This window comes from Prinia subflava, chromosome 4 (assembly GCF_021018805.1).
Source record: "Prinia subflava isolate CZ2003 ecotype Zambia chromosome 4, Cam_Psub_1.2, whole genome shotgun sequence".
NCBI classification, from domain to species: Eukaryota; Metazoa; Chordata; class Aves; order Passeriformes; family Cisticolidae; genus Prinia; species Prinia subflava.
Window position 1 is genome coordinate 43,546,929 of NC_086250.1, and position 72,089 is coordinate 43,619,017.

Below are 72,089 nucleotides of genomic sequence, written 5' to 3' on the forward strand. Positions count from 1 at the left end.
ATTATATTTAGTGTAATTTAATACAATACATAACTAAGTATTTTTAGTATAATTTAATTCACAGCTGTTATCAATTTTCTCATGTTTCTAGGCACATCCCATTCTCAATAGCTATGCTGTATATGCTGGGACTAGGAGCTGCAATTTGCCAGGACAATTTCTGACAACATGACATCATAGGTATTATCCCTCAAAATGCTAAGCAAGCTCTTGAAGTTACTCTATACAAATACAATGGCAAAACCCATTCTCTTCTGGGGAAAAGACTAGGGGATCTCATCTTTATGTAGCAACACAGCTCAGCATTCTGGTCACCATGAAGTCTGAATTAACTCATTTCAAAGAGATCAAAGTTCTATGATCTACTTAGACCATATAAACTGGTCTATAGTGCTATAAACTGATTTCAAGAAGCAACACCTTAAAGGAAGTAAATAAAAGAGCATTTTGTTACACCTACTTTTAAAATGTGTTTAAATGAAGCTTTTACTATCACTGCAGGCATCTATCATATTTGTAAATCTCTTTTATTTTAGCCACAGCTATTGCCTCAGCCTCATGCAGGAAGTTTGAAAACTTTGTATCCCAGTAAAACACTTGTTCTGACCAAAGAAAAGAATTAGAGCAGACGATCAGGAGTTAAGGAGAAAAAGCACAGCTACCTGGTTTGTTCCGTGAATTCCTGCATCTAAAGAGGAGGAGCAGAGGACAACTCCTATTAAACCAGGATTACTCATCATCAGTCGTACACCGTACTCTGGCCAGGAAACTAGCGAGTGATAACATCTCATGGTCACAGCATAGATGTGCATGCAAGATTCTGCAGCCCTGGAAAACTGATTGTCTCAACATGCAGAGTTGGAGGCGGCTGAACACGTTTAAACACAGTTGATGCTATCAGTGTTCACGAAATGTGTGACAAGTGTGGGCAGTTCTTTTCAGAGTATCACGCAAGACCAGTCATGTACAGATCGTACATTATGCATCGTAGGCAAGGAGGTTCTCCCTTGCTCAGCTGCTAAGCAAAATATCCTCCTCTGCTAATGTCACAGACTCAGTGTCAGGACCCTGCTAGCACCAGAAGACTTTTAACATGGTGATAGATATCCCCAAAACCTTTATTTTTCTTTGCTAGCAAATCCTGGCACGGCAGACCACAGAATCCATAGATAATTGTTGAAACATTTACTTTATTTCCAAGAATAACTTTGTGCTGTGCAGTCAAGAGCTTGCTGTTCCACTCTGAAAGACTTCACCCACCTCAGCAAGCCCCATGGTGTGTTTGGACTTGAACCACACCCAGCCCAAGAAGGTACCAGTATTTTGTTTGTACTTGCAGCACACCTCCAAAACGTTTTGAGCACACAGTCTCTGTGAAGCCTTGGTGGGAAAGGGATCTCCCTGTCTAATTACTTCCTTTAAGAGGACCAGTACAGCCCCCTCCTGTGAGCAACTCCATGGCTAAGACATTGTTATCAAACCTAAGCTTGTTGGTTCTCTGCAGCAAATGGACACAAAATTCTCTTTCCAAAAAACAGTGAACAATAAAGAGAAAATCACAAAATTCTATGTGCAATTTAGTTCAACTTGATTTAGAGGTAGTACTCAGGTGCAAAAATAGCCATTGCTTACACCCTTTGCTTCATCACTGTTTTTGAACAGCAGTCAGAGATTTCAAAGATGTTCAAGGTCACTTTCTGGCAGCAAGCACCTTCTCTGAAAAATACAGGATTTTCTCCTTCAGCTGGCTTTACACTTCTGATCTGTCCTCTTTTATTCTCCTCTCTTTCACACAAGCACTAACACATAAGTTCAAGCACGCCAATGACGGATGTACTAAAATAGAGGCGAAGAGAACTCTGTAAGCACCTCCAGCTCCACCTGTCAGGCTCATCACATCAGCCGTGAATTCCTCTGCCCCAGGCACAGCCACCTCCAACTCCAGCATCTCCATTCCCCTGGGCTGTAGCCACATATTTGCCCGAGGGTGAAATAGTTGTAAGGATAATCATACAAAATTAATGACGCTCTGTCATCAGCTTTGTTTCAGGTGCAAGAGTTGTGTCTGGAATGTCTGGTAGGCTTTGCTGTGATTTGGAAGCAAAAAACAACAAAGAAGCCAAACAAGCCCCACTTTCAATGAAATGCACGCCAAGTCAAACAACATTCTGAAACTGCATGAAGAAAATTGCTAAATGTTTACATGTGCAATAATTTAGTCAAGCAAAGTAGTATTTGGTGTCTTTTGTTTTAAGTTCACTTTTATTATGTAGATATATTTTTTGTTGCATACCAGCAGTTTCCATTAGTAAGTATAAGTTAGTCAATAAGCATAAATTTTTGAAGAACAGTACAGAAGGGAATTTTCCAGACTCTGGAAGAACATTGCACTTCAGAGAGTAGTTCTGAAAATGAACATGGCTGTTGATTCATTTTAGGCAGGCAAAATATAATCTAGAGGATATTTGGAAGTTGCAAGCCTGAACAAAAGTAGGATGAGAATGGTGATACCACAGAGAAAGGCTCAGAGTTATTTCAGAGGAAAGAAAAGAGGACCCATTTTGACTAAATAAAAGGGCACTGAAAAGGCATCCAAGAAGAGATTTGAGATGGATGCTCATGTCATACCAGTTTAAGATGGGCAACAGAAAGAAAAAAATTATGGCAAATTCCTGAATCTCTGTAGTATATCTCTAAACCAGAAATAGGAATGAGATAATGAGTGAAAAGAATAAAGAGAAAGACACAGGAGGAGTGAATAGGGTCAATAAGGAGTGACTGTCATGAAAACCTGTTGAATAAAAGCTTACATGAAACCATAAAACTAGAAGATCCTTGCCACAAGCATCAAACTTTCACAGCATATCAAAGCAAACAGAACCAACAGTGATAAAAAATCAGAGAGATATTGAGAGGAAGAGTGGAGAAATTTGAAATACTAAAGATGCCAAGTAAAATAGCTTCCATTTCTGAGAAGTGCTATCATTTTTGTGAAGTTGTGTTAAGCTATATTAAATTTTTTTTTTTCGAAATTCTATGAAAAATAATTACCTCCATTCTAAGAATGCGCATGACAAGGTAATCAAATAGCTTGCCTTTAGAACTATAAAAGGAATGGAGGCTGCAGAACACATCAAATCAATGATTATTCACCTGATAGCCTGATAGGTGTTTTGTTTTAAAGAAGCAAAGTAGTTTCCTCTTATTCCTTAGAGCAACACCATCTGACCTCATCCACTACATAATACACATTTTTATTCAATAATCTGGGGGAGAGATTGATTTTCAGTTTACCATATAGAAGTCTAATTGAATCAGAGTGAATTGCAAATACCTGCTTCTCTGCTTTCAGGCACGGCACCTTGCATTGAGGGCTGGGTGGGGAGTGAAGCCCCTGACTTGGAATCCAGTCCCACATTCTTGTCAATCTTAAATTTCTCTGGAACTGCATATGACTCTGATGTGAGAGATTTAATCACATGAGTAGGGTTGTAAGATCAGCCCTTGCCTTAATGCCATTGTTCAGCTAGCCCTTCCTCAGGCTTCACTCTCAATACTGGGATGGTATGGCTCTTGTCCTAGCAGGGTGCAATAGGCATTAATTAAATTACTGATTGCACAGTGCTTCACATTCAGCAAACTCTGGTGTCCTCAGCACAAGAGACACATGAAGCTGCTGCAGCAGTAGGGCCACGATGATGATCATAGGTATAGAGCACCTCTCCTATGAGAAAAAAATGAAAGAATTGGTGTTATTCAGCCTGGGAAAAAGAAGACTCCAAGGAGAGCTTATTGTGGCCTTTCAGTACCTAAAGGGGGCCTACAGGAAGGAGTGACAAACTTGTTAGCAGGGCCTGTTGCAATAGGACAAGGAGTGATGTTTCTAAACTGAAGGAGGGTCTATTTATATTGGATATAAGGAAAAAGAGGGTGGTGAAATACTGGAAGAGGTTGCCCAGAGGGGTGGTGGATGCTCCACTCGTGAAAACATTCAAAGGCAGGCTGGATGGAATTCTGAGCAACTTGATGCAGTTGAGGATGTCCCTGTCCATTGCTGGGGTTGGACTAGATGACCATTAGAGGTCCTTCCAATCCAAACTGTTCTATGATTCTGTGAACTGCTCTATTGAAAAAAGAAAAAATGTGGTGAAAGCACCAAAACAGGAATCCAATTTGTATATGCAAAGTCAGTAATTTGAAAACCACAGTTCTTCATGTGTGTCATCTGCCTTTTTGGCCTGACATTTAGGAGACCCAGTAGTGGAAATTCCAGAGCAAGCACCTCAAAAAGCTTCTGAAAGAGTTGCCATGAAAGCTTCCCAGAAGCCATTACCCTCCATGGGTGGCCAGGCAAACTGCGCCCAAACCCACAGGTTCCATCACCCTTTCATTCTTTGCCTTGTGATATCCCATGCAAGTCATGTGTTCTGCAGAGGGGGGAGCCAAGGACAGCTGCAATGCCATCCTGCTTCAGGTTAGTTCCTGAAGTTTTCTCCAAGCCAAAAAAGCTCATAGATATTAGCTCATAGCTTTCTAGATATTAATATGGAATAACAAGCTACAGCAAATCATCTGTGCATTGAACTCCCCGTTCGTTTTAAGGAAGGTGTCTTGCCCCAGCAGGAAATGCTCTGACCTCTTGCACAAATGGCAGCATTTTCAGCATATGCATTTCGCATGACAAAACAGGATATCGGCTAACACAATAATGCCAGATCTTCCGTAGCCATTTCAAGCCACAAAAATCCAGCCTGCCTGCCAGGAGGGGTTCTCCCGTGGCCAACTGTGACGTGAAAAAGTAGAGAAAAATTATTGTCTGTTGCAAAAAGAGTAATAAAATAAAATAAAATAAAAATCAGGGTTGGTTTGTTTGTTTTAAGAAAGCTGCTGAGCGTCCATGCGGCCGGGGAGCTGGTCGTGTCGGAGGGCCCGTGGGTCCCCTGTCCGGACACGTGTGAGCGGCCGGCCCGCGGAGCCCCCGCGCCCCGCAGCACCTGGAAGCGCGGCCCCGGCCAGCGCGGCGGCGCGCCAGCGCGCTCCCGCCAGCCCGCCCGCCCACCTCCACATGCACACACCCGCGGCGGGAGGAAGAAGGGCATCTTCCTCGCCGTTTTCGTTTCGCCAGTTTAATTTCTCCCCCTCCTCACCCCTTTTTCTTCTTCTTCTTCTTCTTCTTCTTCTTCTTCTTCTTCTTCTTCTTCTTCTTCTTTTTCTTTTTCTTTTTCTTTTTTTATTAAATTTTATTTTATTTTTATCCCTGTAATTATTCGTCGGGGTTCTCCAGCCGGATCGCGGCGGAAAAGGTGGATCGCCTCTCAGAGGGCCCCGCGGCTCCTGGGGAAGGTAGGCAGCAGCAGCTAACGCAATCGGAGGGATGGGGCTCCCCGCGCACCCTTTGTCTCCGCGCCGCGGCCGCGCAGCGCGGGCCGGAGCCCGGAGCCCGCCGCCGCCCGCGCTTTGTCCCCGCCGTCTGCGCACCCTCCCCCTTCACCCGCACAACGTGTCTGCCAGCCCCGGGTGCTGCCCGGTGCGAGCCCCAAAACGCCCGCGGGGAGCCGGGCGGGGCCGGGGAGCCCGGCGGGGCTGCGGGGCCGGGGCGGCCATGCGGCATCTCCCCGCGGCTGGGGCGCGCTGCCGCGCCGGAGGCGGGGGGCGATGCTGCCCTCGCCGGCTGCTGAGGAGGGCATGGAAAAAACCCACAAACAAACAAAACCCGCGGAAATAAGGCAAAAACCTGGCAGTCCGCGGCTACCGCTAGCAGCGAAGAAAAAAAAATAGTAATAATAAATGATTGCTCCTCATGACGGCCGGGTGGCGGGTGCCGCAGCCCCCGCAGGGTGCGCGGCCGCGGTGTGGCCGTGCCCGGGGAACATTCCTGCCTTTCCTCAAACCCAGCACCGGCGTGGGGTCCAGGCAAGTTTTACGGTATTTGGAAAATGCAGGCTGGGCCCACGGCGCGCACGCGTGTGCGTGGTGCTCGTAAATACATAGTAACAGCTAAGGTGGTCGCTTTGAGAGAGCCGAGGCGAGAACAAAAAGAGGCCCCAGTGAATGCCCGGGGTGCACGGGCTCACGTGTGTGTACGTCCGGCTCGCCCTTGGGGCAGGGGGCTTGTTCCATTGTTTTGCAGAGTTCGTAATGCAACCTGTGGCTAGGATGTGGCTTTCCTTGTGAGAGAGGAGGCGATGAGGTGTGCAGAGCCGTGCTTTGTGTATGTGACATTGGAAGGATTGAAATAGACCCTGGATCGGGCAGCTGGTTTTGTGGTAGGAGAAGCTGTAGTTTCCCGTTGCCAGCAGCTGAACTCACCTCGTGTCCGTAGGCTGTTCGGAGTCCCTGACTGCTGTGGGGCATTTCTACCAACCTCTAGCCCAAATTATAAATAGGAACCTGTGCTGTGCTTCGTTCACCTTCAGGTTGGTTTGGCTTTTAATTGTGCTTGAAAGGCAAAATAACAGAACGGACATTGTTCTAAAGGTAAAGCGTAAGAAAACGATATGGATTAGTTGATAAAATATATTGCAGGAATAAAAAACAAAAACAAAAAAAAAGCAAAAATTCCCTACATTCTGTGTCTAACCATCATAGATCAGAAGGGAAAACAGCTACTGGGGGAGAAAGAAACAGCATCCTCCATGTAAATTTTACTTCTTTTGCTACCAAAGCACCAACTTTGTTTAAAAAGCCTCTATAAGGAAATTCCATCTGTTGCTGAAGGACACAGGCATCACTAAGTGCCCTTTCCAGGCTGGGAGCCCCTGCCGAAATGGCGCTGGGATCCGCGTTGCAAACCTGCGTGAAATCTCCGAGCTGCCATATTGCTGGGAAGCACAGGCCTTCTGCTGAGGCCCGGTGGAAATTCACTGACTAAAACGGGATCTGCTTCACCGAATGACTCCTATTTGACTTTGCCTTTTTGGAAGGTTGGGTTTTTCTCGAGAGGCACCATAGAGAGAGCACTTCACTGAAGCACACTGCAGCATCCTCTGTCCTGTCGCTTGAGCCTATTTATGCTGTGGTTGGACCAACTGGGCTCTCCAGGCTGGGTGAGGATGGGAGACAGTTGTTGGCAGTGAGCACCAAGCTGCACATACCCGTGTGAAGATGATTATCCCCTGAGTTTGAGGCTTTCTGCAGGCTGCTGTAAAACATGGAGGATCAATTGTCCTTCGTGCCCAGATCCTGCTTTTTACAAGGGTTTTAAAGGATGGAAGGGGAGGCAGTGCTCTCTCGGCCTTCCTGCTTGCAGGCTGCTCCTCCTGGCTCTCTGTCCTACATCTTGTCTGTGTTTGCTGTTTTGGGAGCTTGTTCTTAGCAGTGGAAGAATGGTGACCGAGCAGAAATGGGACTCTCCTTTCTTCTGTGCTCCTCTCTCCCTTTTCGCATCTTGCTCATTTCTCTTGGAATCTGCATAGCAAGTGACATGATAATAACCATCACTCAGAAGTTTGTATTGTGAAGGCAAGTGGATGTGGTGGAAATATTTAAATATTTTAAGCCTGAATTCAGTTTTCTTTCTGATGGATACTTACTGCTGTGACCTTAATCCAATCCAAGAAGTTTGAGCAGCTGCACTTGGGAAAAATGACAGCTTTTTCATGTTTTGCAGTTAACTCTTTCAATATTTGCCCAAGCTTATCAGCTAAATATTGCTTTGAGTCTCTTACAGTCAAGAAAACTGAGGCAGAGAAATTACTTGTAAACCGGGGCAGAAGAAAAGTGAGTTACACATGAACTTATACAAAGGATTCTTCCTCCTGTAGTACAAAAGTTTATTTAAATGGGAATTTCAGAGCTGCTGTTTAACCCTTAGAAATACATCTGGATAGTGTGTTTTGTTGCAGTGACCCATAAAACCCCACTCATACAGCATTTCCACGTTCTGTGGAAGACAAGAGTGCATTTATTTGTGGTGGTGTGTTGTGGGATCTCTTCTGAAAACCAAGGCTGTTGAGAGGATTTCACAAAGAAATATAATTAGGAAAAAATGTGACTATAGTCCTCTGCCAAATGCCTTTCCTAAATTGACTGGGAAGGGCTCAAAACAAAAATGTACTTAAAACCATTTTCCTTTATGGCTCATCTTTAAGTGTTTTGCCTAAAGTAATGAATCACTTGGTGAATCAGACTGGGATTTTATGGTTTCTTATTTGCCTGCCTTTGATCAGCTGAGTAGCCTGTCGAGACTTAATTTGGGACTGTCTTCCCGTTCTTTATGGCCTCATGGAAGGGCAGCATGGAGAGTGATGGGCCAGAGCAGGAACATTTTCCTGTTGCGGCACAAGGTCGTGCACTACCAAGAGAAAGGTTGACAATCCACATTTGTTCTCATCACTTCTGTTTTATAGCAGCCTTTTCTGAGCTTCCTTCCCAAGACTTCTGCCACTTGTTTTCCCACCCCCCATCTTATCTTTTAACTGTTTCCATCCTGCATGCCGTGGGGGCCCTGAGGGAGGGGAGCCTGGGCATGAGAGGCGGTGGCTTGTGGACACCAAACAAATGGCTGCAGCAGCTCGAAGCCTTCTGGCACCACGCTGCCCTCATCCTGGCAGGACAGGCTGTGCCAGCACCTTGCTGGTTCTCTGGGGCACCTGGGCCCGGCTGGGGCACCACTGGGGCCAGGCTGAACCTGCTTCCTTCCACTGCTCCTGTGGCTGCAGCCTGCTGCAGAGGGGCAGAGCTGAGGAGCTGGAGGCAATGACATTTCAAGCACTGCAGATGTTTGCTCAGTGCATGTGAGTCAGTCTAATTTCCAAGCTCTTTGTTATCTCAGTGGCTCTTCTCTAATCTCTCGATTTTGTCCTTCCTGTAGACGAGGAGTAAGTCTGGAGCATTATGTCCCCCATGTCATGTGTCACTAATGCAGAACAAAAAGGAGATAGTTGCTTCCCTGCCTCCCAGCGTGATACTGTTACGTACAAAGCCTATTCTTGGTTTTGGTCATTTAAGTGAATAGTCCATACGCAGAGTTTCAGTCTCCGTGTTTCATTATTTATATCCATGGTGTCTTACCGGTCATATTGCTCTTCTTTGAGAAAACTTTCAAAAGTATGAGCAAAGAAAGACTTATCACATCTTGGGCTTTGCAGGAATAAAAACAGCTTGTGCGAAACTCAAGCGCAGGGTTCTGATGACTTGTAACCAACCAAGAGGAGTTCTTGGCAAAACTCCCTTTGAGAAGAAAGTTGAGTCACATTTTGTCTTTTGAGCAAATTATCTTGAATTCCATAGTTAAATGTGCTTAGTGTGCCTTGGATATTTCCCAAGCCCAAGACCATTTGACCGCGGGAAGCGCACAGTGAATGAAGTGCCCAGTGAAAGGGCACATTGCAAAAACCATACCCAGAGATGGACTGGATGTTGTGCAGTTTGACCACTTAGACAAATGCCTCTCTCGTACTAGGTCAGCTTCTGAGCAGCCATGTGCCTTAAGATGACACTTTTGGAACTGTGTCAATTACAGGATACGGAAAAAAAAGGCATGTGAATTAAGCCGTTGTGATTACTACCAGGAGTGATGATGTTCTTTCTGGAAACACAGCTTCTGGGGAAGTGTTTTCTGAGATTATACCTCTTCCATGGATGGCCTAGAAAAGATTCATGTGTAAACCAGAAGAAATAGGCTGTCTGTATTATCATATTTTTTTCCAAACATAAAGTTTTTGATCTCATTATTGCTCTTGTGGAATTTTAACAGTTCAGGAAAATGGAATTGCCGGGAAAGATATATATAATTTTTTTTTTTTTTTTTTTTTTTTTTTTTTTTATGTTTCACAGGTCAACAGAGAAAATGACCACAGTTCTTGGAATGTGTTTTAATGGCTTGTGAAGGTCTCGGTATCCTTGAAAATTATAAACTCATTTGATCTTCTTGTGTCATCTCATAGTCCTCCTGAAGTTGTGACCAGTTGTAATCTTTCCCATACCCTGCAAGGAGCACACAACAAATAAATTATCTGTAATGGCTTTTACAAGACATATCATGGGATGTTTAAAGAGAAAGCTAAACTCCTAGGCCAGAGCAGTACTTTTCCTACTAAGCAGAGGAGTGGGGTCAGCTACCAAATACAGATCCTTGAGGTTCATTTTGAGGACTCATTAGCTGAATTTCTCTTGGGGTGATGCCTTCTTCAAGAAGGAGAGCTTGCCCATCTGACTAGAAAAATTTGAAGTAAGAGCAAAATTCTCATTTGTCCTTTATGATTTACTAGGTGTGTGTCTGGAAAGAGGTTTGATGGCAGCTCTGGAAGTTTTCCTTTTGAGAGGTTTAAGGCTGAGCAGAGTAGTAGGCACAGTGACTGAGGTGACTGGGATTTCTGCAGTCACTATTCACATGATTATTTACTGGCTTTATATGTGAATTAGGAATAAAGCTCAGCCTAAGAACTCTTGCCAACGTAGCATTTTTATTTGCATTTCTTCTAAGACATTTCTTGAATGAAAAGGCCATAAAAGTACAAATATTACCCTGGTGCTTCCAATATAGCTTAGTATCAACATATGGTGAATTTTTATTATTTGAAGCAATTTTGGGTTTTTTTCTCACAGCACTACTGGCACGTACACCTGAGGTGGCAGCTTGTTTAGCTCAGCTATCCCAGCATTGAATCTCCTTTTGGGAGCAAAGCTGTTGCAATTGCAGGGAACAGCTCAGTTCCCATGGGTCAGGGGAGTTGTCCTCCAGCAGCACCAGGCTCAGCTGTGGAGGCTGAGTGACAGGCCTAGAGTGGTCACTTGACTTGTAGGGCATTAAGCTAGTTGATATGAACCCTAACCTTTGGGAGTTTAGATTTTATTTAGATTCTGATTTGTCACATGGGTGAAACTTGAAGTTTAGAGTAGGTGATTTGGGGATGAAATTTATGTGACCACCTATATTCCATTGACTGTGGAGAGTGCCCAGAGTAATTAGCAGTGACAAAGAGTTTTCCCTGTATATCTCTAAAATAAGGTTATCATTGCAAAAATGTTGTGATTTGCTTAGTGTTTTATTCCAGGTATCACACTTGTATCACCTTTTGTCTCTGAATCTTCAAATAGTTCACTGAACATTAGTATCACTATTGTCATCTTAATTTTATAGATGGAAGTGCAGAGGACATGTTGGTTTTGCTTTGCCAAAGATCTGTGATGAGTTCATGCCATGACAATGATAACTTCAGTTCCCGGCCCCACCAGTCTCTCCTCACCCTCCTCATGTTTTGACACTGAGATCAGGTTTTCTCATACTTGGAAGTGCTATGCATTATTTCATTCAAGATTTTGTTTGTTTGTTTCAGGGTATTGTTTTGGTGTTTTCTTAGTAAATCAGTCTAGCAAGAACCTGACACATATTCAGAGATGTGCCCACTGTCATGATGCTTCAGGAGCAACTTGTCTGACTGAAACATGGAATCTGCTGAAATGATTGCTGGTGCTACAGCTTGGTCTAAGATTTTGCTCTGTCCTGTAGAATCATCGAAGGGTTTGGGTTGGAAAAGATCTTCAAGATCATCTCATTCCAACCCCTCTGCTGTGGGCAAGGACAGCTTCCACTGGACCAGGTTGTACAAAGCCCTATCCAGCCTGACCTTGAACAGTTCCAGAGGTGGGGCATCCACAGCTTCTCTGGGCAACCTGTTCCAGTGCCTCACCACCCTCAGTAAAGAATTTCTTCCTAATATCTAACCTAAACCCCTCCTCTTTCAGTTTAAAGCCATTCCCCCTTGTCCTATCGCTGCGTGCCCTTGTGAAAAGTCTCCATTCAGTTAGTTTTCTGTAGAAGCACGGTTTTGGTTGAAACAGACGAAGCTTGTGCTGCACTCTTGTGCTGCAGAGATTCCTTGGGAATAAAGCAGGGAGCTGTGTTCCTGCCAGTGCTTCAGGGACAGAGGGGCAGAGAGCGAAGCTGGAGCCACACGTCAGTGAGTGTGCAGCCAGCTCTCCAGTGCGCTGCTTACCTCACACCGCTGCTAATTTCAGCACCTGCTTTTGAAACACTGCATGGGGAATTTATTAAGCACAGGCAATGTCAAGGCAGTTCTGAAAATCCTCCTGGGCATCGTGATGCAAAACCGTGCCCAAAGGAAAAGCTTCTCTGCTTGAATCTCGGATGAACCTTCACACAGGCTTTAAAATGCAAGGGGACACACATCCTGGTACAGAGGTTGCCAGGTCTCTTAAGAAATTGTTTATTTTAGGAACTCATGGTCACAAGAAACTTCAGAATTCAGTGGGCTTGGTCCTTGCCACCTCAGCAGTCACCATCTCCTGTGGCTTTATCCTTTTATAAAAAGATAGTGCTTCTCTTCCAAAATAGGTAGACTGTTTTATCCCTGCAGCCTCTGGGAAGAATGTTCCAGAATGCTAAAACCACCCTCTGCTTGCCAGTCTGCATTTATTTATCAGCAGCCTAAATCTTTTTTTTTTTTTTTTTTTTTTTTTTTTTTTTTTTAGTATTTTATTGTGCTAGTGTTTTTAATACCTGAGCAATTTTCTCCTGGTATCTGTAGTGGAAATCTCTTTTGCAGAGGAGTTGAAAAGTACCCAGCTCATCCACCCCAAACTCTACCCTTGCACCATGTGGTGTTTGCCACCATAATCACATGCATGGCTGCTCCTTGAGTTGAAGAGAAGGGATCCTGCCCTGCTCTTAGCCTCCAGGCTAGCCTTTAAACTTGGCACCTGAAGTTTGGACAGGGTGGGCTCCTGAGGAACTGTGAAGAGCACATGTGAACTCTAAAATGGCATTTCTGAGAAAGTATTTACAGGGAAAAAACTGTTCATTTGCAAAGCCGTCTTCTGCGTGGTGGGGATGTGGTATGAAACAGAAGTACTGGCTTCTGTAAACTTAATTTGAAACAGGCAGATGTCATAACTGAACAAGAGAACTACATCCTTCTGTCTCGCCCTGCAAGAACTGGGGATGCTCATGCCTCTTTGGTTGCATGCAAGCAATTTGATGGCTTTGAGGTAGCCCTGAGAGTTTAAGAATATCCCCAAATTAATCTGGTATCTGAGGGTTCACCGTGTACCCCAGGCTGAATAGTTGTTTGGCAATAACTGCAGGAAGTTCATTCACAAAATGGGAATTGAGAGAGCTGTGGTGCAGGAGCTTGTTTGTGAGTAACATACTGTTGCCTCACTACCACGCTGGAGTTGTAGCTCAGCTGAGAGTGGTTGGACTCCAGAAAATATTGGTCTTTCAGTTGATTTGCATTGCTGATGAGGAAGTATGTCACTGTGGCAGACTTCTCTGATCTGCCTTTGGTGTTACTCTCTGTGCTTTTATGGAACACAGCTATCAGAGGAGAGATCACCTGATCTCTAGATAATAACTGCTTGACACAAGGTATACATTGCTCTTTCTGTCTGTAATACATGAGCTTAGGGGTTTAGGTTTTTTCTGTTTCTCTCCTTGTTCATAACAAGTTTAACCATCCAAAAACTTAAACAAAACATCCACTGCACCTCTGCTTTTCCAGAAATTGGTAACAGGTAGAATACATCTATTAGTAGAACAGAGTACTGGGATGACTCTAGCCCTCTTTCTATCCCACTTAGCATCAGCATGGAGATGTATTTTATATTTTTAAGTAAGAGTGGTGAACATACAGAAGACAAACACCAGATATTGAATTGGGACTTGGTCAAGCAAATAATTTTTATTCCTTAATTTGTAGGAGATTAATCTTTTTTCCTGAAACAAACAGGCTTGGTTTGCTCATAAGTTTTAAAAAAATAAATACTGTCTTCAGCAATTGATTGCAGGACAGGGTAAATTTATAAGATTAGTGAGGTTGATCTCATTAAGACATACAAGTTTACTAGTGTTCTGCAGTGTATTTAGGTCATAACCTGAGGTCCATCTAACGGTACTAAATTGATTGGTATGGATGTCCCTCCTGTGCAGCTTTCACTGGTTTCTCAGGGTGATATTGCCTGCTGTTGGTGGTATACATCTTGGATTTTTTTTCTTTTGTTTTATTTAGGTTTTTGCTGACACTGGCTGCAGTTTACCCACGAGATACCAACCAAACACTAGTATTTGAAGAACTACTTGAATAGGCACAGTTCCTCACTCAGCATGCCTTTCAAAGCTGGATTAGAACTGACCGAATTGCAGAATATGACTGTCCCTGAAGATGATAACATCAGCAATGATTCAAATGATTTCACAGAGGTGGAGAATGGTCAGATAAATAGGTGAGTATTTTTCCACTGATGTTGCCTCTGCTAAGAAACACACTGTTTAAAAACAGCATTCTAATTTTCAGTATATGTCTTGAATTATTCATTACCAAGTCATGCTCCATTTGAAGATGTAATTTGAATTTCATACGTAACATCTGTTGGGCATAGGCTGCAATAGCAGATAAAGCAAACAGAGTAGCAATTTATTCATCATTTTGAATCTTTCAAATTAGTCTAATAAAATTCACAAACATATAATGCAGAAAAAAATCTAGAATTTTTGAATATCTGCTTGCACACAGCAAAGAAGTAATAACAATACGATGGCATAATTTTGGGGAAGTCTCTTAGTTGATCTTTGATCTCTGATATGACAATTTTAACTCCTGACCACCTCCATGCAAGTATCCAAGCTTCTGAGGAGTCATAGCTACTGTGGGTGGCAGCAAATGTAGTTCCAGTCTGTCTTTGCAATTTGGGCAGGTGGTTTTCTCCCTTGAGGCAGAGGTGGCAAGAGGGTAAAACAGAGTCTTACACCTAACTCAGATCAAGTTTAAAAATGCATCAATATTGGTGAAAATTATTAGTTACGGTTATTACCAATACAATTACTAGGCTGTTGGCTTTTTCTATAAGCTTACAGTCATTTCTGGAGAGCTGCCTTTTCCACCAGAGAGCAGTTCTCCAGCCCTTCCTGCCAGCCTCCAACAGGTGCTGAGCCAGCCAGTTTACAGCAAAGACCTGCTGACAGACCCTGTTTGTATTTTGTGAGCTGTAAAATAGGAAGCTCTGTTTTGATCAAACTTCCTGTTCAAATATTGCAAACCAAGGTGGAGCACAGGGCCAGTCAGTGCCTGGATGGGCATCCAGCCCTGCCGGGAAGCCTGGCACATCCTTCTGCTCCCTTCTGCAGGGCTGCCACCACCTACTTTATGACCTCGAAAATCTTCTTCTCTTGCCTTTTCTTCCTGTTGGCAGCATCCTCTCCAGCTACATGAGAAACTCACTTTCTAGTGTTAAAACAAAATTCAGAGCTTTTTTTTTTCCAGATGAGGTTAGAGTCAGTTGTGGGACTCGCAACTGCGTGGGTGGACGAAGAGGGTGAGGGGTGTGGGAAGAAGCACCCGGCGATGTGCACATCACTCACAGAGCAAAAGCAGCCAGCCTTACCGTGGGACAGAGCAGGGGGCCCGGGCTGGTGGCAGGGGAGGGGCAGGAGGGTGCCAGCCTGCCCCAGGGGAAGTCCTAGGGCCGACACCAGCAGGGCGGGTGGTGCTGTGACCACAGCGCAGCTGTGCTGCTGAAGATTAGAGCTGGTCAGGAATTTTCTGATGCAACTGCTTTGATGGGAAGTGCCAAAGTGAAATACAAACCACTTCTGTTAAAAAAAAAAAGGGCAAGAGAAAGACAAAAAGCCCTCCAACTTTGCCAAAACAAAACAGTTCCAGTATGAACCTGCTTGCTTTCCTGCTGGTTCATGTTGTAAGGAGAGGAGCTTAAGGGCTGACTGTAGTAAATTCACTCCCTGGAGCCTGTTGAGGATTTATATCCTTGAGACAAGGAGTGGCTGTACCGGGCTGGCTGTGCCTCCCCAGCTCTGTGGCTGATGCCATCAGTAACTGTTACAGGGGGAAAAGCCCTGCTGGCGTTTCATTGTCAGTGAATGTTTATGGAGGGTGGGGAGGGAGCGTGCTGTATGTGCCTGCTCCTCTGTGGTCACTGTGTGCTTTGTGGAGTTAGGGCACAGTAAGCGTGGCACGCTCTGGGATGGATCCAGACTGCCTGCAAAAGGAGGAAGAAAAGTGGAGTGAGGAGAGAGGGTCACAAACTCAGAGGTGGAATTTCTGATTACTGTTCTGGCTCTTAGGGCAGATTGACATATTCCACAGGTTTCCTTTGTGCAGAACTTACTTCCTCTGCAGAAGGAGGATCCCTCATTTGGCTATAGGATATAGTCTATTATGGTTCTCTCAGCCATCTGCCCAGGCACCCATGGGACAGTGCTTGCATCCCGTGCACGACCATTTTGCCCTGTATATCCCAGTTTGTTCATGTTCAAGGCAGCTTGCACTGAGCACACTTGCAGCACAGCAGCACGCTGGCAGCAGTGCAGCAGCACGCTGGCAGCAGTGCAGCCCTGCCAGCGTGCCCTGGGGCTGAGGCTGTCACTGAGCCAGCACAGCCACTGCCGTGGGCACACACCTCCACGCCGTCACGTGTGACCAGCAGGCACATCCTGCTCTGCACCCGTGCTGAATGCATCCTGAAAGGATGTGGTTATCCCTTTCTATAACTGCTTTGGCAAATACCTTTTTTCCATGGAGTAAGAGGTTAACAGGCATAGGGAACAACACATTTCGTGCTGCCTGGCATGTGATGTGAGTCCTTGTAAAATGCCCAAGTCCATCAAAATCAGTGGGACTTTTTCTGTTGATTTCACTTGAGCTTTAGATAAGATCTGTAATTTTTAACCAACTTACTTTTTTGTTGTTTTAGCCTGTTTCATTTTGCTCTCTGTATTTAATTTTAAAATTTTTTCCTCTCAGCACATAGCTTTTCAAGCTCAATGTAGAGCAACTTTTTAAGAGTCTTTTAGAGATGGTACACCAGGCACAGGCTGTTCCCAAATCTGGCTGTAAACTCCAAATATTTATTGATCTTAGAAAAGAATCCTATGTGTTCCTTTGACTTTCCAGCCTTTTCTGGGCCTAAATATATAGCTATATGTCTGGAGGGGTGTTGATTTGAAGAGGGTGTGCTAAGAGGGATTTTCCTTTGTATGCAGATGTTGAATGGGAATGTCTTCTGAAAATGTCAATTCAGAGATTTGCATGAAACCCAGACATAGATTTTGTGACTATTAACTGTCTCCTGGCTACACAACTTTTACCATCTCTGCACATAATTGTAAATCAGTATTTAGATAACTTACTCGTTAATTATAACTCTGACACTGCTCTCAGGAAGCTGATGTCTGAATGCCTGTCTTGGTTTACAGCTGCTAGTAAGTTGTCAGCACCCCTTGTTCAGTTAACGAAGTTGTTAGTAAGTATGCTAAGATCTGGTCCAAGTTTCATAGTGTAAGTCAGGTCAAGCTTTCCTCTGCATTTCTTGTTCATGCCTGCCTTGGAAATCTGTGCCACTGCTTAAGTTAGCATGCAGTTTAAGAAGCTGCCTAAGGACAAAGTTCTGTCATCTTGGCAAAACTAGCTTTCCCTAACAAATGTTTAAGGCATTGTAAAATACCAGTTTAATTTAATTATGTTTAAACGTATCTCAAATGGCTAAATGGTTTTTGGCTAACTCTGCTTAGCCAAAGTGGTTAGCTTGGGGGTATCAACTTAATCAAACATTTCTTATTGAAGTCCTTAAATAAATTAAATTTGGAAATCATAGTTAAACATCATCCTTTTTAAACCACTTTATCAATAAGGTTAAGTTTCTACTTTGCACTAAATCAAACCAGGAAGATAATTAGATTAAGATATTCTTTCCAGGCCAGCTGTGAGGCTTCATGCATCACCACAATGAGCTCATTTTATCTTGGCCAGGATATTTCATTAATATATCTGAAAAGTTTTCTATGGTCTGTTCATACTCAGCTGTGATACAGGAAACAAAACAGGAAAGCAAAAATATATAAGAACAGGTTAGTCTTTTCAGTGATGGGTGAAGCATTTGAAATGAAGACAACAGACAGTGCAAATGGATTTCATGCTTGTCAGGGAGTCTCAAGGCTTTGATGGCACAGGCAGTGCTACAGTGCATTGCCACAGCACCTCTCACAGTGGCCTCTGATCCTTGGGAGGGCTGGGAGAGGCCGGCATAAACAGGCGTTTCACTTAATTTGTGTCACATTCATAAAGGTCAAAAATACAACATTCTGTGACAATGAATGGCTTGTTTTCTAAGCACGTCTATTAAGCAGAGCAGATGCATGGCACAGTTTAACTAGAAATTCCAGTATTCCAACATATGTTTCCTTTCATATGTGCTAGGGGGAAAAAACACCCTGAAATGAAATAAAATGTTTATAAAAAGCAGTATCTTGATAAAATTTGTTTCTGCTGAATTCACTGAATTACCTTCCACCCTACTTTTTTTTTTTTTTTTTTTTTTTTTTTTTTTTTTTCCTTTTTTTTTTTTTTTTTTTTTCCTTTTTTTTTTTTTTTTTTTTTTCATTTAAGATCAATAATATTTTTCATTTATGGAAAACTTGTCTCTTGTATGGTAGGGCTGCACCAAGCATTGTCCCAAGGCAGGCCTCTCCTCTGGACTTGCAGGTTAAGTTGCCTGCAACAGCAGATGCAGCACAGGCAGAGCCCACAGCCCCCAGTACTGCATGGCTGCTGAGCTGTCTGGGCAGGCCGTCCTGGGAGGCAGGGGCTGGGATGTCCCCCATAAGAAGCTGGGCTCAGTGCTATGGATCTCATGGTCTGGGATCCCAGTACCCACATTCCCATGTCTGACTTTGTCCTCCTGTACACATCACACAGCAGAAATGGAGAAAAGTGCAGTGTGACGTGGGAAGCGCAGGGTGGATGAGGAGCCCAGCTGGGCAACAAGCCCACTCCAGTTTTACTCTAGAACTGACTCAGAAGAAAGTACTTTGGATCAATTATCAAATCAGACTAGTTCTCTCAAAGTCCTATCCAGAAGGAAATAACATGTTTGTTGGCCATGGAAGATACCAGCTTTGCAGAAGCTGTTTATTCTGTCAGAAATATTCTAATGGGAAGTCCCATGGTCACTTTTATAGTCAAGCAATGTTACTCAAATGTTGTCTTTATCATGTATTAGTTTTTTAACAATCATTTTCATGGAACTTTAATACCAGAAGGCGATAATAATAATAGTATCTACAAATTCATTATTTTTGTAATTATTAAGGGGGAACTGGCTGCAGGGGGATGGGCAGAACTGGGGGGAGCAGACTAGTCACTTCTCTCATAACTCTTGACAAAATCTAAAATGACACATGATCTCCATAAATGACAGAAGAAGGCAAATTCCACAGATGTTCCCAGGAGCAGTTACAAATCCAAATGAGACAAAACTTTTCTCTGTGCTCCTGCCTGTACAAATTGCCTGCAGGGTGTTGAGAGAGAGAACTGGAATGTCTTTTTCAAACCGTTCACACTCTGCTGCCTGCGTTCAAGAGATGGGCTTTAAACAGACATGAAAGAGAAAAAGCACATGCTCTGAATTGGGTTGAGATTTTATTCTGTGAGGATAAAATACCTACAAGGTGAGCTTTGGAAAGCTGATTTCGGATCAGTTTATCTTAGAAGTGATTGCTTTTCACTTCATAAAACGGTGGGGGAGGTTCAGCCATATTTTGCAGCAAATTAGTTGCTGAAGTTAGTATTTAAAAATACAGGAGAAGCCTATAGTTCATTCTTGTTGATATAAAGGAAATCAAAGCAGACCAATGGGCAGGAGTCAAAATTGCAAAAAAAACCCAGCTAAAATACTACTTACATTTTGCCATCTAGGCCTGGATTTAAGGCATAAACACAAAATGTTAAAGACACAAGGCGCAGTGTGTCAGCTGTGGAAGCCAAGTCAGCAGCATTATAGCTGCATGATTTTGCCATAGCCTTAGAAGCTGTGCTCTCATACATATCACTGGTAATCAGGCCACAGCTGGGGCTGTAGGGAAGTTTGTTCAAGCAGTCTTTACAAGTTCATGGGTTTATTACCAGCCTGAATACTGCTGGATGTACTGAGATGATGCAAAGTCTTGAGTCACAGTTTGAAGTATACATCCCTGGCCAGTAGATGTTTCCCACTGTGGGAAAGGACCAACAGTGGTGCTGTTTGTGTTCAGTGCTGTTTGTCTGTTTCAATTTCATGTAGCTACAGCTAAAATGGGCTCTGGCACTTGGTGACAGCCCCTGGTTAGGTATGTGACGTGGACGCTGGCTGAGGCATTAGCCAGTGCAGACTAAGAACTGTCTGTGGATTAGCAAAGATGCCAGGGACTTAATTGTGCATAAACCTTCAAAAGATGAAAAGCTGAAAGAATGCTTTATACAAACTAAAGTGTTTGCTGAAGAGAAGATCTGTGAGAAAATAACAGCTCATCCAAATCAACAGTGTCGTAAATCGCAAGGATGCCAACGCTGCCACAGGGGGACAGTAAGTTCCTAAACGTGGATACATCAAGGACACAGAACAAGTAAAGAGTGGAGAGAAAGAAAAGCTGTTTATTCTCTGTTTCCCTGCACACAAGTGTTTAATTTTGCAGTTGGATGAATTCAGCATTGAGTTTTGAAAGACACATGAAAATCGAGTAGCCCAGAGCAGTGTACCAACAGAGCAGGTTGCCTGGTTCAGGATTGGCCAGCCAGCACTGGCATGTGTGTCACACCTTCCTCCTCAACTCCAGCCATACCAAACCTGTGTGGCAACTTCAGGTTTCAATGGTAATGTAGGGTTTTGGAGTGCCACCCAACAGTGAGGGGACAGGTGAAATCTTTTAGGGATCCTTGCCAGAATGATGATGGCAGCAATTCATAGTTACAATTAAAGGTTTATTTTTTAGCAGGGTGTTATGATTAGTGTAGCACAGAATTTATGATTAGAATAGCACAGGATTTCAACAAGCAGAATCAATGCAGTACAATCTATAAGTAGCATAATACAGAATTTATAGTACAATTTGACTTACAATTTCTAGTCACCTAGATCCTCAGCAGATGGGGTCAGATCTTAAACTGTGGTTTGTTGTATAAGTATACAATCATAATCTTGACTCAAAAATCGTGTAAAAGAATATAAGCCACTCCCATAATCCTTAGAGGGTGTGGAGGACAGGGGGTTGTCTCTGGCCAGTGGCAGCTGCAGTCCTAAGTTCCCCCTTAGGACTTGCAACTGCTTGATTTTATAGTCAGTGCCCAGGATGCTGCTATGTTTCCTCTTCTGTGGGGGGGTCATCCCCACTGCCTGGGGGTCTGTGTGCCTGGGACCTTCCAGCCTGGCAAGGCAGGAAGCAATTGAGCTGGTGCCTGGACGTCTTGAGGTCGATAGGGAAGAAGAAGTCTGTTTGGTTTCTTGTTGTGCTTGCTTCACAGGACCTTCAGGGCCTGATAATGAGGGAAAGGAATAAGTACAACCCCCTTGACCACAGAGAATGGCTGCTTGTTTTGTAGAATGGTGTTAGTGACACTCACCCCACATGCAGGGGCTGGGAGCAGGGGCATACTTGTCACGTGTGCCTCTGCAGCGCCCTGGAGAAGTAGCTCCTCTTAGCTTCTGTGCAAACAAATTACTTTCCCATCCATGAAATTGGTTCTGCTTCTTTCCTAAATAGCTAAAATACCATTTTGTATATACATATATGTTGTATATATACACATTTATTCTGATCTTGTGCTGATGTTACCTTTATTGATGCCCAGTGTAGACTGCATCAGTGAGGCATAATCTGGCTTGCTGAACAGTTATGAGTTTGACCTCTTTTCACACGCAGTTTTTATACATTGTGTATTTTGTAATCACATGCTCCTTATGGAATGAATGCGCTCATGTTTTCTAAGCACTTGCTGGAAATAAATCCTCTGACTTCTTTCAGCAAGTTTATTTCGGATCGAGAAAGCAGAAGAAGTCTCACAAACAGCCACCTTGAGAAGAAGAAATGTGATGAATATGTAAGTCTGTCTCACTGTTCTGTCAAAATGAACTGCATGTTGTGTATATGAAAGGCCTTTAGACATTGTCTTCAAAAGTGCTGGGCACACACAACTATAACTAAATTCAATTTCCAGTAGGAACTGCCTAAAATTGAATAAAACCTCAAAACAAAACCCCCAAGCAATATTGGTTGGGTTGAGGCAAGGGAATCCCTCTGGCTCTGATGGGCAGGAAGCTGTGGTGGTTCCTTATGGCTTTACCATGTATAAATTCCACATCCAGGATGTTTCTCAGGTGTAGTGGAAGATGGGGTTTCAAACTGGAAGTGCAGAATGAGCTGTCTGTGCCTGTACCACTTAGGTCAGTTTAAAATCTACCGGGCAGCCAGCAGCGTGGCTGTGACAGAGTTCAGCCACGCTTTCTCCTCTTTCAAACAATTTTTATTAAGTCGTTTCCATAGCAGTAGCTACTTACATCTGATACAAAACATGGGATTTGAAGCAGAGGTGCATTTCCCTGCTCTGTTCCAAGCTGTTGCTGACACATCTGTCTTTATTTCTCCAGATCCCAGGAACTACTTCACTGGGAATGTCCGTCTTCAACCTTAGCAATGCAATTATGGGCAGTGGGATTTTGGGTCTTGCTTTTGCCTTGGCCAACACAGGAATTCTCCTTTTTCTGTAAGTATTCATGTGGTGAGTAGCTGATCTCCATGGAATTTCACTGTGTTTAAAGAATGCACGCGCTGCCAGCAAGTGGAGGGATTTATAGTCCATGTGTAATCAAGTACAGCATTCAAGCCTGAAAATATTAGCTACAAGTTTCAGACATCTTTCTTCAGTCAAATGTTTTTGCAGAAAAAAACACTACTTGTAGTGCTAGAGAAAATTAAGTCAATATTATTTACTACAGACCTAGACAGGGATTTTTCCTGTGCTCTGCAAGCTACATAGACATAAAAATATTCACTAGTAATAGTTGCAGTGGGTTAGTACCTAGTTCATACTTGTGTCACAAGATCTCCAGAGTTTTTTTTCAAAGCATGGTGCAATAAACACTTTTTTTAAACTAAGAATATTTATATTCCTTTATGTGTTAGGTATAATATTTCCATCTTACTCCCACGGTTTCTTCAGTGAGAGTCCTTGAAAGCCAACATAAATATAGCCAAGACTGTAGTATAGAAAAGAACTGAGGAGACTACTTAACCCCAGCAAAAAAAAAAAAAAGGAGACTTTTTATGAAGGAGAATTTAATAGTTTGAAAATGAAACAGTGCCATTGAATGACTAAGACAGTGTTATTCTAGATCTCAGTATGAGACGTTTCATTTTGAAAAGTGATTGTTAAGAAATCAGTTAGGAATTGTGTGCAGATTTCAATGATAAATGTTCATTGAGGGAAGAAATACAATAATTTACAATATTTGAGAACTATTCAACATAGTTATTGAGTTTACAGATTGCTCTAAAGAATTGTCATTTCTTGAATGTCAAATCTAAAAATATAGAACTTTTATGATTTCTTAGGATTTTGGGAAATACATAATTTGAGCCCTGTGTAAAGCAGAGTAGATGGCCAAAGTGGTACATATAGCCATCTGCTCTGGAGTTTTGTGCCAGGATAGCTAGATCCATGCTGCCAGCTTACAGTTTGCTGTAGTTGGGTAAAATCTAGGAGTAATCAAAGGAGTTAATCCATACTTTAAGAGCATAGAAGATCTCGTTGTTATGTTGTCACTAACCTAGGCTGGACTGTAATTTACATCTTTCGTTAGCAGAGTGACAGAGTTACTTTATTTTTGCTGCTTTTTTTACCCAGTACTCTAAGCTGTATGTAATATTCCACCCATGCTCCATCTCTGAGAGTACAAACTGGTGATTGCAATAACTGCTGTTGACACCTTAAAGCCTCTGTTTTTAGGTAGTCCTGAGAAGGCATCACTATAAGGAGAGAAAAAAAAGTTATGTCTTTTCAGCCTTGTCACCTCTTCTGTGATAATACGCTCTCAGCAAAGGAGCAGCCTCAATTTCTCCTTACTGATTTAGTTTTTTATAATCCTATCCTCTTCTCATTCTTTCAGTTTTTATGAGAGTTAAGTGACATGTTGTTTGTTCTAAAGGATGTAAAAATGCAGTTTCTTTTAAGTGGTGTAGATCAGACAGGTGATGGAACACCAGAGAAACTTCTAGCAAGGTGTGTTGGTGACTGAGCTCAACCCAAGCAGTGAATATACTGGACTAGTAGATCTGTAGATTTGTACACATTGTACAAGAACTGCCAAACATGAATATGGAGATCTCATACAGTAAATAACAGCATTGTTCTCTATAGAATTAACCGTGTGTGGTTAATTAATTATTAAATTATTAAATGTGGATAATAGTTTTTATTAGCTTTCTGAAGCCTTTAGATCTGTTGGCCTTGAGATAGAGCAGCTGAGATCAAAGGAAGTAAGCTAGCAGGAGCAGGCTAGTAGAGCTTCCCTCTTCGAGGCCTGGGGATGCAGGATCCTAATGTGGTGTCTGTAGTTACGCTTGAAAGTTGAACTGCTTTAAATGTTCTGCTGTCCTGCCATAATCTCAGCATTAAGCCTAGTCCTTTAGTGATAGATTTTTTTCTTGCACTCTTACTCAGTTCATTTTCCTATAAATGTATAGCTCTGCTGTCACTATGACAGGTGCTTTGCAGGTGATTAGAGTCCTAACAATACTTTCACTACTTTTTGCACATGAGAAAGATCTTAAAATCACTGCTTTTGAGTAGCACAATTCTGGAAAGGTTCTAGATTGCTTTGTCCAATATTGGCATGCACCATCACTCAAAATTCTGCAGATGCAGAAAAATTAAGGGGGCATTTTCAGCACTAACAGAGCAGACCCTGACTGATTTCCACTCTCACAACTTTTGGGCTCCTGCAGCGTGAAGTGTGCAGTGCCATGAACATCTGGATCAATTCAGATCTGATATCCTAAATATAAGATGTGCAAAATAAACATGGTAATGACACATTTTATTTGCTTAACAGTGCCATAACAAAGCATTATACTTTCTAGGCAAAAGTAGTGAGGGTAGGAACTCAGAGGAGCTTAATGCAAGTGTTATTGATATCTACAGCCTAGACCAAAAGGAGAGTATAATTTCCAGTATGCAAAAGGAGAGAAAACTTTGCTGTAGAAAGATAACACAAAAAATTTGGGAAGTTAGAGGTTACCTGGGGATGTCAGGAGCAGTTGTTGTTGCTTTTGGTTTCATCCTGGAGAGCCAGGACCAAAGTGACGGATCATGTTGCAGAGAAATATGGGCTGGCCAAGCACAAGGCGTTTTCAAGCTGCATTTAACCCAGCACTGCACATGATCTGAAAAACCTTGCTGAGGCAGAGGGGCTTGTTAGATTGGGAATAGTATGAGGCTAGAGCTGAAGTTTCACACTGCAGCCATTCTGCTGGGTGTGTCTGGAAGGGGTCAGGAAGCTGCAGTGTAACTCCTGCAGTGTTTTAGGGCAGGCTGGCAGACCAGCCCACAGTGAAGCTGTACAAGAGCAAACCCTGTGCTCTTCCATCCTCTGCACCTTTAGAGGGTTCAGAACTGCTCAGTGGAATAATTCTTGCAACTGCATAAGCCTCACAGGTCTTCTGGCCCCAAAGCTTGGGACTTCACAGAGGGGACAGACTGCACAGGTTTCAGTTTACCTGGTAAATGTGGCACCCAGGAGAAGACAGCAGTGGCATCACAGAACCACTTTGTTCTTCCCAACGCTGTATCAGTCCCCTGGCCTAAACTGTTTGTTCTTTTCGGGGAAGGTAACTTTTGCATCTGCTGTTGGCTTCCATAGCACTTCTTTGAAAGCAGACAAAATAAAAAGTAGGGGAGTGCTTTTGGGACTACAGTGCAAGCTCTCCTGCTTCTGTTTTGAATTTGTGCAGACCGAGTGGCATGGACATTTTCATTCCTTTCCAAGGGGTGGTTCTGGCACGAATATTCCTGTCCATACCACAGTCCTAGCACAAACAAGTTTTTCATACAGTGCTAATGAAAATGCCAAGTGTCTGTAGGAACCCTATGGGGAGCTAAGGACAACAGATCAGATAAATACCTGGCTGCTTGGGAGTGTTATTTTTACCACTGCAAAGGCTCCATGAGCTCAGTGCCTGAAAAACAGAAGCTTTTAATATTAAGACAGACTGGATGCTGGCATGTAGAGTTGTAGCCATTTGGGGCTGGGAGTGAGTCAGCCCCAGCAGCTGAGCACTGGGGCTGAGCGCCGTGTCTGTAGGCAGACAGGGGCGGAACGGCTCGCCAGGGAACATGGGCAGCAGCAGGGCTTAGCAAATCCATAAAAAATGGACCAGAGTGACCTCAGCCAGTGCAGTCTTCCTTCCCTTCTCCACCTTCTCGAGGAGAAACACCCTTAGGGCTGTACAAAGAGTGTGTTGTTATTGTCAGCCATCATTCTTTGCTGGTGAGAGGACAGTTCCTCCTATCACCTCTTCATGTTTCTCCCTGCTCCTCTGGCCCCAAGAAGCTAGTCGGTCATTATTTGGCACTAAAGTATTTCCAGTCTAAACTAATAAAAAAGTGGGGGAGGAGGCTATTCATTCTGTTCTTTCTATGTATCCCTATGAAAAAGATGTGTTGCTGCCTATCTGTGGCAGCAGCTTGTTTTCCCTTGTATTTTAGCCTTGTTTTTCTCAGTGTCCAGAGGGTAGTTGTCATAATAAAGGGAGGAATTGCCAACAGATTGTCTGAATGCTCTTCGCACACATCATGAAAACATCATCAGGTCTTTGTGTGTCAGAGTGTTGGAGAGGAAGGCACACATGGTGCTCGGATTAAAGACATTGAGCAATGAGAAAATGTGCTTTTATGCACTTGGCCCCCGGCATTGACGAATTACCATTTGTGCCAGCAAGTTCCCTACACAAACAGTTTGGTCATTACTTCCTGCAATTCTTCTGTCTGAAGTTAAATTATGGATCATGTCAGACCAGGACTGACATCAGTCGGGGAACGTGAATCCCTACCTGGACAAAGTACATGCCATTGGTTGCAGCCTTTATTCCCAAGGGAAGCCAGCCCAGCCTTAACTCCTCACATCTTCGTCCTCCTTGGGCATTGTGAGGCACATAAAAAGCCATTTGGGCACCCCTCTGGTAGCATATGAAACATGTCCTGGGAAAAGATGCTTCCATTTGGTATGGAAGTCTTTAAATACAGGACTCTCCTTTAAATTTTCATCCTACTTCCAGAAAAAACAAACAAACCAGCCTTAGAATGGATTTTGAGTGATGTACCTGGCTTGTCTGTGCTCTGATAAATCTTCATTTCTCTGATAATCAACATTTCGTCTTTATTCTTGCTTTTTTCAATATAGGGAGATGTGACTCACTAAGAGGCTGTGCTCTGCAGCTGTGCTAAGTTTTATTTGGTTGTATCCCTCTACATGCAGAGTATTCTACCTCCGAGGTGGAACTGCAAGCAAGATATGAATCACATGTATTTTAGGGCTTTTTTGCATTGTCAGAGGAATAAAAATTATCTCAGAGTCAATAGGAACATGACCTAACGTGAAATATTGCAATGTCAGACCTCATCTCGTTTAGTAAACTTTATTTTCTATTCCTTTTTAGGCTGCTTTTGGTTTCAGTCACGCTGCTGTCTATTTATTCAATACATCTCCTGTTGGTGTGTTCAAAGGAAACAGGTAATTTAAGATGTTACACCACACAGTAGAATGTAAAATTCAAGAGGTGACAAGTGTTCAGATGAGGCCAAGTGCTTTGTGTAGGGTGGAGTTTTTATCACTTTGCTGACACAATAGGAAGGCCTGACGCACTTTGGGTCAGAAGCTTAGAATTAACAAGAATTTAAAGATTATATGGCATGGAAATGGAGAACAGCATCACTGTAAAGAGAAAAACTTATGACAAAGAATGAATTCTGCTGCCCAGAAATGTTATCTTCAGTGAGCTAGAAAGAACAGCTCATATAGTTTCTTTGCATTACAAATCAAATTGCAAATGAAATACAATGAATCTTTGCCTATGGTGAAGCTTACCTGGAGATACAGTTTGTCCTTAGTGGTTAGTGTGAAACTCCTGATAATCTTTGTGGTGGAGTTTTCTTAGAATAAAATAAAAGAGAACAATTCCTTACAGAGAGAAGTGTAAGTGTAACACTGATACACTGCCTCAACACAGAAATAAGAAATTGCCTACAGTATTATGTCAAATGACCTGTGCTCTGAAGTCCAAGAGCCTCCTTCCATGTTAACAGTGCCTAAAGCCATATTTTAGAAATAATCTGTTCACAAGAATACTGTAATATTGAAACATGCAATTTGGACACACATGATTACTGTTTTAGCATGTATAATGTCAGCAACTGCCTGTTTAAACTAGGTACAGGTGCCTCAATGTGGATACATTTGTGCCCCATTACTTCCCAAAAATCTAAGTCCTGTTTTCTATGTTGCTGGTACATTTAAGTTCAAACTTACTTTTTACACAAACTTCAAAGCAAAAATGTTAGCTGTGAGCTAATATGGAGAAAACTTGATCATGGGTTACCTTTTAAAAAATCATCTGCCCAGTGTAACATCTGCAGTATTTCTCTTTGTGTTCCTGTGTATCTCACCATCTTCACAATGCCCAGTCTTTTTATCAGCCTACATCACAGCCAAGTAAAAAAAAAAAAACATTTAACACAAACTCAAACCGATTAATAGAGGAGTTTCACAAGCTTGACGGATATTTGAAGAGAAATTTTAGTTACATTTTACACCTTTGCCTGCTTTACCAAAGACATACAACACTGAGACTAAACAAATTAGGGCTTTGTCATTAGAAGCCATAAATGATCCTCTAAACCAGTGGCTGTTCAGTCAAGGCAAGTAGAACTTTAGAATGTGTAGTAGAGTGCAGTAGAGTGTGTCCAGGCTGCCAGGGCTGACTCGTGGATCCTGCTGTGCCAGGTTTTTTCTGGAGAGGAACCTTTCTACATTGCACTCATTGCAGATGCAAAACTTAACATGCTGGGATGAGGATACCAGAACTTAATGTGTCACTCAGACACATTAGACAGACTCATTAAAGGGGTGTAATATTCTCATTGAGAGCTTCCATTTCAGATGTGACTAGTAGTCAACAATAACGTTTACAGAAGTCGAGAAAATGTTCCTACATAATTTTCAGCCCTAGAAATTACAAGAGAGGTCCCTATTTACTTGCAAAGGGTAGGTTTGGCTGCATGGATAGGTGCTTGGCTGAAAAGGAATCATAAGTTGCTTTGACTGAAGAGCTTTCAGTAGTGTTTGTTACATTTCTCCTCTTCTTCTCATTCAGGCTGCATGGTGTATGAAAAGCTTGGTGAGCAGGTCTTTGGCACCCCAGGGAGAATGATTGTCTTTGGATCTACATCTCTTCAGAATGTTGGAGGTAAAGGAAATAAGGAATATTGAAAACCAAAGCCTAGGAATATCTCAATAATTTTACAGCTACAAACAAGTCAGTTTCTTCTCTTCATGGCATCCAGGGATTTTCATGCTCCTCGGTATAGTTGTGGCTATCATTTTGCATGCAGCCCTTTAAAAATACTGCATTACTCAGCATTAAAAACTCAGCATTACTGAGTGATCAGTAATTTGCATTCAGTCATAGTTTGAGGTCTTCTATCATCAGACACTGATGTGGGAAAAGGTTAAGGATGCTTCTTGGTACTTCTTCCACAAACTGTTTTACTGGTTTTCTAAAATTATCTTCTTCTTCCTCCAGCAATGTTGAGCTATCTCTTCATAGTCAAAAATGAGCTGCCTTCTGCCATAAAGTTTCTAATGGGAAAAGAAGAAGCTTCTTCGTAAGTTGAATTAGTTCTGGTACTTAGACTGTAGAGTTTAACATTGTATAGTAAAGTTTAAGCATATGTTTACAAAAGCTCTGAAGTATTGGATACCCTTTAGGTTTGTCAAAGTAAATTTTCACAGGAATATCTCTGGTGGTTAATAAAAGACAAGACAGATTTGGGAAGGAAATGAAAGCTTTAGTTGCCCTTTTTGCACACCAGGTTTTTATGAAGAATTTTGTTATATACAAAACTCTTATCATAGAATCCAATATTTTACAGTATTAGGCAACACTTGAAATATTGGGAACAATGCAAGTTAAAGATACTATGTATTTCCTTGAGTTTTCAGCCTCTTACATGATCTTGCCCCTGAAACAATGTCCACGGAGTGAAATTCTTTGATACTAGCATATGACAACTGCAGAAGATAATACTAAGATCTCTGCCCTGTATCACTCCTTGGCATTTTACCAGCTACTTTAGTAGAGGGGTGGCATTTCTTTATGGTAGTAAATAGCCCTTGCACTGGATTATATGGTGTGCTGCAGTGTAGGAGAAGGTGGTAGAGATTCCATTCTTCACACTTTCCTACTAGACTGGACCAAGCAACGGAAACAGGTCATGCAGAACGTCACTAACACTGCCCCTGCCCCTTCTCCTCTTTCTTTCTTTCTTTCTTTACAGTAGGATGCAAAGCATGGTAGAGGAGATGCATACTTGGCTAGCTAGTGCCTGCCAGCCTGCTGGAGCCTGGTTTGCTGCTCTGGTCACGTGCCTGGGTGGTTTGGCAGATGCCTGGTGGTGGCCCCCCAGGCACACTGTGCTCTGTGGCCCTTTGTGTGCTCTTTCCTCATCCTGGCAGGGTGGCTGATATCAGGTTACGGAGGTGCTGGTTCCGCCTCTCAGACCCACGCACTGATCTCCATGGTAGGGCAATGCTTTGGTGACTCTGGAAATCTGCCCCACCTGAGCAGAGCTGTGCCATGGATACTTAATGAGTCTACAAAGCCAAGATGTGGTCCCTTCTCTCCTTTGGTAGGAGCTTATAGGGTAGGGAGACCAAAGATAGTTCTGTCAGTGTAACAATCAAAGAGGATGACTGAACGAGGAAAGCCAGCAAATGTTTAAGATGTGCTCATGGTATGGGTTTTTTAATGTTTTATACAGGGAATGGTACGTGGATGGGCGGATTCTTGTTGTCGCAGTGACGTTTTGTATAATCCTCCCTTTATGTCTCCTGAAGAACTTAGGTAAGATGAAAATGCCATCACGAGTGTCAAAAAAAGGAACCCAGACATTGTGCCACTGCTGGCCAAACTGACAGTTCAACTATAGTAAAACACATATGTTCTCACTGTTATCTAAGCAGCCTCCCTGATGCAGAAATAATCTGTGTTCTGAGCATTTTTAAACAAGTAGGCCTAAATTATCACAATAATTGAGCTCAGTATAAACCAGCTTTATCCATACAATTGTGGAAATTTATTTTAAAAATTATAGTTAAGAGGGTCTTCATTTCATTAGGTAATTCAATTTTATGTGCAGCCCATAAAAACAAGTTCACAAGTGGTGAGATTACAAAAAAGGTTACTTTTCTGTCAGCATCAGTTTTTTTATGGGTGAGGTTAACTGGAAGTATTGGACTTGGCAGTAAGATATTTACAGAGAATTGCATTTTCAGATGTGTTTGGATCCACTGAAATGCCAGTTGGTACACAGTGTATTTTTTTAAAACCATGCTGGTAACAGCATTTGGCACCAAAGTCCATTTGGGGTCTTCCTTTTGAGACAAAAACTCAAAGTCAGTTGATATGTCTCAGGGAACCTGGGTCACATTCAGATTGCAATTGCACACTTTCAGGTTTTTCTCAATTATCACAACCTCTTTTAAGAACAAAATTAGTTAAACTGATGTAAGGGTGACCCTGAGGATGTCAGAACAGGTCAGAGCAAGGCTTAGGCTTGCCCAAAAGTTAGGAGCCTTGAAGGACTTTGGGAGACCCCCACACCAGCAGGACATGCTTTTGTCCTGCCCAGAAGTTCACAATACATTTTAAATGTTTAATACATTTGAACTGCTCGTGAAGAAGCAAAAAGCAGTAAAAACCCAAGATAAGATTAATAAAATTATTCTGTATGAGACTTACTTTCTTTCAGGATACCTTGGCTATACCAGTGGATTTTCATTAAGCTGCATGGTATTTTTCCTGGTAGTGGTAAGTTCAGCTTGCTTTCTTTGTTGGATGAGTCACTTAGAGTCATAGAATTGTTAAGGCTGGAAAAGACCTTGAAGACCATCAAGTCCAACTGTCAGCCCAGCACCTTGTTCACCATTAAACTATGTCCTCAGGTGAAACATCCACTTTTGTGTTTTTTGAACATTTTTAGGGATAATGACTGCACCAATTCCCTGAGGGCAGTCTTTCCAATGCTTTACAAGCGTTTCCATGGGAAAAAAAAACCCCTAATGTCCAATTTGAACACCCCCTGGTGCAACTTAGGGTCATTTCCTCTTGTCCTGTCACTTGTTACCTGGAAGAAGAGGCTGAGCTCCACCTGGCTACAGCCTCCTATCAGGCAGTTGTAGAGAGTGATAAGGTCCCTGCTCAGCCTCTTCTTTCTCCAGGCTAAACATCTCCACCTTCCTCAGCAGCTCCTCTTATGACTCACTCTAGGCCCTTCTCCAGCTCTGTTGCCCTTCTCTGGACTTGCTCCAGCACCTCAGTGTCCTTCTTGTAGTGAGGGCACCAGAACTGGACACAGCACTCAAGAGAAAGCCTCACCAATGCTGAGTACAGGGAAATGATCACTTCCCTAGTCCTGCTGGCTACACTGTTGTTGATACAGGGCCATGATGCCCACAATGCTCTTCTGCTCTTATTCTAGGTTATTTACAAGAAGTTTCAAATTCCCTGTGATGGACAAGGGCTAAATGCAACATCATCTATCCTATCAAATAGCTCAGAACATACGTGTAAGCCAAAGTATGTTATCTTTAATTCCAAGGTACGTTTCTTTTTATAATACTTTTAATTCACGTAATATATGCACCTACAGCCCATGTTCTTGTTCTGATCAGCACCACTGAGGGCCTGATTCTCCATGGTTCCACTTGTGATGCAGTGGTAAATACACAGTGGGTCTCCTTGCCCAGTCTTACAGAGATGCCGTGGTGAATGTGCCTCCTTGCAGTCTTGTCCTGCCCTGGTGGCAGATGTGTTAAGGCTGTGAGCCCAAGCTACCACTGGACAATAACTGCTTTCTTAAGGAGATTTTTCCTTTCCACTGCTGCTGACTACCCATGCTGCAGCTGTGCCTTTAGGCTGTTGCTCAGTAGAGGCTGACTAGACCACATCTGCATCCAGAGCCCACAGTCTCTGTCCTTCTGCACACAAACAACTTCTTTGTAACAGGATACATGTTTCTGTAGCCAATTGGTGAAGTCGATTGTGAAAAGGCTATGGCTGACAAATAATCCAGCAAAAATTTGGTTACCTTTGAGCTGGATGCTTCCCTCCATCACCACACAGCTGCAGAAAAAGTTGGTCTAAGAGAATGTGGGAGGGCAGCTGTCTGTAACTGGGGTCAGGAGGATGGCTCCTGTCAGCAGTGCTGGGGTGCAGTGCTCCCAGTGAACTGCACCGTATCCATCAGGGTGTGGTCCTCAGGGCCTTAGTCACATTCATAGGGAATGCACATTTATAGCAGAGGTGTGCAACCAAGCAAAGCACTTTTCTTTGGTTGGGGGTAACCATCAGCCCAGATCCAGCCTGATGGACCAAGAATGAGTTAACTTGTTGTGCCATGGCAGCTTAGGTGTAGGTATATTTCAGAAGGCATGAAAGGGTAGTCTTGTGCAGTGAGTGTCAGCATTTGTCTCAGAGCCAGTGGAGGCACCTCAGAAGGATTGGTCCATCTGAATTAGGCACACCAGAGCTGAACTCCAAAGGTTTGCCCTGGAGGAGGAGGGCCAACAATTTGCCAGTCATTTTAGCAACTTCAGTGTGTGAGAGGAGAGACAGGACAGTTTCACAAAATAGAAGGATATCTGAGGTTGGCAGAGACCTGGAGGTCACCTGGTCACACCCTTTGCTGAGGCAGGGCCACCAGCACTGTGTGCAGGCAACTTCTGAATATCTCTACATATGGAGACACAACAGTACTGCACTGTGAGTGAGGGAGAGGCTGCAAAGGGCTGGGCAAGGAAGGACTTCCAGAGAGCAACAGGCCCATTTGCTCCATCTGTCAGGCCTGGGGTGCACCATAGGATGTCTTGTGGGGGAAGGGAGTGCCTGTGACCAGCACAAGCAGGTCTCAGAGGGCAGGACAGAGGTGCATGTAGAATGGACTCATGTTGTCCTTAGAGGAGGACCTATAATTCCCTGTGACTTCTGCTCATACCTGCTCACTCAGGAGAACAGAAGTGCCTGAGCCCTGAGACCATTTTTGAACTTTGGCTGAGGACTGAAACCCACTTGAGTTCTTAGTGGAGAAGGGGCTGAGGTCCCACTTGGAGGCTGCCTGTGCTTTCTGGTGACATAATGGTCTTTCCCCAAGAAAAAGCATGCTCCTTCCAGAGCCCTCCTAGTCCTTTTGTTGGCCTGACATTAAGGGATTCAGTCTGATACCTTGAAATATCCATTTATTTGTAAGTTCTGCATTGCTGTTCTCTTTTCTTACAGTCTGGATACGGGCTTCCTTCTCCAGGACTTCAGCCTTAGCACCATGGGTGCGCAGCCCTCTCCATGGCAAGGCAGGGTAGCGGTGACCCGCCACACGTCCCTTTTACGCGTGACTCTGTGCTAGGCACGGTGGCAGGAGCTGGGCAGGCAAACCCATTCCAGGGGCAAAGCCAGCAGCAGCGTGGCATTGCTCTGTGCTCTGCCAGCACAGTCAGTGCTGCACTCACGCCACCAATGCAAAACCTTTGTCCTGTTGAAAGCACGCTGTTTTCCACATTTCATTAAATACATGCTAATTGACAGGTCTTCTGCCTTCTCAGAAAGGCTCTCAATGTTTGGTTGAAGAGTCCAGCGAGCTGGGAGCTGAGGTAGTTGAACATGGAACATTTCTTCACACCACTGGGGGAAATACTTCTTCTTAACTTATTTCTGAAATTCTCTCTGAACAGACAGTGTACGCTTTGCCCACCATTGCTTTTGCATTTGTGTGCCACCCATCGGTCCTCCCGATTTACAGCGAACTTAAAGAGTAAGCCCTTCTTTTTTTTTTTTTTTTTTTTTTTTTTTAATAGTTTATTGTTTTGAACCGTTTTACATGGAAACTGTTAGCACAGAGGTGCTCTGAATCATTCGTGCCACTCAGAGGTGTGCTTCAGTAACACCCACCAAGCGTAGCTGTCAGCTAGGTAATCTGGCCTCCCAGGCGTGCTGTGCCCCTGGGGCAGGGCCGAGGGAGGTGCAGAATAATGCAGTACTTGCGAGTTTTCCCTGGAAGTACACAGCAGCCTAGGGAGAGCCAAGTTCTGCCAGTTGATTTTTGGCATAGGAGAGATGTGTGTTCCGCTAACAGCGTTTGTTCCACAGCATTAGTGCAATTAAAAATCTGTTGCAGTAGCAGGAAAATAAAAGTGCTTTTAGCCTTACTGATATTAAATGATCTTTGTTGCTACTGCTGTCTCACTGACACCTCCAGCTGGGATGGGCTGTGGGGAGCTGGAGACCAGCCCTGCTGTGACACTGCTGACAGCCCTGGGCAGCTACAAGGGGGTCCTGGCCCATGGGGAAGCCCCAGGAGAGAGATCAGGGTCAGTCAGACCCAAGACTGCCCTCAGCCCTCAGACACTTGCTGGGTGCTTAAAATTTCAAGTGACTTGAGCAGGTTCCTAGGTGCCTGTTAGGGCACCCTTGTGTGGATTTAAAAGTCTAAGTTAGATACTGGAGCGTGAATATTTCAGAATAAATATCCAAATAGCTAAAAGATTAAATGTTTACACTTAACCTATTTTACATGTCAAGATAAATCCAGTATTTTCTACCCATAGGGACACAAATATTTCTCTGCAGTCATTCAGAACATTTTTGGGGTGTTTTTCTCTATATATAATTTTATGCTTCCTTCATTTTGACCTTTTAATTTAATTACCAGAATGTTTCAGGGTCATCCTCTCTCTTTATGGCTTCATTGTTTAGGCAGGTACAGACATGGATCAGACCCACAGGTCACACCTGCTATTTATTCACTTAAGCCCCAAGTAGAGTCCTTTTCTTCCTTGTGCAGCTGTCAGTGAATTTCTGTTTTAAATGAAAATTCATTCATGAGTCTCCCCAGAATTACTATGCTTATGCAAACACCTAATACATTTTGAAACAGCCATGGAAAAATCTAGCCCAACCATTCTTATGTGTTCTCTTTTTGTTCTTTCTCCAGCCGTTCACAGAAAAAAATGCAGTTGGTTTCAAATATCTCATTTTTTGCCATGTTTCTGATGTACTTTATGACTGCCATATTTGGCTATTTGACTTTTTACGGTAAGTATGCAGTTCTTTACTGATCTGAGTAGAAAGGGGATACATGTAAAATCAATAGTGTATCCCATCTGGAAAGGAAAATCCCATCCACTTATATTAAAATACTTTTCCAAATAATTTTCCTTGAAGTTCTCATATTGAAGGTATAAATCCTTTCCTACTTTTCCCCTGTGGATGAAAAGAACAAGTGAAAGTATTATTTACAGAAGGCATTTTCAAAATATGAGGGAGAGATTTGTTTTACAGAACTGGGGATTAGCTTGGCCTCACTTTTGTTCCAAGGTCCTCACCTGAATGATGTGTGCATTGGTAATGGCTGAAGCATGCATATTTGCAAAAATTGAGACAGATTTGAGAGCAGGTCCTAGGAAATGAGTAACAAATCGGCCCCCACAGCTTTTTCACTTTCTTAGTAATGCTTTCGTCATAAAGGCAACAGACCAAATGTTTTCCCTGTGTCCCTAGAGGTGACCTCTTTAGGTCTTGGTTAAACAAACTGGCAGTGAAGATGGGGAAGCTTTGAGCATTAGCTCAGCCACCAAAGGCTGATTATCTCAGTGTTTGAGACTCCCTCCCTGTCTCTTTCCACGCATTTCAGTTCAGTTAACAAACAAATTGTGTTGTATCACTAAAGCATAAAATATGTGTGCCCTAAAGGCACAGTGTTAAGTAAAATAGTGTAAAATACGAAATGTTGCCCAGGAACTCCCATGTTCCAATATTGTGAGAATGTTGAAAAGTAGTGTCTTTTTCCATGGACCGTTAAGGGGTTACAAGACAGGTGACAAAGCTGATGTTTGCCTTTTTCCTGAGAGTCACCCATCAGTCTTCACCGCCCTATTCCAAGTGGCATTTTTGTTACAAGCTCCTCATTCATGATACTGTCGCTTGTGAGCCACCAATTGCCAGAGGAAAAAAAAAGTAAATATGAAATGTGGATTTTTTTTCCGAAGGTTTACCTATCTCATATTTGCTTTCTCAGACTCTCATTCTGATTATGAGGTCTTGAGTATACATGTGTTGAAGTAACTTGAGGTGATCTGTTCTAATTTTCCCAATAAACCCACAAATAGGCTGCAAGTGACAACAGCATCAGCCGTTCCCATCCAGCTGCTCCCATCTAACACATTTTCGTAGAGATGCATCAAATTAGCAGCCCCAGGGAGCAAGTGGGTGTAAATCAGCATGGACCCCTTCGCTTTGGCAGGGAGGAGATTCTGATGTGATTGCCCCAGGGATCTGAGGAGGCAGATCTGTGGCGCTCCTCTCTGGGAATCTCCCACATCCCTCAAGGACGAGGGTCTGGAGTCCATGGAGGAGGTAGGGGCTGCGTCCTTCTGGCCCTCCTGAGGGGGAATGGCGGAGGAATCCCTGGGGTGTCTTGTGTGCCTCTCCCCACGTTAGGCATCCCTGCTCTCCGGCACTGAGAGCCCACAGATGGAAGCTGTGGAGGGCTCTGCTGGGGCTTCTGCAGTGTCAGTGCAGTGACAGGCTGCAAAAAAGACACTGAGGGAATATAGAATTCCTCCATAAAATTCCTTCCTTCTTCCCTTTGAGACCAAAAAGACCTTACCTTTCATATGTTCACTTACAGTGTTCTAACCCTCTTCTCTACCCTTACTGGGTAAGAACAGTATTTTTATTGTGACCATTTCTTCTTTACGCCAATAGTACTTGTCTGTTTGCTGTGTTCTCAAAAGTGTTGCAGTGATGACTATATTTACATTGCAGAATTACAGAAAAGAGGTGTTTTTCTTCCCCTAAAAGGTCACAGTGTGGTTGGGCTCTGTGGTGTATCTAGCTGAAAGGAAAACAGACCTTCAACTGTAAGCCTTGCCCTTCACTTCCTACCTGGCTGCAGCCCGTGAGCGGTACAGAAGTTGCAGTCTGTGCTTGCAGGAGCAGAGTAAGCTCTGTGTTGCAGAAGCTGTGCATGTGCCCGGCTTGAAAACCCCACTCCTGATCTGCAGGGAGGTGGAAGAGCATTTTCTTTCTCCTGGTGGGGATTCAGGCACTGCGTAGGTGGTGTTGACCTGTGGTCTCTACCCAGAAGGGTGCCCTGGGGGGAGTGTAGGCAATTTGCCACAGGACAGATCCCTCTGCCTCCATGAATACATGAGGTTTTACCAAGTGCCAAAGATGGCAAATTAGACATGGCCACTGAGTTCCCTTAAAGAGCTGTTATGTTTTACCACCAGCTTTCTAAGATTAGCAGGCAGAAACAAAACATGGGCCTAAAAAGGGGCAGCAAGTGTGTTTGGTGGCATGCTTAACAGCCACCCCCTTTAGTTATTGCTCCTGGATATTTAAAAATTACCTAGCAAACACCTAGGTCCCTCAGCAACTTGGTTTTCCTGCTGGTTAGTACGTGCAGACCTGCTCTGCACTATTTATCACAGCTTCAAGGAAACATTTTGGCAGGAGGTTGTACTAAAATATTGCCAGCACCTCCCCGTTAAGCACCCCCTGTGATTTGTCTTGGCTGCTGGGGCTGCTGGCCAGCATGGAGTTGAGCTGCAGGCTCTGCTGGCAGCCCTCAGAGGAGCTGCTGGAGGATTTGAGTGCAATGTCAGAGCGTCCCACTGAGAACTGACCCGAGACGGGCTTTGTTCTCAGCTGAGAACAGGGGCACTGCTTTTTGCTGGAAGTTTATTTGCTGTTTAGAATAATTCAGCTCAAGATCTTGCAGTTTATATTAAGTTCAGCCATTGCAGTGCATGTGTTGATTTTTATATCATTTGAAACTTAAAAAAAAGTCCACAGAACCAATTAAAAATAGCCGATTTCACTTTACCTATTTTTGTATATATGTATATATGTAAGCAAGCTTTCATGTATGTCTCACTGTTGTCTTTTCTACAGTGAAAATTACTTTAGACTTAGCCATGTGCTGTCATGAATTAAGATGCATTCCTAAATCAGGCCTCCAAAGGATTAATCTGGAATAATGGGATCATTGGGATTTTGTTCAAAGCGCTGTTTTAACTCAAGGATGTTTCATTCCACACTCTTTTGTTTACAGATAAATCACTTGTTGTTCAAGAAGGCTGTTGTTAAGCAATAATTTTTTGTGGACTAACTGCCTTTTGGCCAGAACACTTACCTTACGGTCTCTCCCATAGAAAATGTGCAGTCAGATCTGCTTCACAAATACCAGAGCAAAGATGACATCCTCATCCTGACCGTGCGCTTGGCTGTGATCGTGGCGGTGATACTCACTGTGCCAGTGCTGTTTTTCACTGTAAGTAAAAAGGTCTGCATGGTTTGGAAGTTGGTAATAGCTGTACACAGCACATCTCTTCAAACCATAGTCCACTGGTGGCTGAGACTACAATGTTGCACCTACAAAACAAGCTTGTGCTTGGATTTTTTCATCCCAAACTTCCACTAACTTCTGGAGAAATTCTCTACACAGTAAATAAATAAATAACTTCTGATCTTAAACCTGTTTTAAATTGAATCTACAAGTCACATCACTTTACTGCAGCAGGCTCATAGGTGAAATTCCTTTTTAAGTGCAGAAGGATTCAAAAGGCATGCTAAAAAGAGAGGAATATCCTACTGTACATGCACATGTACCTACAGTTCTGAAGTAAGAAATTAAGGAATATTTCAAAGGATATTACTTCAGGCAACCCAAAATTTCTGACAGATCTATGCAGCACTTGTCATATGAAGAACTAGTTAAAATAAACATGCTTTGAATTGGCCCATACACTATTCTTGACAGAAAACTCTCTCTCTCTCTCTCTCTCTCTCTCTCTCTCCCCCTACAGGTACGTTCATCATTATTCGAGATGGCCAGAAAAACAAAATTTGACTTATGCCGTCATGTTTTGGTTACTTTTGTTCTTTTGGTTATCATCAACCTGTTAGTCATTTTTATCCCATCCATGAAGGATATTTTTGGAGTTGTAGGTAGAGTATCCTGGTTTTGTACTACTAATAAAAAACAGTTGCTAATCAGCAACACAATAATTAGCTGTTGCTGATGGTTAACAAAACTCATTCATTTCAATTTTGCAGGGGTCACTTCAGCCAATATGCTGATTTTCATTCTTCCCTCATCGTTGTATTTAAAAATTACACAGCAGGATGGATCAAAGTTGACTCAGAGGATTTGGGTATGCATTCCATTCCCATCAATGCAACACTTCCATCTTGTCATTGTCTTTAATGTGCCAGGTGCAAAGCAGCCCTAATCCGAACATATGTATGAGCTCCTTTACGTTACATTCCCCCTGTGCTTCAGTCAGCTGGCAGCTGTGCTCGCCCTTCTCCTTTGCTTACCCTGGGAGGCCCCTGGTGGAGGGGCCATGCCATGCAGGGCATCTTGTGTTTTGGGGAGGCCCTTCTCTGTGGGATGAGGTATTTCCCTGGCTGGCAAGCAGCAGCAGCCATCAGCAGGATGCAGGAGGCCCTCCAGCCCACTTCAACAAAATTTTCAGCGCAGCAAGCTCTCTCTGCTTCTGTGTGTTGATCCAGAAAGCAAGCAAAGTGCTCCATTTGCAGTATTCCTCATGGTTCTAATGCACTTAAGTCAGACTTGGGGTGGTTCCACATGAAGCAGCCAGCTGAAGTGTTATGTTAGCCATTTGGCATGCATGAGCAAATAGGAATGGACCTTGGAAAGATTTCCTGTGAGCCCCAGAGAGTGCTGCAGCTGAGAAGATGCAACATTCCTGTGTATTCCCAGTCTAACAGGGCATGCACTGGAAGCATTGTACAGTCAGACCTTTCTTCTCTGAGCAGGCAGGTAGAAAACATGTTTCACTTTGGCTGCATCCACAGATCCCATGACAAAAGGGCTGAACTTTGAAGAACTCATACGCGATGGGAGGAATATACTGATTTCTGTGAGGCTTTGGAAACAGCAGATCTGATCAGTCCTAAAAACAGACTCACTTAATCCTCTTTAGGGATGATCAGTGTTTAAGAAGCGAATTGAAAGGAGGAAAAAAAAATAGTTTGGTGTTCAGCAAGTAATCATTAATGACGCTAATCTGTTTAATTATCTGTGGGTCTTGTCTTTACCAGAAGGGCTAGCTCATTTTAGCTGATAACTTTGAATCATCACCTTATATATCTCCTTAAGAGAAGTTAACATACTTGAATTAATTGTCTTTTTACTCATTAATCTTCTCTCTTTTTTTGTTTCAGGCTTCTCTTTTCTTGGCACTGGGGATATTGTTTTCCCTAGTGAGCATTCCCTTGGTCATCTATGACTGGGTACAATCAGGAGGCAGTGCTGAGGGCCACTGAAGTTCACTTTCTTCTCAAGAGAAGATATCCCTGTTTGCTACACACCAAAATCGCAACCATCCGTTCTCTTGTCTATCCCACCTTTTGTGAGTTTACTCAAATCAAATCCAAATAATGATTATCTGGTACTGAAAATACTGTCATGGGAGTATTTTCTTGCAGAAAACAGACCCATTCTTCCAGCAGGCATATCACTCTCTGATCAGCAAAAAGTCTGTGTTAATTGTCCACGAGATTATACAGACCATCGCTCGTAGAAATTCATCACAATTACTTTCCCCTCTTCCACCCATGAATTGCATTGTTCCATTATTATCCTTAGCCCTCCACCCACAAGCTCTGCTCCTTTAGGGCAGCAGTGCCTGTTGCTATCAATTCCAACTGGAGAGTTGTCCATTCACATCCTTCCCCCCTCTTTTAGCCAAAACTCTGCTCTCTAATTGTATGCATCTAGTTTGTTGGTTTGTTTGTTTGTTCTGTTGCTGTTTCAGGCACCATTTGCCTCACTGGGTTAATGGTAGCATTCTGGATACAGGCATGAAAAGCACCACAAGAGCGTAGCTGAGCGCTGTGTAAGTGTAGGTCCTAAATCTGGTGCTTCTCTCTGCTGTTTTGGGGGGTGAGCCAGCCCCAGGGCGTGGCCATCCATGGCTCTGGGGAACAGACGGTGTGTGTGTGTGTGTGTGTCTCTGTGATGCAGAGCAGGGAGCAGGAGGACAGTCACACCACCAGCCATTACTCCTCTGGCACACTTGAGTTGGAGGCTGACCAGAACTTGACCCCAAATCATGAATACTTGAGTCTGAAGAGAAGCAGACATTTGGAGATTTCCATAAGAAGTCTGCATTTTCTTCAGCATTAAACTGTTTAGTAATGCCCCATTGCTCTCAGAAAAAAATACCAAGCTCCAGTTTTATCAAATCCTATGCATTTAATCATACCTCATGCCTTTTCCATACCTTGTAGGGACTGGCTCCTCTCTTGTGTCTTACCCTCCTCCCACTGAAGTCAGTGGGGTCTTTGACAGCAGTGGGAGCAGGATTTGAATCACTCTGCCAAACTACTAGATTTCTAATGGTAATTGAAATCTGCAACATTTCTTTAAATGAACAGAAATACTTTTTATATTTAAGGGATTTCATTTACATTTTTCATTAGTTCTCCATAACAATTAGAGAATATTCAATTACTACTAGCAGAAACACTGTAACTTGCAACAGTTGTCCACAGAATAAGCATTTGCCTAATGCCTTATAGCTGGTGTAGAGAACCACTTGTAGAGACTCAAAAGCTAAGCAGGTGATCACTCACCGTCCTGAGCAGACATCTTCTGTTAGTGCACTGCCAGCAATGTAAACGTGTTCACTTTGTGACATTCACCATGTGAGCTAAAAAGTGTCTCAGAATATGAATGTGGAGAAAGAAAGAACTGATGGCTAAAGGGAGCCCCACTTCATGGCTCGAGCCATAGCTGTCTGTATGCAGTGACCCTCTTGTTCTCAGTAGCTGGTTCATTGACAGCTCCCTTTGTAACTGTGGAAGCAGATCGTCATCAGCTGTGAGGAACCTGTCATTGCCACTTGCTCTTTTGAAGGTTAGGGATAGAGTATTTGGGATCTTGGGATTTCTGTGAGCTACTGAATTGCCTCAGTTGCCATTGCCTTGTCCTACATGGCTTGAAGTCACTAAGAGCTGAGATCACAGAACACATCTCAGGGTGCTGAAAGTTGATTTCAAAGATAACATCCAGAGAGGTTAGTTTGAGGCCTTCCTAGGAATTTGGGCATTGAGATGCAGATTGTTCGTGCTGCAGAAACTAAGCCTACTAAGCCCAGACTTCAGATCTGTACCTTAGCATAGGCAGTGAGGTGCTTGCCTCTGACAATACTTCACTGTGATCGGGAAATAAGGCAGAGTGGATTCCACAGGCTGCCCAAGTACTTGTAGTAGTCCAGCAGCAAGAACAAAACTAGAAACCTTCTCCCAACAAGGTCTCTGGTACATCATGCTTTCTCCCAAGCACTCCTAGCCCAGCCTTTAACATACAAACTGCTGAGCTACCTGGGACCCCTGTGCTAAGCTCCCTTGTACTTTGCTGTGGCTAGTTTCAGACCCTTGCCTGTGATGGTGCAGGTCACCAGTTCTCGCTCTACTATCCCCTTATGGGACTGATCCCTGCCTTTATTCACAGAGAAGTCCATACCATAGCCTACAAGACCAAGTGTTAGGCAAGCTATGGGGAGAAGAGCATGTGCTTGTTCCTATCTCTTTGCAGCTCGTTCCAGGCATCTTCTCAGCTTGGGATGTAAATTTGTGGTTTTCCTTTTGCAGGCACCCAACCCTCAGTGGTCACTGCAGCAGAGGCCCAGCATCTCACTCCATTCTTGACTCAGCTTGCTGAGGTTGCATTTCAGGTTTTGAGGTGCCTTATAATCTCTCTGGATCTTATCCTAAAAACCTGACCCAGACCTGAGAGTGCTGTACAGTGTTATCCTTAAGATGCTACTGGGCTCTTCTGCTTTCCTCCCCCTTTATCTTTCTCCTACTACTGATAAATGAGAAGCACAGCTCTGTGCACTGGGGGGTTGTGAGAGACGAGATCCTGGGAATGATTTTCAAGTATCCAGATATGAACTAGAGGCCTGATCTGCTGCACAGAGTTCCAACAAGGTCACATATGTCCCTCCTCCTTCCTCCACCCTCCCAATCTGTAGTCTGCTGTTTGAAATATGAACCATTGAGTTTTGGCACCCAGCTTCCTTCGACTTGCAGGGTTGTTGGGTCCCTGATTGTTCATCTTCCTAAATCTCCTCCATCACTATTCCTCTTTCTCCTCTTAGCTATTCTGCCTTCTCCTTTTCCCCAGTGTATTTGTATACTGGAGTTTTACTGAATAAGTAGGGAGAATGAGCTGAGTGTGCATAGAACTGAGATTACCCAAGGTACTGAACCACCAAAGCATGTCTTATATACTGAAAAATAGATACCCAAAAGTCTTTAAACAGACTTTGTTTCTGGGTCTCTTAAAAAAAAAAAAAGAAAGAAAGAATTTTGCTTAGACTGATTTACTGGCATCATATTTATAGATATTTATGGAAAGGAAACATGTGTTTATTGATGTCTGTGGTAATGAACGTGAAATAACGTGCTTTTTGTTTTTTCATCAGGTTTATACATTCTTAACAGAATGCAATAGACCCTGCTGTAACTGTCAACATCAGTGATGGATGACAATATTTGTATGAGGTTATCTGTAAAATGTACTGCTGTTATTCAGTTCATTTGGAATAGTGAACCTGTAGCCATGATTGTACGAGTCCCACATTTTAGTTAGGATTTTAAGAGCACACTGAAATGCTGTAGGAGTTTCTCTGTTGTAAAATTAATAGAATCCAGAGTACCATATCTACTTAGTAGGTGATAGCATGCTTTCTTTTCATAGAGAGTTTATCGCTATTGTGAGCACTGCAAGTGTCATAGACTGGATGCAAAATTGCTCCTAATAACTGCAACAAAAAATCTTAAAATTCTTATTTGTGTAGTAGCAACAATCAAGTGGTGAGGGACAAGGAAGGACTAATTAGAAGCAGGGATTGCTAATAAGATTGTAAGAGTTAATCCTACTCTTAAAAGACTGCCTTGCTGCCTCTCCTAGTCCACAGCACATTGCAAAGAAAATAGTTATGGGCTTAAAGCAACCATAATAGAGATGCCCTTCTCTGTCCAAAGGCAAACATGCCTAGGTAGTAAAACACAGTCAGTTGTTATTTGGGAACAGTATCTCGGGGCAGTGACCTCTCTGGGTGATGCTTGCTCCTGGTCAGAGGGCCAATGCCAAATCTGTGCACCAGCACAGACCTTTTGTAGAGCTGACACGGACCAAGCGGTGCCTGGCACACGTGCAAGCCTGGGACACAACAGCTGGTGTCATCCTGTGAGGTCAGGGATGCTCATCCACTCCCAGGGCTGCTCTTCTGAGCCACATATGAACCCAAAGCCTGTGCTCCACCTGTAACAGGTCACACATGCAAGTGTGGGTTGGGTGATGTGTGGGTTTTGTCTGTACATCTGCCTTACAATGCATAAGCGCAACACAGCTCTCTGATATTGAGTATTAAACAGTAACAATTAATGGTATGTCTAGCTTATCTTTAAATTTATACATTTCTTTGCTTGAACCTTACATTAAGGCTAAAGAGCACTTTGGTCAAAACAAAACTTTTCATGTGGTGGTGTCCCACCTCCAATCCTAATGCCCCACCCCAGTGCCTGTAGGAGAAAGGCACCACAGAATGTACTCAGCTCCATCAGCAGCTCCATGAGATGGCTTTATCAGCTGGCGCCACGGTGCTCTCATAAACAAATCCCCAGAGCCCTTGGCGTCAGAAAATCCTTATTTCCTATAACATACAGCAAAGAATGTTTTATTTGTATCTAATGTAAGGATTTCTGTAACAAACTGTGAAAAAAAAGATAATAAATTAACAAAAGGTACAGGGCTGGAAAGTCTAGCATTCACAAATTGTAAACATACCTGTGTTTCTGAAGACAAATCTATGCAGTTGTGTTGTATTGTAGGAAATTTCATTTTTATGTACATATATACTGTAAATAAATAGGATGCTGTATATTTTTGCAGTTGTTTATCCCCTATGAATAGAAGTGTTGAGATAGGCTCTGCATATTAAGAATAATTTTAATAGAAATACAAATACTTTAGCTTCTTAGCAAAATGTATATCCTTTTCTTTCTCCAAAGAGTTCACAAGTTAAATCCTAAACTTGAAATTATAATTACATCCCTAAAGTAAAAAGAGAAATAAAAGGTCCGGTTAAATTGCTAGGATCAATTCCAGTGCATGACTCCCTGTTTTCTCAAGAGCAAGTTTGCCAGTCTTCCTGTTGGGTAAAATATCTCCCTTATGAAAGGGCCCCTTTGGTACCCAGATACCTCTTGCCTCCTCAGCTGGGGTCAGTTGGTAGTAAAGTGCTGAAAAGGTTTTATGGAAGAAACCATGGCAAACTGCAGCCAGCAATTTGACCTAGCATTATGCTGTGTTGTATCCAGGCGTGTATTTACCCAACTAGTACAAACAGAAGTCAGGGCAGAGCTTCTGCATTTCCATTTTCAGCCATCAGAAATGCCAGTAGTTCAGAAAAAAAAGTATGACAAGACAGACAGCAGCAGCAACCAGAGCAATTGGTGCCATTTCCAGCCCCCTCCCCTCCTGCAGAGTCCTGTGGCAGCTTTGCCTCAGAGCCTGCTGCTCTCATGCAACCAAAACACTGGCATGTGAGGCTGCCAAGACCTTTCCTGGCCAGGGACTGCTTGCACATCCCACCCTGTGAACAGGCAGAGGCCACTGGATAGCTGTGTGTCCAGGGCTGAGGGTAAAGGGAAGGGAGGGCTGGGTATGTCCTGAGAGTGCATCCATCAGAGGCCTTGCATAGACTTTCTCATTGGGAAAGCATGGAGGTATTTTCAGGACTGCTGAAAAACTGAGGTTATAAAATGCATCTAAAAATAATTGTGGGGGTTTTTTCCATGTTTACTTAAGGAGTTTGGATGAAAGTGAAACTTGAAATAACATTTGCTTGTATCTTGAGCACAAATTTGAGGGAAAAAACCCTATATACAGTCAATTCTACAGAGCTTTTCAAATTAATACCAGTGTATGTTTTGTTTTCAGTGTTATAGTCAACAAAATATAAACTGTAAAGGTATTTTTCCACTAGACTTGAACTTTACATTGTTTATAGGTACCTGTTTTTAGTGTCCCAACATATGCTAAGGCTCACCCAGATCCAGTATAAACAATGTTGTTTGAATGATGTATGCTTGATACAAGCTCATCTCGAATAGATTGTTGAAGTGAGTCATCAATAATATTTTGCTCCTGTTAACATCACCTGTTAACTTTGTGCTGCTCATACCCAAATAAACAACACAGTTTTTCAGTTTCTGTCTGTAAATAAAATGTATCAAGTTCTATGATATCTCTGTTACCTCTTAGTTTTTGAACATTAAAATTGTGATCTAAATTAATGTTGGGGCCATACTCATTCTTCCAAAGGGATGACAATGTATCATTTTAATGGTTTGAACAGCAGATGCTCTCTTGCTCTGTATCCAGGTATTTTCACTAAATTTAGGGCATGCAGTTCTTGCAAGGCAAACTACATTAGATTTGGTGCAGCATATAGAGCAAAGCATCAGCAAACAGCTATGGAACATAAAGGTGAAGTTTCTCATACAGTTTTAGAGGGACCTGAAGCTGGGGCTGATGGTTACCACAGCCTTGGTTGCTGAAGATGACAGCATTCCTCAGGCCAGTACTTGTCTCTGCCTGCTCCTTGAAGACTGTCTGAATGCTTGCCAGTCTGTTTCAAGGTCAAATCAGGCAATTTAACTTAAAGGGCTCCTATTAAGTTGCATATGAATTAAGATGTCAAACTGATGCCTGAAGTGACTAAAACCCTTGCCAGACTTTTGTCAGCTATGGAAGCAGAAGCCATTAGCAGATGTATGAGGAAGATACCCAAAGACAGTAATGTCTGAAGCAGCTGTTTCTGCCACAGTACCTTTGTCAGAGCTTTAAAAGGTCTGGAAAGTAGTAACTTTTTTGCCTTTGACCACTAATTTTACTGGTGTTCAGATTATAGTGGCCACCTACAAAAAGACCTCTTGGCTAGAGTCCAAACAACTGAAGAACTTACTTGACTGCACAGGATGAGTACAGTTCCTCAGGCTCCTCTGCAGGAGAAGTGATGGGATGATTTGTGGATAAGAGGATTCCTGGAAGCCATTGTCTGGTCCCCAAGCCCAGGGACGTATTTTAAAGCCATAAACCTGGGAGCACAGAGGTACAAGCTTCTGCACAGGATTGGTTTAATAGTCTCTTCTGTTTGGCATACATTTGCAGACACTTCTCTACCCAGCCAAACTTAATCATCTCATAGACATAGCTTAAGACATAGGAAATAATTTATGGACCAAAAGAAAAAGGAGAAACTATAGTTCTTTTTTTCCTTGCTTGCAGAGACTACCACAAATATCAGTTGCCCTCTGCAGTGCAGTCTGACAGCTTCACCTGAAGTTCACCTAAAACCACACAACCAAAGTTAAAAACACCAACCTCCTTTCCAGCCACATGCTTCTACTTTTGGCTTGTATTCCCAAAGTCAGGCAGATCTCTTGAATACATCTGACCGGTCCCTGTTTGGGAGTGGGGAAAAAAAACCAAAAGCAAACCCAACAAAAACAAAACAAAAAAACTGTTTCCTAGGGCAAGCAATGCTTTTATCTGAAGGAAGATATTACTCCATGTGGTTCAACTGGGGTCTTAGTTTGGCTTAAATTCATGTGAAATTGCATTCAGTCTTCAAGCTGAAGCCCAGATTCAAGCCTCTGCTAAGACTTCTCGTTCTCCATTACACTAGGAGTGAGAAAGTAAGAACTGAAGCCAACTTTCGGAAGTGTGGAGAAAGTGGAGGTGGTAGGAATAGGAACAAGTGATAAGTCCATTTCTAAGAATTTCTAACCACAAACTGACCATGGGCTTTGTTTCCTGCGAGGAAGCTTCCTTCCCTGTTCTCAGCCCCATGCAGGAGAGCAGTACCCTTTTTGCTGCAGTCAGTTGTGTTAAGGATCTCTGTCTAAAATATTGACTTCCTAACACATCCTAGTGTGGTTAGACAGAAGTTTTCAAGCAACACAGCATCTGTGTTTTGCAAATATTAAGTGGCATGCATTTCTCTCTTAGCTTACAGTTATGGCAACTGGAGACTCTTGAAGCTGTCACTGTTATTAAATATCATGGCACTTGCAAGGGATGGTGCTGCTGGCTTAGTGTACCTCAACCTTGTCAGGGCTCACTGCCTGAAAAATGTGAGGTTCTTGGGATTCTTAGAAAATGGTGTTGATCAGCTGAGGCTTCGACAATATGGCTGGGAAAGTAAAACATGAGGCTGGGGTGGCACAGGCCGGCCTGGTCTTAGAGTTAACCTGCAGATAAAGCCACACTGGGAGTTCCCTGAGCTATGGGCCCACAGAAGCTGCTGTTTTGGAAAAATGGATGAAAGTGTATCATCAACATGAGTTAGAATGTACCCCAGAGACAAGAACCACATCCCCTCCTTAAAAATGCTACCTGACTGAAAATGTCAGGTCCTTTTCCCAGAGGTAACCAGAACCCCTTCCTCCTGCCTGCCACATTTTCTTGGTTTAAGACAATTTAAAGAAGTGGACACTCGAAAATGAGTTACTTCCCCTTAGTTCCAACCAATCCCTTTTCACCAATAAAGAACTAATACCAGTCGATACAAGTGGAAAAATAAGTTTACTAACAAGTGAAACAACAACAGGCAAAAAATAGCAGTGAATAATCACTAAATACAAAACTGCTAAATCTCACAAACTGCACAGGAACAGAGACACCCAAATTGGCAGGGTACTATCCCCTTCCAAGATAGCTCCCACTGCCAACTGCATATAGGGAGACAAAAGGGGGAAACAGTGTGAGACCCAAACCTTTTAAAGGGATTGGCGCCTCCTGACTGTCCTGCAGTTGCAGTTCTGGCTGTGCTGCTGGCCTGTAAACAGACAGTAAGGATTTTTTTGGATACAGATGGATATGGAATACAATAGCATTTTGGGTTACCTAGGACACATGTACCCTTGGGAAAGTGTCTGCCCTTTGGGCAAACCTTAAGCACTGTCCTCTTGCCAGTTATGAAAAGCTGGTGAAATTTACCTAGTTTTTGGTGAAGATCATCACTTCAAATTAAACTTAAAACATACCACGTGTACTGACCATGTGTATGATGTGCTCCCATGTTGTCTTCCTTCCTGGACACTTTTTGGGACCCATGCTCGGGTAAGTTCCCAAAAATAATTCTTTCCAAACCCCACTGTTTTCCCTGCAGTGCACACTTTAAGCTCTGTAACAGCTGGACCATCCTTGTTACTATCTGCTACGGACCTGCCCCCCAGCCCAGGCAAACCTGCCACCTCCCCTCACTGTGCTTAGGAGGGATTTGCTTAACCATTCCCCTTGGAGAGCACTGGATGGCAACAGCCCTTGCAGAGAGGTGTTTGACAGTGATTACAGAGGTGAAAAACAAGCAGCAGATGTGGGAACATCTGCAGCTGCCATTTCTCCTCTTCAGGCTCATGCCATGAGCTTATCCTGGTAAGGACCTGATGAAGTCTGCTGCCCAGATGTCTCCCCGGCCACCAGAGCTGGATGTGCAGTCTGTCACAGAGATGGGGTGAACGTGGTGCTCAGCAGCACCACTGCAGGAGCCAGGTGCATTGAGGATAAAAACCCTGTTGTTCTACCCCAGGTAATTATAAGGGAACACAGCAGTGTTAGGTGTCAAGGTATTGGAAAGTTGCGATAACAAAGAAACTCATGAAGACGGTGGAGAAATTTTTACAATGTGGGATCAGATTAATGACCTGTACATTGGCTGCAGTAAAAACAGCAGCATACAGATGCTACAACATTTGTAGAACACATTTCTTCAAACCATAACCAAAGCCTGTAATTTACTAGGATGTTAAAAAAAAAAAAAAATTAAAAAAATTTATATGTTCACTGACAAAGCTAGTTCTGGCAGTCTCTGAAGTGTTCTTGGGCTTAGCACGGGCAGCAGTTCCCTGTAGTATTTCCTACATAATAGCTGGATTTCCTATTAATTTTCAGATACCATTTGTAGATAATCAGAGAAGTACCAGATGCTGGAGAAACAACTTCCCTGACATAACAAGGAATTATATATCTCTTGCAATTAGATCATCACAAAATGAAAGGAAAGCAGGCATCAGTCTGCCATTCCTGCATCCAGTGGCACTTAAACCATGAGCACAGTTTCTCTTACTATTGCTGGCAGCTCTCCAGCAGCACTTTGAAAAGGCAGTGTGGCTTCCCTGTAAACTGATAAACAATCTTGTAAAGCAACGGGCACAGGAACATTCAAGTCTTTGTTGAATTTTTACTTGAGTAGAGAACTAATTGGCATCTTTCTGTGCAGAACAAGCAGGGTCAACTTCTCCATTTCCAGAGGCAGATTATTTTAACCAGACTCCACAGTCCCTGTAGTTAATGGAACAAACCCTAGGAATGTGGGTACTAGGAGATGAAGAAATTGTTTTCTCAAAGAGTTCTGGTTGTGAAACAATTAAACTCAGTTGACAAATTAGACGAAATAAATGAATCCTAGCTGTGTTGGTGGCTTCAAACACATTCATTATCACTACAAAAGCAGACGTGTCATCCTCACAGGGATGCTGATGTCCTAAATTAACGCGTGATTACTGGCTGTACTATTCAGACCAGTCTCACCCAGAGATGGGATAATATTCTTACCCCTGCTCTGGGACAAAAAATAAAGAATGGCCTGAAATCTTTTGTACAAAGCTGCCAGTGCCTACCAAGATGCAGAGTGCTCTTTCGGGAGTGCAAAATGTGCTCAGATAAATGCATGCCACCTAATTATCTTCCTTCATGTAGTGTTCTGGCATGTCCCTGCCTGCTACAGATAACACCAGGGCAAACTCAGCTCTTGGTAGGACTCATGCCCTGGACAACCGAGAGAAGAAAGCTTTCCCTGTGGATGACCAGAGTATAAATTTAGATATACCGTGATAAGTAGGTGTACCAGAGCAGATGTACCCCATGCAGTCTGCAAACCCCACACAAGCAGCTAAAGCACTGAGCAAGTGAGGCTCCACCTCAGCACATCAGGCAAGTTCATCACCAACACCTTAACCTCTCTGGGGACAATTTCACTATCCTAAAAGAGAGCACACTAATAAATCTGTTCATTCAAGCAAGAATATTTCTATATTTACATTATAACCCTCTATCGAGCACAAGAGACCACTAATTATGTTTACTGCAGAAATAAGCAATGCATCCTCTCAGGCAACTGAATACCACTGTGAGGACTCAAAACAGTTGTCTAAAATTGGAAAGCATCTTTTTTGGGGTATTTTTTATTTTACTCACATCTGGACAAACAGTCCAGATACCAATAAACAAAATAGGTCAAAACTAATAGCTAGAAAAGAAGTCTTGCAACACACTCTTTACCTACCCACTTACCCTTGAGGAATGAACGTGGTTAGCACAGTTGAGACAGGAAAACAACAACCCACGAAGAGCACGATTCATCAAAGCCACCTCTGAGAGGTACTGCTCATAGTGGGACAGACAGGAAGAGGGCATTTACCCACAAGAAGAACATGGAGTGTTTCCAGCCCCATGGCTTTATAGGTGCTGCATCAGTGGACACCCAGCAAAGGCAGCATTGTCCCAACACACAGCTGCTAACACCTCTGCTGCCTTGCTGGGGAAGTACCAACTTTGGGATTTTCTGTGGCTCAAAGCCACAAAAGTGATTTCACGTATCCTTGCTATGGATCACCTCAGCAAATTTTCAATCCCAGAGGCCTTCCAGGAAGATCTGGATGGGTCCAAGACAGAAAGCCCACAGTCTAGTTACAAGGGACCAGATAAGCTATACAGCACCCATATACAAATATCATGCATTTTTTTAAGAATTAATTAATGTCTCACAAGAATTTCAAGTGCCAAGATTTATGAGCAAAGAAATCTAGCCACAAACATCTTGAGTTAGTACAGAGCTTATTTCACAAAGGGTACTAGCAAGCACTACTAAGTGGTTGGCACACCAGTCTAATTTACTAATTAGATACACAGCTATTTCCAGGCACTATTTCCACAGACTTTTCAAGGTTCACATTGTGCTGTGAAATAGCTGAGATTTACTGTGATCAATGAAATTAGCTTTAGATTTATATAACCTGAAAAATGTCTTAGACTTCTGAAGAACTGCATTAATGGATTTCTACAAAGTTATATATGAACTGCTTTGAGGAGTTGGAGGGGATAAGAGAAATGTTAGATGGACTTCAAGCCTTTGTATGTTTTAGTGCTAATAAAGGATTTATATTTTATTTGTTTCAACCTTGGTAAGAAATAAAAAAGTACTTAAACTGGCTCTGTAAATGATGCAGAGGATCAACAAAACCCCAGGAAAACAGACAGCACTACTAAGGAAAATATCTTAAGAACGAAAATTCACTGGAGTTGTATGAGCTCCAGGTCTCTTTGGACAATATTACTTCAAATCTCCACTGAGAATAAAAAAAAAGAAAGGCAAGTGCAATCATGGTAACAGAGCTCAGTGAAATGCCATCAAATGCACAAGGCCCAAGCTGTGAGGAGGTAGTCAACATGGCTAGTGATGGCTACTGGGAACTGCACAACTATGAACCAAAGTCTTCTCTGTTCTTGCGGCAAACATTATTTTGCAGATACATCCATATTTTTAAGTCCTTAGCTATTGCTGTTTTTCCTCATCTCCACAGTCAGCAGAGCAAAACTATCACTGCCTGCAGGATTTGTCATTGCAGGTTACACATGAAGACTAATCCCTAACACAAATTTGTCATTCTTATCCAAGTCAGGAGGCAAATCAGCATAGACACCAGCAGTTTAGCATTTCACCACTTTGCAGCAATACTGCATGCTATAGAAAATATATCTATCTGTTTTCAGCTCCATGGAAACTGGATCATCCAAAATATTTCCTCCTTCACCATTATTTTACATCTGAACACACAGAAACTGAAGTGTTATTCCCATGTCCAAGCTTCTAATGACCCATGAAACAAATCCACCTCACTCAACCAAGTTAATGAAGGGCAAACACAAGCCTTGCTGGGAATCATTTTTCGATTCATTAGGGCTGGGATAAGCCAGTCACATGTTTTGCTTCAACAGCTGAACAAAAAATAGCCATACCACTGCACTCATATGTCCATGTCATTTAGCAGCCCATTTGCCATTGCTTGTGAGACCCTTCTCTGCAAGATGCTGTATGCCTACTGCTTTTTCTGTTTCAAGTCAGAAGATAGTGCTTTTAGAAGGAACATTTTTTCTGTCCACTGATTTACAGCCAAAGAAGTTTGGTGAACTCTGAAAAGAGATGCTCCAGCAAGCTGCACCTCACCTGGGAAACCTAGAAGGGGAGTAAGAAAAAAAGGTTGCACATACATAACTTTAGTACTTGTTGAAATAAGGAAAAATTGACAGAAAAACTGAGGGTCAGAAGCCTTTATGTAAAAATATAGGTTTCTAGATGAGCCATGCTTTCATTTTTAGTAATGTGCTGCTCTGTCATACCAGTATTTTATGCTGCTGCTTCTCATGAGTCTCCATCTGCCCCCCAATATACAGTCAAGATGGTGAAGTCTTTGTTCAATGTACTCTGAAGAGAGGCACAAAACACACAGCACAGGAATAAAGTATCCCCAAGAGACTCAACATTTCCTCAGAGTTGGCCAGGCAAGGTGATGTTTGCCCAAAGGCTTTTTTGACTGTGGTGCTGTGTTTGACAGTCTTGAGGAAGACTGAGGAAGAGAATAAGGCAAATCAGTTTATTTATAATCCCCTTCTTAATGCTTCTGTCCTTTTCTGTCTGACTCAGTCTCTGCCCAATAGCTAGAAATCCCATGTCAAAACATGAACCCTTTGAATGAATTTTAGTAATATTGATCCCTACATTATTCATAATATTGTTACATTATTAGGATAAGTATAATAATTCAGACAATGAACATTGTTTATATTCTTTGAATGTTCATTCCATTTGCCTTTTAAAAGAAAATTATATTTTTCCTGCTTTTTTACAAAGATCCCAAGTATTTTCAAGTGTCTCCCCTCTCCCCCTTGCTGAGGCAGTGTAGCCACAGCTGGATTTTCATGGGGGCAGTTCAGACCTGAGACTTCTTTCCTCATGCACAGAGGTGATCCTTGCTCTCTGCCTGCCTGCTCTCAGAGGCTGGGCAGGAAGGGCAGAGATGGCTTTTTGGCCCCTAGATGAGTTCACAAACCAGGGGAAACCAAAAGCAACTCACTGCATGGGCCAGACAGGCTCACTGAACTGTTCCCAAACTCATGGGGTCAGTGCTAGGACTGCTGTCCTGCCTGTCATTCTTTTCTTGCCATAACAAAGCCATAGTTTTCAGTCACTGCCTTTGTGCTTTCCAGGGCCTGCCAGCAGCCTAGCTCCTGTGATGCTGAATGGAGCAAAGCCTAGGACAATGTGCTCACACCCACAACCAACTACGCTGCTCTTTTGCTGGTACTGAGCCAGACTCTCCTGTGGAGCCAGTGACCCATTTAAGGGCTCACATTGCTGCACTGTAACCCAAGTGACATCAATGATGCCCCCACCTGTACTTATGGTACCCCAACATAACGACAGCAATAACATAAACCAGATCTCTGCAGCTTTCACAGCTCCTTGGTAATAATGAAGAACTAACACAAACATTACTGTGACATCACCCAAGCAAAGCCACAATATGTTTTGGACCTGTATGGAAAATATTTTAATAAATAAGGTCTACATCAGTTTTCTTATTGTTTTACAGAAATAACCTTGTTCAAAACATTTTAATTTTAGCACAGTTGATTAGTGACACTTAGTGTGTTTCACAGACCTAGCAAAAATCAAAGCAACTTAAATAAAATTGGGGTGTGTTCACTGGGTAGGTATATGCAAGAGAAATCACAGAGGGTCGTTAGTCCCAGGCATGTAGAAGGTAGCTAGCCAATATGGTTTTCCTGGTATATTGCTGGAGCATATGACAACACAACATTGATACTAGGTAGAAGACCAGCAGATCTGCAAACATTAAGAAGGAGTTGGCTCTCTACAGTGATCTTAACTGTGCCTCCTGCAGTTTGTTATAACATCACTCATACATGGAAGCAGATGGTTTGCTACATATCAATTTACTATGCCTCTCTTTCACTGATTTTTTTTCAGTTCCGTCTGTGCATTTTTATTCAAAAGGGAACCATATGGTACCTCTGAGGTAGTTTATAAATAATTGTATATTTACAGTAGCAATTGAAATCAGAGTCACATGCTTGCCTTCAGGAAAGCAGCTTAAAGTGTCTGGGTACTATAGGATTTGGAATTATTTTCTCAGTACACCATAGAAATATGCAATGAATAATTAAATAAAAATTGATTTCACATGGCCTTCCTGATTGCGTTTGTTCTGCTACCACTGCAAAACACAAGGTTCCTAATCAGAACTGGTCGAAGAGAGATGGGGTCATGTGAGCTCTGACAGCACTGCTTCCACCTATCATTTGTAGGCTGGAGCAGTGATCCCGTGTCCCTGCCTTGCAAAGGGCTGGATTCAGGTCTAAGTGAAGGAGGGACTAGGAAAGATGGTGCTGTGTCCCTAGGAGACCCTACTTTACTTCATCTTTGAGGCCTGCAGGGGCTGGTTTGAACACCTGATTCAGCCCTTCCCCAGCAGGGCAGTTTTCCAGGTGCAGATTGTTGGTGGAGAGCCAATATTTAGCTAGCAGCACTTCCTCAGGCACTCCGAGGATTAAAGGCTCCTGTAAATGACTGCCACCCTAGTGCTTCTTCTGCTCACCCTTCCCCTTCCTCCCCGTGGGGCTGTTTGGCCATACACTACTTCAATGTCAGCAAAGAGCAAATTATTCTAAGAAAAAAGGCCAACAGTATGAAGAAACAAGGCCAAAGTTACTCATATAACTTGGTGATTGAAGTGACTGAATTAGGGGCCATTCTTGCCTCTCCCTCCCCTCCTGCCCCATATATTTTCAGCACTGTCCTTGTTTTTGCACAAAAGAATGAAAGACAAACCTGTACCTCCCCAGTACCAAGGGAGAATGTACAAGGTCAGATGTCCCAGATACTCTGTCTTCCCACTGGGAATAAATTGCCAGAAGAGTTCATCTCCTGCTTAGATCAATAAATAAGAGCATGTTTTTAAGTGCCTCACATTGATATTATTGGCCAAGATATGTGAGTGAGAGTGCTATTCTGGAAGGTTCAATATCTCTTTGTAAATCCTGCCTACCTACTTGAGGGCTTAACTGGGGACACTGGAATAAGCATGACCCCTGACCCACTAATCCCACACCTTCAGCCTGAGATCTGGGCTCCTCTAAAACAGAAAACCCTATACTTCAATTCCTATCTCATTTACCACCACCTGGCACAGTGCATTTGTGTGTCTAAGAATTAATACTGGATAAAAATAAAGATAGAATTGATTCCACCATGGTGGGAACATTATAATACACTTTACTTTCCATTTTCTATGTCTTGCACTACTGATGGGTAATGAGATTTACTTTTCATCATGATCTTCTGGGCTGATGTCTAAGAAGAGCACTGCAAGCTGTGATTTACCAAGCTAGGAGGCAGGATTAGGTGGGTTATGTAAGCAAGACAGCAAAATCAATCATGAATGAAATCTAGACTCATTCCAGTGTTGTGTTGAACCCTGCCCTCTTGCCTTCAGCTTGAGGAGAAAAATTGCAGAGATCTGTACAATGGATCTGCACTGTCCCTTCTACTCCTTTGTATCTTGGCTGTTCATACTGCCAGATGCTGCCAGCATCTTCTGCCTTGGTTATCCAGCACATTCACCAGTACCACAGTAAAATATGCGTTGATGTGTTTCTCTCATGCAAGTATGAAAGAAAAGTAGTATAACATATACTTGCAACCCCAGCTGAGTAAGTCTGCTCCTCAATCAGTTACCAGTAAATATGGACAGGAGTAAGGTGATGGTTTGCCCACCAAGAACATGGTGACCCTGGGGACAAGAACTGCCAGTCCTAAGCTTCCTCAGGCAAAACAATGGGGATGGCATGTGCTGGGCAGTGGAACAGACGGGGTTTGCAGGGTCACAGAACATCTCCTTCAGAGATGTCAGGTCTCTGTGGTGCTTCAGTTCTTTGCCTTAAGAAAACTGCAAGATGCATTGCCTGGAATTGCTGCTTTTTTGCCACTTTGTGGTTCTTTCACTGAGAGGGTGAGGAGGGCTGTCCACCTGTATCCCCACTGCAGCTACCGACTGTCCTGTCCACCCCTGCACCTTGGGTAGGTCACTCTGCAAAAGCATCTGCAGGAGCATGACCTTCTAAGTGGAAAGCCACTTAACCTGCTGTTATCTTCCTTATTACTGGATGGAACATTTTAGCCCTCTTTCCTTATTTTAGGAGCAAAAAAGAAGTTTATGTTTTCACTGTTTTTCTTTCTCAGCTTGACAACCAGACTGTTTACCATAATAGAGTAAGGTACACATTAATGTGTTTCCATTAGCAGGACCCCTGACTCCACAAAGTTATTTAGGCTCCTGGATTTAGGCTTGCCCTGGATTTCCAAATTGAGATGCCTCTGAAGATCTGGATCTAAGTGACCATATCAACAAATCCATGAAACTAATTTTACACAAACAGCTATCAAATCCATAATCAGCTAAAAAACAGAGATTGCCTTTTGCTAATGGCTTTCATTATAATTATTTTGCTGTTATTTGTAATAATACTTTAACCTGTTTTTCTCCTGATAGGATCTCCTTACAAGTCCCAATGCAACACTTGATATATATACAGTGTATCAGTTCTGTGCTTCTGCAAAAGCTCCAGATGGTAAAACTGACATAAAAATGAGAAATACATTTTTTTCTCTAAACCAGTTCACTGTGATGAAAGGAGTAAGCAAAACAGCTAAGAAACTGATTTTTTAAAGTTTATTGTTTCATACAGTCTACACTGTTATTGGTTTAGCAATCCTACTTTTAAAGGTATAGACCCATGCTAAATATACCAGACCAGATAATATACTGATGCAAATAATAATTTCACTGATTTAATCAAAGCAGATTTAACTTTTGTTAAGTGACAATAAGATCCAATAGTATCTGTACTCTATTTATAGCTTTACTCCAGAACTCCACATGGTCCCTGACATAGCAAAATGACATCTTCTACAAAGGCAAGAAATCCATTGACTTCATATTCTAAACAAACCATAGTTAAAATAAATGGAAGTCTCTTAACTCTTAACAATAGTAAGTCAAATGGATCTGACCTCTGTGGGTGGGACTTGAATTATGCCCACTATATTTAAGAAAGTACAGTATTGTAATAATATTATTCATTGCATTCCAAGAGTTCCATCAAAAGCTTGACAATCCCAGGAAATGATGCACATCCTCACTTACAGTACTGATAAATTGCTAAATATATCCGGTCATATAAAATCTGATCCTGTGAAGTTTTGGCATTGCCACTTAATAGGAACTATTCATATCCCTGTCCCTTTCCTTGAGTGAGTCATTGTGCTCAATCACAGATTTTAGCCCTCTCTAAAAAAGGATAACTAGAATAAAACTCTGGCAAAACCCAGTGGTATCAATGCTGTACAATGAAGTGTTTGTAATGGGTGGAAGGAAGAGGGTGAATAAGTGGTTATTCGGCGGGGAAAGCCAGGGATGGGCGATGTATAGAGGCCAGGAGGGCTGCTGGAGGGAAGGAGACTGCAACGTGACATAAAAGTAGCGTCTCCACTGAGTCTGTGGTTTCTGCTCACCACAGCCCAGTTATGAGTCAGAGCTGCCCAGCACCAGACTGCCCTCCTGCAGAGTGCCATGGTGCCACCTACAGCTTCTTCTGCCTGCCTGCTGGGGAACTCCACCAGTAGAGAGAAATTCCCTATCGCCTTCAAATGGTGTGGTTAACTGATACTTAACATGACAATTGATTCTGAACTGATTTCATTGCAGTGAACAGAAAAGTTGTCTGAAAAGAGTTGCTGAAGTTTTGTTTGTTTGTTTGTTTGTTTGTTTCCTGGAAATGCAGGATGCTACTGCTCAGTTAAACTCCTCTGTCACATCCAGCAGTGTCCACAGAAACAACTACAGCCTTATTCCAAGTCATAGGCTGTGTTTTAGATCCTGATGAAATACAGTTTCTTGGTGGAAATTACTCACGATCTTCAACATCTAGGAAATTAAACTTTTCCCCTGATCTTATGTTTCCCTTGCAGCAGTTAGGTGTGTAGCCAGGTTCTTGTGCTCACCAGCACTCAATCTCACTATTTAGCTTTGCTGAAGAGCTTGCTAAACCTCCTCCCTGTTGACAGCTTCTTCTTCTCTGTGTGTTTGCTCTCTCTTTGAAAGCCTACTGATCATTTATGTCTGGAAGACAACAAGCAGGAAACCTGCCAGCACTCTGGGAAGCAGCATCTCTCCTCCCAAGCCAGAAGGAGCATCTCCTGGGATGCTCTGACATCCGTCTCCTCCAACCTAGCTCCACCATGCGGCTGGTCGTGTTAACGGGCATCTTCTGCGGCTGCAGGCGAACAATAGCTGCTTGCTGCCTGCTTTACAGGAGCTGCCCCAGGAAGATTCTCCGATGGCTTTTCCAACTGCTCATTCTGATACTCAACTGGGGAACAGGTCCTATTCAAAAAGGACTTTGCATCGTTTCCCACAATTATCTAGGAAACCATAGTTTGAGAAAATATGGACAATTGTAGCTGGCATATGCAGGTTTTGTTTCCATTTAAAAATTTCAAGAATTATTAGTTCAGAATCAAATGAAAATCCACATTTTCCCTCTAAAACTTAGAAATCTGCTTTACAAAAACTAGCACAGAAATCCCTACAAACTACTGCCATAGGTAGTGTTCCCAGGAGCTGGGGGGAAAAAAGGGAGAGGGAGCATGTACAAGCTGGCTGACAGAAAATTTCTTCTTGCCACATGCAAGTCCAGAGATCCAGTTTGCTCCAGGGTCACCTCATGAACAGCCTCTTCAGAGAGTTTGCTTCATGGCTTTAAGCACTGGCACAAGAAGGCCGTCCATCACTTCCACCACAAAAAAAAAAAAAAAAAAAGAAACATCCAGAAGCCAGCAGCTGCCATCTGGTAATTTCATCTCAGCCTTAGAATGGTTCCCTACCTATTCTGGAAATATTTTGGAAAGTTTGGGGAAAGTTTGGGAGAAGCAGAATAATTGCCTTCATGGGCAGCAGTGCTCTCCAGGCCACCATAACATCAACCTCCCACATGAGTCAATATTCTGATGCAGTGGTAGGGAAAATGGCATCAAGGAAACACTGAGTTTGCAGGGCTAGAGAATGTTCAACATATCCAACACTCTGGAAGGATTGGCTGAGCTCTGCTGGAGAGGTGCAGTCTCAGTGCTGGATCTCAATTTTGTTAAAAAGGTACAAAATTTTATTTGAAGTCTCTTTATCACTTGTATTATAGACTTTAAAGCAGCTGGAAAGAAGCTGACAAGTAAAAATAAACATTCTTACACCATGTGCTTTGAGTGTTAGTGGACAGTGTACCCTGGTACTTGAAAATACAAAGTTTTTCAGAGAACAGGTATAGACTCAGCCACAGTTTTAATGCTGAATTGAGCAGATCATTACTGACTCCCCTTAACAGTTCAGTATTATTAATTGCTACAAAATATATAATGTGCTCCCTCAGCAGAAATGTGGCTATTCTATTCACACTTTATAATGCTTCCTTTTCACTAACCTGGGAAGATGGCGTTAATAGGATAGGATCTACTTATCTCTTTTGGAAAATTGGAAATTTATAGAACTATTCTATTTATAGCGCCTTTTTTTTTTTTTTTTTTTTTTTTTTTTTTTAATGCTTGCTGAAAAGCAGCTTGGTAGAAAAGACTGTGAGGGTCCTGATGGACACCCAGTTGAACACGAGCCAGGAAAGTGGCTTGCTGCAAAGGCAAGTGTAAGGCAAAATATTGCCAGCAGGTTGAGGGATCCTTTCATTGCCGGCATGTTGAAGGACCCCCAGTGATCCCTCCCTGGGCAGGCTACACTTGGAGTGCTGTGTCTAATTCTGGGCTCCCCACTACAAAACTGATATTGAGCTATTGGAGAGTCTAGCTAAGGGCTACACAGATGCTGAAGGGACTGGAGCATCTCACACAGGAAGCAAGGCCAAGGGATCTAGGACTGTCCAGCCTGGAGAAGAGGAAGCTCAAGGGGATCACATCAGTGTGTACAAACACCTGCAGGGAAGATGTAAAAAGGATGGAGCCAGGCTCTTTTTAGTGGTGCCCATTGACACAGAATCTGTTACAACAGACACAACCTGAAACACAGTTGGTTCCCTCTGAACATCAGGGCCCAGATTGCCCATGGAGGCTGTGGTCTCCATCTCCACATTCAAAAGCCATCTACATACAGTCCTGGGCAACAGGCTTTAAGTGGCCCTTCCTGAGCAAGGTGAGGTTGGACCAGATGACCTTTAGAGGTCCCTCACAACCAGAAGAACTCTGTGATTCTGTGAATTCTGTCTGATAAACAAATGGATACATAACCATCCTGTGGAGGCATACCACAAGGATATATCCAAAATAAAAAGAAGACACAGATCATGAAGGACAACACCTTACTAAGGAGTTGTGGGCAATGAGAGCATTTACCTGCAGTCATTCCACCTAAACAGGTCTATGGTAGCAGCAAGGTTGGGGGAAAGAACAAAATTAAGACATTCTTTTCTTCAACAGCTGGCTAATTTGGTTTGATGGTTCAGATCCCTTCTGATTTCTGACATTATATGATAGTTACAACCCAGTCCCTCTTTTTATCGGCTGGGTCTATTGAAGAGATTAGGGCTTTTCCTTTCAGACACTGCTCCAAAATTTGTCTTCCACCTCCATGTCCCATGAGCCTGGCTTGGATGATGGGTTCATACCATGGCAGCCTCAGTATTCTGTCATGCAGAGCTGAGAGCAGAAGGGACACGGACCAACAGTATGCAGTGTGTCACACACCTCTGGGCAGAGGAGCTCAAGTCACAGAATTTTTATTGGGTAGTTACTTCCCTACTTTTAGTTAGTATTTACAGGTGTTACAGTGCTTACAGTTTTGGCTAGATTTTTCTTTCAGCATTTTAAATACAAAGGACAAGCAAACTTCAGGTGGAAAAAGCTTCACTGCAAAAAGTCCTGGCTTAAGTGACAAGAATATTTTTTAATGTAACTACAGAACAAAATAAATCAAAACAGCCTAGACAAACCCCAGAGCATGGAATAATGGACCTAAGAAATAATTACATTTCTCCTTAATTTTATAACCTGTGGGTAATCTCAGAATTTCAACAAAACTCTTCTCAGAGCATAAAGCTAACACCTCCTGTAGTCCAGCCTTGATGGTGGCTGCATGAATGTGAGCACCATAACATTAACAACTCCTCCACCTAGCTGCCTTCTTCTACAATATCATCCTGAGCAGCTGCAGACAAGCAGAGGCTTGTTAAAGTGTTATTTTGGGGGAAATGTCAGAAATAATTAATTTCAACATGATTTTGAACATACTGTTCTCAGAGTGTATTAAGTGGGGTGTACTTTTAGTAGAGTGGATGCTTAGTTCTTCTTTTGAGTAAAAAGATTATTTAGTATGCACTAAAAATACTCCAGTGGTATTATACATGATTAAGGGATGTTCTTTTTAGTGGTGCCCTTATTAGCAAGTGTGCTATGAACAAATGTGTTTATTAGATAGTGAACAGCACTTCAGTTTGTATTGGACCATTAGCTAGCAACCTCTCGGCTGACTCTGCTGAGTGATCAGCTGGGGATTACTGTCTAGGGACTGCAATAACATAGCCCAGTTTGGGTGCAATAAATACTAATTATACTGTCAAGATAAAGTATTTGATAATAATACAAAACTAAATGACTGTTTGGAAAAGCTGATGGTGATGGTGTCGGCAACCGATGTAATTCATGTGAGCTATACAGCAAATAATCTGAAGTCTAAAATTATTTTTTTAAAAGTTATGGCCAAGTTTTGTTCTTATTTTAATCACTTGGATTATTGCTTATTATGCTTAGGACGTGACATTTTCTGGATGTATTTAAAGAAACACACACAACTCTAAAAGTAGTTAATAGAATAAACAGCCTGAAAGTCCTCCAAGAAGCTTCCCAGCCCCTGAGAGCTGCTGCCTCAGAGCAATTCCTTTTTCCACCTGTGAGACACTGAATTACATTTCTGTCTTCTGCCTTCTGTGAAGAAGAGCCATGCAACCATCACAGAGAATTGACTTGGCCAACTCAGACTTACTGAAAAGATGAAATTAGCTATCTCAAAATCAAAATAATTAAGTAAAATAATTTCTTCACTACCTCACCAAAACATTACCAAATGTGAACATGGATGGTATTCTGCCCTCTCTGGATACTTCGTGACAAGCCTGACTGACTCATATGGAGCAAGCAAAGAGGATATTTCCATCTCTGGTTATCTGCTTTTCCATTTTGCTGATGGTTACCACCTCACAACAGAGAGGAGAAATAATGTTTCAAACTGCATGGCAGACTATTATAAAGAACCATCAGTTTGGGATTTTGGAGGTGGTTATTTTTTATTTCAGGGTGGTTTTTTGGTGCTTTTGTTTGTTTGTTTGTTTTTTGTTGTTGGGGTTTTGTTTTGTTCTGTTTTTTTCCAAAATGGAAACCCTTGTGAGAGGGACAGACTAGGCAGGAGGGAAGGTGTTGCCTCAGCATGAAAAGACAGACATTTTCTGGAGACACTGTTCTGCATCACGTTCTTTAACTTCTCTTGCACCACAAGTTGATGGCATGCTAGGCTGGATTTCAGAGACTCCTGTTCATCCTGCTACTGCCATTGCTAAACCACAAAGTTATGGACACACACTTCCTCAACAGGAGGAGTGCAGGAAACTTTGAGAAGTCTGGTGTACTCAAAATCTCAAGGAAGGGCAAAGGACACTGCAGGATTCAACATGCTGGACAACTAAGGAAGACAAATATTTCAATGCACCTTTGAACAGTAGTAATTAATCAAAACTTTAGAGAAAGTAAATTTGTGCTAAAGATTCTGCATTTTAAATGAAATAGAAGGAGCTTTTCTATAATAGAACCATCAAAGACCAAAGAGTCCTCAATCTCTCAAGGTTAAATAAGGAATTTCAGAAAAATCAATCTGTCCATATCTGTCATGCAAAAAAATCAACTAATGGACATTTTGCATCTGTTTAAAAAATAAAAATCTTTCAGATATTCATGTGAGTACAAAAATTGCAGTATTATAATGTTCTCCAGTATGGTTCAGATTGCATAAACTCTTGATAAAGATGTTTTGAGGTAAACAAAAATAAGAAAAAAAGATAGGGAAGCAACACTTTTCTAATTTTGTTGATGTCCATGAGTGCTGGGACACAATAAAGAGCAGTTCCTCCCTCTATGGAGTGCAGCTGCCTGGGGCTTGGCTGATGGCTGGGGTTAAACCATGACAGCACTTAACTTCATTCCCTCTCATCCTCCTCTTGCTCTGTCATACACAGTCCCACAGCAAAACCTTTCCATCCAATGAGTTCAAGCCCATGTGTGCCTTTAATGTAACTTTGCTTTTATTTAGCTATCTCCTATAGTTCTTCTAAGATGAAGGATGGTACTTACATTCAACACTTTAAACGATATTTATGTCAACCTGTTGTTATACCAAGTTTGAGTGACACCAGTAAGGCTCTTCAGGGTGGTGAAGAGAAACATTATGTCATATGGTCCAGCTTAAATTCAATGGACTAAATTGGTTAGACAGGTCATCATCCCACAAATTAGAACAAATAATTTGGAACAAGGAAAGCATGATGGCTATTTTTTCCAAGGAGTGCACTGGTGGATTTTTGTTAGAAATTGTGAGGTATGTACATATGAGAGTTAAAAGCTCCAAGGATTTTTTGTCTTAAGACTGTGAATAAATGTGGTTGGTCACACCACAGTACTAGGATGCAAAATGCTCTTGGGAACTCTCGGAATAATTTAAGAATAATGTCTCCATGACAGGATAACACCTATCCCATTTCTTGCCAAAGAAACAATATGGCTATATAGTATAAATTATGGCTAATTACTCACATGCTATTTCCTCAGAGCCCTTAACACAGGAAGCCTTTTCTTTTTACAGATATTCAATATTGCTGCTAATAGCATCTTTCATTTCTACAATGGGATTCCAGAGAATTCCAGTCTATCTCCATGAAGCATAGTCAAAATGTGACCAACAACCTGGCATAACAAGAGAAAAAAATCCAGCCAAGACCATTACAAAATTCCTCTGATCCTATACAAAAGGGTTGCTGCTACTCACAAAGAACTGAGAAAGTCTGATATCCTAGCGTTTTGTCCAAGATAGTGAGCTTGATTTGAACAGGAAACTCCTAGGAACTGACATGTGGATACTGAACATGGAAATACTGTAAAACTGAAATGTGTGCTGTCAAACTTTATCTGGTCTGATCCTGTCCATCTTTTGAAACTCTGTTTTGCTAAAGATTAGGCCAATAGGGACAATTAGATGTACTTTACTAAATGGCAAATGTGGCCAGTTCAAATGTGAATAGTAGAACCAGCAGCAACTGACCAGCATATTTGAATGAATTGGAAGACCAAAAACAACCCCCCAAACAACCCAATCAAACAACCAACCAACCAAAAATCTAAAGGAGGGGCTTGCTAACTTTGTTTCCAAGATGGCAGCTAGCATTTGTGATTCTTGGGTTTGTCCTGTGTAGGGCCAGGAGCTGGACTTTGATGATACTTGTGGATCTCTTCCAACTCAGAATGTTCTGTGATTCTGTGATTTATTAAAACAAATACAAGAAAAAAAAAAAAGGAAGAAGAAGAAAAAAGAAGTAGAACAGTTGTGTATACTGTGACTGACTATACTCTCAAAAAGGATTTTTTTTAGGTGTTAGACCATACTTTTAAATTCCCTTTGGCTAAAAAGAAGTCTGAAATTCCTCACTAGTCTGTGTTAACTCATCCCACTTACTTTTATTTATAGACTATCATGCTGTATTTCTAAACAATGAAACTTGCAAGCAAAGACATACTGGAGGTAAATAAAAAACTAGTCTCTCAATCAAACAGTTTTCAAAACAAGAAAAAAATTTAAAAGCTCTGTCACTGAAATAATGTTCTCTGTGCAGCCAAGTATTTGAGGCATCTTGACAAAGAAAACATACAACCTACTTACTTAGATATGTATGTATATATATTTCAGAATTTCAAAATTAAAAATTCCCTAAAAAGAAATGAGAATGTCAGTACCAAAGACAGAGACTTCAGAAAACCACATTATTGGAACAATGAGCTAATTCACTTAGCTTTTTTTCAGTTAATTGGGGTTTTTTTTGCATAATATATAAACACAAGGCAAAGTTGAATTTCAAATTAAAACAGTAATAAAAAATTGTTGCTGGGAAGAGGGAGAGACAGAGCCCCAAAAACAAACTCTCTGAAAAAATTATCAAGTTAATAGTTTTAATCACTTCAAAGTTAAGAAGAAGACAATGTCCAACACTAATTTTTCAAGAACAACTGCTGCCAAAGTACTCTCATTTCCTTTTATAGGAATATAGCAAGCCCCTTGGATAGGACAGACAAAGCACTTACAATATGTTTCATTTTAGTGGACCTTTCAATGTTGTTTAACCTAAAAGAAAGATTGAAAAGGAATTAAAAATGGTAAAAGCAAGTAAAAATCTGTTTCAAAGAGAAAGGGGACAATCTGATACCAGTGCTTATGGTAGACAGAACTTCTGATTCAGTAGGAAGGATCACAAATATTAATCAGAACAGCTTTTCAAAAGTATAAATTTTAAACTAGAGAAGTGGCCAGCTTGAGAAAGGAGACTTTGGAAGGAAAGTCTACCACCAGAGATCTTGAAGAATAGACTGAGTGAAGGAGCATCATATACGTGACTGACTCTGCATGGGGCAGAGAGGGTGAATGAGAGCCTGAATTAACTCTCTGAGTCCACTTTTTAAATGCCATTTGTATATATCTACATTATTTAAAAGCTCAAAATCCAAGACACCAATAGATGAATCATTTGTTACTTAAATGAGTATCTGAAATCGGACTGCAAAAATATTATATCATCAATAGTTCTTCTGTTCCCTGGGCACAGCATATTTCAGTGGCTTAACTAATGAGTCCCAACAGTGTCACAGGAGGAAGAACAACCCACTGTGCTAAAGATTTTTCACCTCCTCTCTTCCAGAGATAGAATGTAGTACTGGAATTTTCAAGACCCTAGAAATAACATTTCAGACTTATTACATTGAAAAAAGTAATAATAATAATAATAGTAATAATGATTGATGATGATGATGATGATGATGATGATGATGATGATGATGATGATGATGATGATGATGATGATGATGATGATGATGTCACTTACCTGTGCCATCATTACAACGTGTTAATGGGAAATGGTGTGAGATGGCACAGAATACTTCCAAGTTAAGAATTTAAATTCGCAGCACTAATAAGCAGTTGTCTTCATCTTCTCCTCTGTGCTCTATGACAATTCTAGTTTCTGCTCTCATGGATAACTACCATTTTGTCCTCCACGAGTCCCATGCTTGACTGTTGGGAGTTAGATTAGTTTCTTTTTTACTTATAGAACTTCTCCTCGTAACTTGCTAAGAGACTAACTCTGGGTACTTGTGGGTGCTTGACCAAAACAAAGAAGTGGCCAAAGGAGATTATGGCACCAGGCTACACCTATTGATTTTGGGTCTCTGGGAGTTTTCTCTCCAAGGGGGAAGATAACACAAGTTTTTGGGGGAGGAAAAGGACAGGGCTGGGGGCAGCTTGGAACTCTTGCTCTCGGCATAGGAGAGGACGGTCAGGCTGCTGCTTGCTGTGGGAGTTCACTGTCACCACTCCATCCTGGGAAATCTACCATCATCTGCTCGCGTGCCCCAGAACTCTGAGGTTGCCTGCTCCTGCCCTGCTGGGCTGGCTCTGTCCCGCCTTCATGGCTTCTTCAGCGCTGCTTTGAGGCTTTCTACTGCTCTGTAGCCCCGCACTGCACTGCCCTGCCGGGACACCCCTGCTGCTCCAGCTGCCAGCGCAGAGCTCCTCATCTCATCCACCAGCCCGGGACTTTCCACCCTTCCAGCTCGGCCTCTCGGAGTCCTGCAGGGGTACCGAGATCAAACTGCCCCGGGCTTTTTGTGAAAGAAAGCCCTCAAGGTTCCTGGTTCTGTTTATTATTAATGCTCCAGTTGTCGTTTGTTTGCCTTGTTACATATACCAGTAAAGAATTGTCATTCTTATCCCCATACCTCTGCCTGAAAGCCCCTTTAGTTTTCTAATTATAATAATTTGGAGGGAGGGGATTTGAAATTTCCATTCCTCGGGAGGTTCTGCCCCTCCCTAGCAGACACCTGTCTCTCAAACCAAGACATTGACTCATCCCTACTTTCATCAAACGTCACCTCCACTCCTTTGCTCTACCATATCGTGATCAAAATATCTCACTCAGTTTTGCCATCATCTCCCTCTCTCCCTCACCCTAATACCACTCTTATTTCTAGTATCACACTCCCTGTTGCTCCCCTCTCCAGATGTCCATGCCCTCACTTACTGTTCTCCCTGCATGTGTTCCAGATTTTCTCTGGCACATCTGGCTGCTGATTGTACTCAGAGCTGTGCCATGAATACAGCTTTGCTTGTGCTTTCACACCATGCCGCCATCTCAAGAGAAAATCGAGACAGTGAGAGGCTCCACTTCAGGGAAGTTTCCAGCTCTCATGGATTCTGAGAAACTCTGAAATTGTGGGCAGAGTAAATCTCCCAAACAAAACTCAGGGCATGCACAAACGGCCTCCAAAATACCACAAAAAACTGTGTGTCTCCTACAGCCTGAGGTTTACTCTTGGTCTTTCAGCAGAACATTCTGGATCTAGCTGGAAAATGAAGAAAGCCCTACTCATACGTACCTAGAAAAGACAATAGGCAATAGTAACTGCCTCTACTAGGCCTATCCTTCACCTGCAAAGGATTTATTGGTGTGCTATCCACCTCGACTAAGGACAAACTCTGCCATCAGTCACTTGAAGAACAATTGAAGAAGCCAGAGACTTCAGAAAACACTAAAACAGACTAAAGACATTATGTTTTTACTACTGTAAAGCATGAAAACAAAATTATCAAATGCCAAAAATCACGATTGGTTCCCAGATCTTTAGATTTTGAATATAAGATTCTCCTTTCAGCAAAACTGGCTGGTGCTCAGAACTCACCCACTAATCCAGAAATGTTAACAATTTCTGTATCCATTCCTATCAACTTTGCCCCAGCTAATACTTCTTTTCCTGCCATCTTCATCTCGATTCCTGATGATATTTCAGCTATCCCTTCAGGTCAAATCATTCTCCTGGTCTTGATTTTTGAGAAAAATACTAATGGTTGCATGAATGACCAATACATTTATGAAAGTGCCTATATCACAGCGTTTGCTAAGATTAGTATGAAATCAGAGTTCATGCCCCACTTTTCTTCACCCCATACAAAACGTAAACTCCTCACTCCCCCTTTCAGCAGGCACAGAGCTCACACAAGGAGCTATATCTCATGCTCATCTTTGGCAGAATAGACCAGTCACTCATCCTTGATGGACTGGTTCTGGGAGCAGACATCCAACTGGACAGGACTGTCCTTCAGCCCTGATTGGACCGGAAAACTCTGCAGGCTGGAGCTTCATGTACACATAGGAAAACTAAAGCCATATTTGCCAGAGCTGACAGGAGGGAAGTCATAGATGTCCATCGTTGCTGCCCCTCCAATCATAAACAGTGTACAAACATGTCCATCTCAAAAGGTGAGTGAGAGAGGGCCAAAGCCACATATCTGTTACAAGACTGTTACCACATATCTTGAAGTTGTGTGAGTAGCCATAAAGGCCAGTGCTAGGATAGATGTGAGATAGACAATCAGAGGATCAAATGAAAGTACAGACAGCACATCAGAGGTGATGAGTGTTTCTCTTTGCATTCCTCTCTCACACAGATATTTCTCTTCAGCCTGCCTGACTCTTCTGTGCAACATGATCTGTGCAGCATGAGTGGGTGACAGCAACATCTTTGCGGCTTGTGACAGAAACAGTGAATTCCAAGCTCTCTCTCTGTGAGCCCTGAGTGACTTAGTAAAGATTTTAATTAAAAAGACTCAACAGTAACAAAGAGTAACATACAGTAGCTGTGTATATTATGCCCTCCTTGCAACAAAACCTTACCCCTGTGACTGGCCAGGCAAACACACAGCTGGTTTGCTGCCATGGTTCTCCCTTCCTAATTGCTTCAGTGTCTAGTTCTAGAGTCATTCAAGATCTCTATGTAGTCAAAACACAGCATGAGTGTTTATAACAAAGTTTTCTTTAATGCCAATTTTCCTAACACCTTATTCCATTATTTATATAATCCCATTGAAGAATCTGAGGAATTTGTTAACCTTAATCGCTTTTAAACCAGACTTACCTTAAACATTTAATCTCCATTCCTAAATCTGTTTTCCAAATTATGGAAGTAGTCTTACTTCATATTACATTTCCCTGCAGCCTTCCATTGAACAGTCTTTTCCTTCCTTCCTTCCTGTCACTCTTACATTCTGTCCCACAGCCTGGTCTTACTTAATTCAAATTCTTCTGATCCTAAATTAATACTCTCTCAGTAATCGTGGCAACTAGTAAGGTATTATAATTCTTGATAGACTGACTCTGACATACATTTTACTCTGTTCAGGCTGTGACTTCATTCTGGAACAAGGAGACACTCAACCAAGCCTGCGTATCTGGGGGAGCTGCTTCCCCTTCCTGTCGTTTGTTGCTATGGCAGGAGTGTTGCCGTGGGGGTTCAGCTGAGGGCTCGGCTCTCCAGGGCGCTTCCCAGCTCTGCGCTGTATCTGAGCCGTGTGAGGGAGCCTCCAGCAGGCGGAGAGTCTG

The 72,089-nt window shown here is 42.5% G+C and overlaps 1 protein-coding gene across 2 annotated transcripts; it reads left to right on the plus strand.

Annotated features, from left to right (window-relative positions):
- The first annotated feature begins 4,874 nt into the window (after positions 1-4,874).
- SLC38A1 (solute carrier family 38 member 1) lies at positions 4,875-47,446 on the plus strand. Of its 2 annotated transcripts, XR_010080266.1 has the most exons (17): positions 4,875-5,343; positions 13,971-14,184; positions 21,749-21,824; positions 22,372-22,487; positions 27,437-27,510; positions 29,150-29,242; positions 29,579-29,660; positions 30,816-30,898; positions 31,806-31,864; positions 32,535-32,654; positions 34,780-34,859; positions 36,039-36,139; positions 39,262-39,380; positions 39,916-40,057; positions 40,166-40,263; positions 41,300-41,487; positions 44,569-47,446. XR_010080266.1 is itself a non-coding variant. In XM_063396586.1 (16 exons), exons 2-16 carry the CDS (start codon positions 14,066-14,068, stop codon positions 41,399-41,401), a joined length of 1,464 nt encoding a protein of 487 aa, XP_063252656.1. In that variant the 5' UTR covers positions 4,875-5,343; positions 13,971-14,065; the 3' UTR covers positions 41,402-47,446. The 2 variants fall into 2 exon arrangements, 1 of the variants encoding a protein (XP_063252656.1); XM_063396586.1 differs by having other exon boundaries at positions 41,300-47,446.
- The last annotated feature ends 24,643 nt before the right edge of the window (positions 47,447-72,089 follow it).

Bases quoted from the DNA above. Each gene is read 5' to 3' on its own strand.
- SLC38A1 (XM_063396586.1), top strand. From the start codon at position 14,066: ATGCCTTTCAAAGCTGGATTAGAACTGACCGAATTGCAGAATATGACT. The intron at 21,825-22,371 runs GTAAGTCTGTCT...TTATTTCTCCAG, and splicing joins AGAAGAAATGTGATGAATAT to ATCCCAGGAACTACTTCACT. The intron at 39,381-39,915 runs GTAAGTAAAAAG...CTCCCCCTACAG, and splicing joins TGCCAGTGCTGTTTTTCACT to GTACGTTCATCATTATTCGA.